The sequence below is a fragment of the Wolffia australiana genome, chromosome 15 (genome assembly GCF_029677425.1).
Source record: "Wolffia australiana isolate 7733 chromosome 15, ASM2967742v1".
NCBI lineage: Eukaryota > Viridiplantae > Streptophyta > Magnoliopsida > Alismatales > Araceae > Wolffia > Wolffia australiana.
Window position 1 is genome coordinate 6,107,874 of NC_135849.1, and position 71,625 is coordinate 6,179,498.

At 40.8% G+C, this 71,625-nt stretch overlaps 5 protein-coding genes across 6 annotated transcripts; 4 read left to right on the plus strand and 1 right to left on the minus strand.

Annotated features, from left to right (window-relative positions):
* Positions 1-6,943: 6,943 nt before the first annotated feature.
* LOC144712638 (basic leucine zipper 43-like) lies at positions 6,944-7,309 on the plus strand. The gene has a single exon (XM_078586909.1). The coding sequence runs from the start codon at positions 6,944-6,946 to the stop codon at positions 7,307-7,309; it is 366 nt and encodes a 121-aa protein (XP_078443035.1).
* A 75-nt stretch (positions 7,310-7,384) lies between these two features.
* On the minus strand, positions 7,385-12,016 carry HEMB1 (Aldolase superfamily protein). Its single transcript, XM_078587120.1, has 12 exons — positions 11,428-12,016; positions 11,194-11,305; positions 11,000-11,073; positions 10,481-10,549; positions 10,317-10,400; positions 10,173-10,242; positions 10,022-10,077; positions 9,824-9,945; positions 9,663-9,734; positions 8,998-9,079; positions 8,823-8,900; positions 7,385-7,707 (listed from the first exon to the last, which is right to left on the minus strand). The coding sequence occupies exons 1-12, from the start codon at positions 11,722-11,724 to the stop codon at positions 7,543-7,545; spliced, it is 1,281 nt and encodes a 426-aa protein (XP_078443246.1). The 5' UTR covers positions 11,725-12,016; the 3' UTR covers positions 7,385-7,542.
* Positions 12,017-28,473: 16,457 nt separating this feature from the next.
* On the plus strand, positions 28,474-33,554 carry CPN60BETA4 (TCP-1/cpn60 chaperonin family protein). The gene is made up of 14 exons (XM_078587393.1): positions 28,474-28,693; positions 28,791-28,916; positions 29,103-29,240; positions 29,425-29,520; positions 29,939-30,181; positions 30,252-30,486; positions 30,573-30,742; positions 31,211-31,288; positions 31,383-31,454; positions 31,534-31,638; positions 32,174-32,266; positions 32,361-32,457; positions 32,626-32,862; positions 33,454-33,554. Exons 1-14 carry the CDS (start codon positions 28,520-28,522, stop codon positions 33,462-33,464), a joined length of 1,875 nt encoding a protein of 624 aa, XP_078443519.1. The 5' UTR covers positions 28,474-28,519; the 3' UTR covers positions 33,465-33,554.
* Positions 33,555-56,324: 22,770 nt separating this feature from the next.
* On the plus strand, positions 56,325-60,624 carry LOC144713011 (uncharacterized). Of its 2 annotated transcripts, none has more exons than XM_078587463.1 (4): positions 56,325-56,501; positions 57,729-58,056; positions 58,767-59,108; positions 59,976-60,624. In XM_078587463.1, the coding sequence occupies exons 2-4, from the start codon at positions 57,763-57,765 to the stop codon at positions 60,480-60,482; spliced, it is 1,143 nt and encodes a 380-aa protein (XP_078443589.1). In that variant the 5' UTR covers positions 56,325-56,501; positions 57,729-57,762; the 3' UTR covers positions 60,483-60,624. The 2 variants fall into 2 exon arrangements, with proteins under 2 accessions (XP_078443589.1, XP_078443590.1); XM_078587464.1 differs by having other exon boundaries at positions 57,734-58,056.
* A 2,207-nt stretch (positions 60,625-62,831) lies between these two features.
* LOC144712639 (ADP,ATP carrier protein 1, mitochondrial-like) lies at positions 62,832-63,644 on the plus strand. Its single transcript, XM_078586910.1, has 2 exons — positions 62,832-62,843; positions 62,889-63,644. Exons 1-2 carry the CDS (start codon positions 62,832-62,834, stop codon positions 63,453-63,455), a joined length of 579 nt encoding a protein of 192 aa, XP_078443036.1. The 3' UTR covers positions 63,456-63,644.
* The last annotated feature ends 7,981 nt before the right edge of the window (positions 63,645-71,625 follow it).

Genomic DNA, 71,625 nt, shown 5'->3' on the forward strand with positions numbered 1-71,625 from the left:
CCATTTATGACTTGCTTGATGTTCCGAATGCAACTCAGGAACGAAGACGACTAATGCCAACCTTCAACGCTCTTCATACTCAGCTATGCACAAACTTATCTCTCCGATCTTCACGTGAAACTACTGCTATCTCGCAGGCATTAAGGACTCCAATATGGAGGAAAGCAATGGAAGACGAAAAAATTGCACTTCATCAAAATCAAACCTGGGTTCTTATCGTACCTCCAGCTGGAGCAAATATTGTTGGCTCCAAATGGGTATTTAAAACTAAACTTCATGCTGATGGTTCTGTTAAAAGATATAAGGCTAGATTAGTTGCTCAAGGGTTTAGTCAATCTCTAGGAATTGATAATCAAGATACATTCAGTCCAGTTGTCAAAATGACTACTATTCACCTTCTATTATCTGTAGCAATTTCTAGAACTTGGCGCATTCAACAACTTGACATCTCAAATGCGTTCTTGCATGGAGATCTTCATGAAACAATTTATATGAAATGATCGCCTAGATTTACAAGCTCACTATATCCTAATCATGTTTGTCTGCTAAAGAAATTTATTTATGGTTTAAAACAAGCTCCTCGCATGTGGCATCAAAAACTTTCCAATATATTAACTCAGTTGAATTTTAGAAGTTCAAAGACTGGTACTTCATTATTTTTTAAAATGACATATAATTCTGATTTATTCCTTCTTGTGAATGTTGATGATATTTTAATTGTAGGGTTCTGATGCTATGAGGTTACATGCACAATTAATTCTCTCAAAAATACATTTCATGTTCGAGAACTAGGGCAAGTAAAGTATTTCCTCAGCATTGAACTTATTTTCACTCAATCTGGAATCCAATTATCTCAATCTAAATACTAGCACCAAATATTCCTGATGTTAAAATTAACGAATGTAAACTTATAAATACACCTTGCAGTATGTCATCTTCTGGTAAAAATATGGATATCCCTGATCGTACAAATTATCGTGAAATTGTTGGTAGTCTACAATATCTTACACTCACTCGTCCGGATATTACTTATGATGTCCATCGAGCATGTCAACACATGCATGACCCAAAAGCTACCCATTGGGCTGTGGTAAAACATCTGCTAAGGTATTTGAAAGATACATATGATCTTTCTCTATCTTTTGTTAGTTCTGTGGATATGTCTCTCAATATATTCTCTGACTCTTACTGGGCTGGTGACTCAGACGACCATCGGTCTACCCAAGGGTATCTAGTCTATTTTAGGCCTAACTTGGTAAGTTGGTCTTCAAAAAAACAGGCTTTAGTTTCTCTCTCCAGCACTGAAGCAAAATACAAATCTGTTGCTAATGCTATTGCATAATTAATATGGATTGAATCTTTACTTAATGAACTACACCTACATCTTGGTATATCTCCTACCCTATGGTGTGATAACTTAGGTGCTACCTATCTTACCAAAAATCTGGTTTTTCATTCTCGAACCAAGCACATTGAAATAGCATTTCATTTTGTTAGGGAACATGTAGCTGCTGGATTACTCAAGATTTCTTTCTTATCTATTGATGATCAACTTGCAGACCTTCTCACTAAACCACTTTCCACGCACCGATTCCAGTGAATGCGCTCAAAACTCAATGTGCTTCCCATCTTGGTTTTGGGGGGGAATGTTGAAGCAGTCTGTCTCTTCGGAACCACTGCCATATCTCCTCGAGCCACTCCAGCCGTCACTGTTATAGATATCCCTCTGAAGATGCACGTTTCCCATGCTACAGATATCCGTTGGAGCCGCCGCAGCCGCCAGCAGCCTCTCGCAGCGACCACAACCACTGGAGTAGCCGTAGCCGCCCGTAGTGGCCGCAGTCTTCTGCAGCAATCACAGACGCTGTAGTGGCCGTAGCCACTGGATCGCCCGCTGCCACTCGCAGTCACTTGTAGCGATCATCGTCGTCGTCCACGGCCACGTAGCCGCGCGACCGCGCAACCTCACAGCCATGCAGCTCTGCAGCCGGGTATCCGTGTAATTGCGCTGGTGCGCAGCCACGCAGCCACGCAGCCATGCAGCTGCACAGTCGCAGCCACGTAGCTACGCAGCCGCGCTAGCATAGCCATAGTTGCAGCCGTGCATGCGCAGTTACAGCCACGCAGCCAAGCTGTAGGCGCAGCCGCCGCCGCGCACCCACGTAGCCGTGTAGCAGCCACAGTTGCAGCCGCTAGCCTTATCACCACGTCGTTTCCTCGTGCTGCCGCCGCGCCTACTTGCGCCACCACCGTCCTTGACCTTGCGCTCGCCTTTGAGCCCATGACCGCGCCTAATTGCGCCGCCGTCCTCGTCACTGCGCTGGCCTCCGAGCCCATTGCCGCACCTACATGTGCAGCCACCATTCGTGCCGCCGCGCTCGCCTCCGAGCCCTTCGTCACGCCTAGTTGCGCCATTGCCCTCGATATTGTGCTTACCTCCGAGCTCGTCACCATGCCTAGCTGCACTGTCACCGTCCTCGCCACCACACTCGCCTCCGAGCCCGCTGCCATGTGTACATGCGCCACACACGCGCCTAGTGTTCCCTAGAGTAGTTTCAAGGAGAGCAATCGTCGGACAACCTGCCACCACCACTTCACCGCCGCAAAGTACATGCCACCGCAGGATGAACCGCCGCCGCTGTCACCACCGATGTCTACCTCCATCTGCCAGTAGTTAGCTTATAGCCCTCTTCATCATCAAAGCGACGCCAGACATCACCGTCGCTGACGGCCGATAGTACCTTGATGCAGCTGCCCTATGCCGCTGCACCTTTACGCCGTCCTATGCCTGTCGCTATGGTCTTCTAGAGTACTTCAAGGGAGACGATTGCCAGATGACATGCCACCGCTAGTTCACTGCCGCGAAGTACATGCCACGCAGGATACACAATCGCCGCTCTGCCCCACCGACGCCTATCTTTGTTGCCTATAGCGAGCCGTAGCCGAGGCTCACCCAGTTACCGTTACCGAAGTGGCCTCCTTATGCTGCTGCTCTGCTGATCAGCCCTCCTCTCCTTGTGGTGTAACACAAGCCGTTCGATCCCGGCGCGTCGTGTTACATTAAGCATGTTTCCCATGCTGAAGATTTATCGTTAGAGAAGGCCAACCGCACATATCTGCCTCACGTTAATGAATCGTCGCCAAGACTGTACAGGCACCCTCCTACAGCTGTCATTCGAACATTCTACAACGGCTTTCATCCATCATCATGGCAGCCGCCACTGACACCATCCAAGTCTTTAGGTGGGTGTCGTACTGTCACCGCCAGGAGGTCATGATGATACGAAGCGTAACACGTCATGAAGACGTGTCATCATTAGCACGATGGCCATACCGTCATTAAGACGGAAACAACCTTCTCTCTCTCTCTCTCTCTCTCTCTCTCTCTCTCTCTCTTCTCGACTCTATTTAAAGACATCTGGGTTTCATTTTGATTATGTGATTTTCTTCTTTAGTCCTGATCTCTTTTATATCTTCCTCTTCTCTTCTTCGTGTGGCAAAATCTCTTCTTCAAAACTCTTCTTCAAACCTCTTCATTCAACAAGGGCGAGAGAGAGAGCGAGAGAGGAGAGGGAGAGCGGGAGAGAGGGAGAGAGAGAGGGAGACAGGAGGAGAGGGAGAGCAGGTGACAGAGTGAGAGAGAGAAGAGAGGGAGAGCAGGAGAGAGGGTAAGCAAGAGAGGAAGAGAACGAGATAGAGAGAGGAGGAGAGGGAGATGAGAAGAGAAGGTGAGAGAGAGGGGGAGAGAACAAGATAGAGAGAGGGATAGAGGGAATGAAAATGAGTGGGAGAGAGTGAGAACGGGAGAAATGGAAAGAGGGAGCGAGGAATGGAGAGCGAATGACAGAGAGAGAGTAAGACCGGAACAGAGGGGGAGAGAGAGAGAGAGGAAGAGAGGAGGGAGAGCGGGAGAGAGGGCAAGAGAAAGAGAGGGAGAGAACGCAATAGGGAGACAGATAGAGGGGAAGAAAAAGAGTGGGAGAGAGTGAGAACGGGAGAAATGGAAAGAGGGAGCGAGGAATGGAGGGAGGGAGAGTGAGACCAGAACAGAGGCGAGAGAAAGATAGGGAGAGAGAATGAACGGGAGAGAGTGAGAGAGAATGAGTGGGAGAGAGGAAGAGATGACAAGAGGATGAGAGAGAGAGGGAGGGACAGAGAGAATGCGCAGAAGAGAGGGAAAGAGGACGACAGAGAGAGAGAGAGAGAACGAGCGGGGGAGAGGAAGAGAGGACGAAAGAGAGAGAATGGGAGACAGAACAGAGGGAGAGAGGGGGAGAGGGAGAGGGAGCAGGCGAGAGAGAGAGGAACTGTCTTCGGTCCTGTTCAATGTGCGAACCAGACCCGGACCGGAAGGTTTGGGCAGCCCTAAAACGGCTGACCGACAGTCCGGTTCGGCCAAGTCTGACCGATTTTCGGTCAGACTGTGTCCTTCCCTACCCAAGTAGGGCTTCCTTAAGAAAGGAAGAGAAAAATGTAGGCCAGAGGGAAGAATAGGCTGAGACTTGAGAGTGAAGACAGAACACAAAGAGAGATAGAGAGAAAGATATATCTAGAGAGATGAAGAGATAGAGAGAGAAAGAGAAGGATAGGGTGAGAGTGAAGACAAAACAGAGAGAGAGAGAGAGAGAAAGAGATATCTAGAGAGATGAAGAGAAAGAGAGAAAGAGAAGGGTAGGGTGAGCGTGAACAGAAAACAGAGAGAGACAGAGAGAGAAAGAGATATCTAGAGAGATGAAGAGAAAGAGAAGGGTAGGGTGAGCGTGAAGATAAAACAGAGAGAGATAGAGAGAGAAAGAGATATCTAGAGAGATGAAGAGAAAGAGAGAAAGAGAAGGGTAGGGTGAGCGCGAAGACAGAACAGAGAAAGAGATCTAGAGAGAAAGAGAAGGGTAGGGTGAAAGTGAAGACAAAACAGAGAGATATATAGAGAGAAGAGATATCTAGAGAGAGAAAGAGAAGGGTAGGGTGAGAGTGAAGACAAAACACAGAGAGAGAGAGAGAGAGAAAGATAGAGAGAAAGGGATACAGATAAAAAGAGGGAGAGATAGAGAGAGGGAGAGAGAAGACATAGGGATAGAGAGACAAAAGCTAAAGAGAATGAGATAGAGAGAAAGAAATAGATATATTTATAGTGTGTGGTAAAGAGAGATATAAGGGAGAGAGATAGATAGATAGGTAAATGATAAATAAATAGATAAATAGAGAGAGAGAGAGAGAGAGATCTTTCTCCTTTTCCCCGGACCATTTCTAGCGAGAATTGGATCGCTGATGCACTCACGAATGCAGATTTCATACTTAAACCCAAAAGGGGCAGAAATCTACGCCCACAAGAGCAAGAAAATCAGGTAGATTTTGTTTCAATCGTAAACCTTCGTCTCTCTGAAACTTAATTGCGGGTGACAAACCCAATTGGGACACTCTTCTTCGTCCAAACATCTTAATCTTAACACGCAAGACAAAGTCCACTACAGCAATCAAACGCATCCTTAAATAGAGTATGGCTTTCGGCGAGAGATAACGGCGACGTGCTGCAATAAGAAGAAAGATGGCGCCATCTCTTGAGCTCGACATTTTATTTCCTTAAAGAGTCAGTAGAGAAGGACGACAGATAAGTAAAAGATAGATTGATTATATGAGAATAATATATGTGTAAACATCTAGATAGATGAATGGATTGCTGAATAGATAGATAAATGATGGATCTTAGATGGAGATGAATAGATTTATAGAGAGATGGATGGATGGATGGATGGATGGATGTTGAGTAGAAAGATAGATTTAAGAGATATGGACGGATTGATGACTGATAGATAGATAGATAGATAGATAGATAGATAGAGAGATAGATAGATGTATAGGTATGGATGAATGGATGGATGATGGATGGATAGATAGATTGATTTATAGAGATATGAATGGATTGATGATGGATAGAAAGATAGTTTTGTAGGTATGGATGAGAGGATGGATGATGGATAGATAGATTTATAGAAATAAGGATGGATGATGGATAGATATATAGGTTTATAGAGATATGGATCAAGGGATGGATGATGGATAGATATATTTGTAGAGATATGGATAGATGATGGATGGATGGATGGATAGAATTATAGAGATGTGGATGAATGGATATATAGATTCATAGAGATATGGATGGATGAATCGATAGCTAGATAGATCATAGATGGAGATAGATTTATAGAGAGATCGATTGAAGGATGGATAGCTGGATAGATAGATGGAGAAATATTGATAGAGATATGAGAGATGAATGGATGGTGAGTGATAGATAGATCATAGATGGAGATATAAAGCTTTATAGAGAGATGAATGGATGGTGCGTGATAGATAGATCATAGATGGAGATATCTAGCTTTATAGTGAGATGGATGGATGTATGGATCGATAGACAGATTTATGGAGAGATGGATGTATGAATGGATAGATGGATCATAGATGAAGATAGACAGACATAGATACAGAAATAGATTTATAGATAGATAGATAGATCTGCTTGGCTTGGCAAAGATCTGAGGAAAACGACTATCCTCAAGGAAACCGGATAAGTTTTTTTAAAAGTGGATAGAAAGAGAGATGGATAGATCGGTTGATGGATAGAAAGTGGGTCTGCTTGATAGTGGATTGATTGATGAATCAAAATGGATATAATCAGAAAACATCATTTTCTACATAAAACGTCCACAGAGAGAGAGATGCGCAAAAACACATAGAGCTAGAGAGAGATGGAAAATTTCTCCTTGTGCTGAGTGGCCCATTATAGAAGGGGAAACGGAGTATCCCGCACTTTCTCTCTCCACTTTCTTCCTCGTCACTTTACTTTCTCTCTCTTCAGCTGATCTCTATAAATTTCAAACCGATTCGATCCCGCCATTTGTCGACGACGATGATGATGTTAGAAGAGCGAGAGATCTTACCTCCGATGGAGATCGGAGGGTTCTTCAGATCGATGGATATGGCGATGTATGCGTCTTCCAATTCCGAGGAGGGAGACGATCGACGCGGATCCAACCGCCCACAGCTCGAGGAGCGGCGACGGCGACGGATGATTTCTAACAGAGAATCCGCTCGCCGATCTCGTTTGCGGAAGCAGAGACACCTCGATGAGCTCCAATGGCAGGTCTCCGCCCTCCGATCCGCCAACCGCCGCCTCATCGATCATCTCAACCGCTCAATCGCCGATCGAGATCAGATCCAAAGCGAGAACTGCCGACTCCGCCTCGAAGCTTCCGATCTGCGGCAGATCCTCGACGGCCTGCAGGATTCAGGTTCCGCTATCCTCCATTAAAGATGCAGAGAAGATTCAGCAAGTTTTCTATCGATGACCGCAGAGAATTAGTGGTTAACCTAAGATCCAGAATCCTCAGTATTAACGATATAAATATAACACAGATCAAAACGTTTAACCTCAAGATCTGGAATCCTCCGATCTTCTTCCACTACACCTACTCGTCGATTCACTAAGAATCAAGGAAGGACAGGGAAAAAGACGATGAACAAAGAACATCTACAGATGCAGCTTCATTTCATCCCGCACAGAACGTTCGCGGCCTGGCGAGCGAAATAGGTAAGGATGATGTCGGCGCCCGCGCGTTTGATGCACATCAAGGATTCCATCATCACTTTCTCCTCGTCGATCATCTTCAGAACCGCGCCGGCCTTGATCATCGCGTACTCGCCAGAGACCTGCAGGTTAGTCGGTAAAAAGTAAGTTGCACGATCGTCCAGGACGGGACGGTAAGACGGTTTGGGGTAGGGATCGGCAGGCGTCATCCGTCATATCACACAGTCATCGTGACGGTGACGATGACGGACTGGTCTTGACGGTGACGGGGTGCCTCGGACTTTTAGAAAAAAAACAGACAGAAAATATATATCAATATTTTTTAAGCTTTTCGCTACGTGCCGTCGCTATTTCAATTTCATGGCATTTTGCACAGAAGTCCCTGTTTTTTGTGCGCAAACCGATGCCGCCTATAAATAATTGGAGATATACCCCTCCAATTCTCTGTCCTCCAAATTTCTCTATAATTGAAAATAATTTTTTTAGTTTTTTTTCGCGTCACCGGTGACCGGGAGAAGCCGTCCAGTGACAGAGACGTGACAGGACGCCCCATGGAGGGGCGTGTGACGGTAATGTGACCGTTTTTTCTCCATATACTGGGATGCGTGACGGGACGGTGACATGACAAAAGTTTCGTCAAGTCACCGTCACGTTTTGTCATCTGTTCCGTCACGTTCGAGGCGTCACGTCTCGGATGTGCCGTTCCTTAGGTTTGGGATTGTTTTCCGTCCTGCGTCCCATTTTTTTGGGTCGTTTGAAACCATCTCCTCTGAAACATACTATCTGACGATGTTGGGGATGGAAAATGATAGATGTTCTGAATCATTGAAGTTCTTAAGTTTGAGAAAAAAATCATAAAATGATTTTTCATCACGGAACGAAATCATAAAAAGAATTTCTGTCTAGTCCCAGGCCCAAGAAGGCATGGCTTTTTCTTCCCTGAATTTGAAAACCGTCCCATCTTTCATTCAGCAGACAAATTTCCGCCTCATCTGATATCTGAGGCCATAGATGGGACGACATTTATGTACCGGGACGAAAAACCATCCTGTCCTTTGTCCGGCAGATGAATTTCTGTCTCGTCCCATGACCGAGGCCATAGGCGGGGGACGGCTCTTTTGTCCAGGGACAGAAAAACCGTCCTGGAACGGCTTTTGTCCTGGGATGGCCCTTTCATCGCCCGACTAAAAAACCATCCCGTCCGTGTGTTTGCGCTATTGTCAGAAGTCAGTGGTACCTGATAAGCGGCGATAGGCAGAGGGGAGTTGTCCCTGAGCAGGCGCACGACGTCGAGGTAGGGCAGGGCTGGTTTGACCTTGGGAAAAAGTCAACGGATAATTGAGAATTGAGCTGGCATTTTAAAAGTAAAACGGAAGATGAGAAAAAAAAAAGGAGAGGTGAGCGTGTCTCACAAGAAGGATATCGGAGCCCTCAGCTGCATCTTCGTGCGTTTCAATCAGGGCTTCCCGGTAATTTGCCGGGTTCATCTGATAACTTTGGGTTGAAATTAACGTAAAAGAATGTCAGGAGAGTAAAATAGAGAGAAACGGTGAGAATGAGAGAAAAAGCAGGAGATAAAGATGGATAAGAGCGGAAATTAGAGTGAAAAAATGAAAAATATAGACGGAAAAAGAGAGGTGGACATAGCGAGGCACAAATAGGGGTTATATAGCTAGGGAGAGAAAAAAATAGGTAAATACGAGTAGAGTGAGATATATTAATATAAAGTGCGTGAGAGAAAAGAGGAAGAAGAACGAAAGAAAGAGACAAAGAACAAGTAAATAAGATAAATAGCGAGAGAGAGAGAGAGATGAAAAACATAGAATTATTTCAAAAATAAAGAAAGACAGTTAAAAGGAGAGGGATTGATAGAAAGAGAAACAGATTTAAAGAGAAACAGATAGAACAAAAGAAAAAGAGAGAGCAACAGATAAAGATAAAACATGATTAGAGTGCAAAAGAGAGACAAAGAACAAGTGAGGAAGGAGATAGAGAGAGAATGATAAATAGAGAGAGGAAGAGAAATATAGAGAGAGACTGATAGAGAGTTTGAGATGGGGAGAGAGACGAGGCTCACGTTTTCTTGTCACCAAAACGGGGATTAGAATCGAGGGCCTCCCTGAAGGGACCATAGAATGCACTAGCGTACCTGTTTTAACAAGACACAAGGATGAAAATCAAACGCCATTTCCTATCCCACTTAAACAGGAAAAGAAAGAGATTGCTGAAGATGCTTACTTGGCTGTGTAAGACATGATGGAAACGTCGTTGAACCCCTCGGCATCTAACGCTGTTCTAATCGCCGCCACTCGCCCGTCCATCATGTCACTGGGGCTCACCACGTCCGCTCCCGCACGCGCCTACTTTCCACCACATTACGTCGATCATCCTGAGAGAATTTTGAATAATTTTAAAAATTTTAAATTTTTTGCTCACCTGAGAAACGGCTTGTTTGCAGAGCTGATGAACCGTCTCGTCATTCATAATCACCCCTGGTCATTTCAGGAAACATTATTAACAAAAAAAAAACAAAATTTCCCATTTATTGAAAAAAATTTCCAGCATCGTTGACAGAGAAGGAACTTACCATCTTCTCTTACGATGCCATCATGACCGTCGGAGTTGTATGGGTCCAGGGCAACATCCGTGTAGATAACCTAAAAATGAACGTTCATGATCACTCCACGTGAGCCCCAGAATCAGATGAAGAAATGTAAATCAGGATCCTCACAATGTCAGGGAATTTGTCTTTGAGCAAGCGGATAGAACGCGGGACAAGGCCGTTGTCATTGTACGCTTCATCCCCAGTTGGTGTCTAAATAATAATTTAAAAAAGAATTATAAATCAGGGCTTCATGAGGATTAGAGAATTATAAACAAAATATACAAAAATACCTTCAGCGCGTCAGGAATTTTGGGGAAAAGCACAAAACTGTTGATGCCAACATCCCGGGCCTTGTAAACCTGGATTTATGGGCTTTTGTTTATTAGGATATCTTGCCGAAAATTCTTTTTAGCAATTTTCATTAGGTTTAATGACCACCTTAAGCGACTTATATAACCTTATTTTCTGCATGTTGCATAGATGTTTGATAGTTGTCACATAAAAGTGTTAATGAGGAATAACAGAATAATTTATTGTCCATGAAATGTCATATTACGGTCGCCATGAATGAATAAACACCACATTTTTCGCATTTTAATAAATTTTGTAATTTTAAGATTGCAAAGAATGTTGGCACACCAAACATTTAATTTTACGAAGTTCATCCTCAGCGATTGTCTATATCGCAAAAATAAGAAAAGGAAAAAGTTGATGTATCATTAATACCAGACGCTAACTACCTAGTATAATGATAAAATCTAAATAGCAGCTTTGCAAGGAATGATAATGATGAAATTTGATGTCGATACCTCATCTATAAGACCATGCTTCCATCCCAATCTGAAGCACCCGGGCATGGCTCCAATCGGCGTGTCCTCTTCCCCTAAACCAATATAGACGAAGAATTCAGCTTAAGTTTCGACAAAATTATTGCCCAAAAATTCTGAAAATTCTTTGCAAAAAAATGAAGATTAAATTTCTACGTGAATAGCTCGGACATTACCTTCGTGGATGAACAGAGGAAGCACGAAATTCGCAGGAGACAGGTGTGTCTCCTGGAAGGCCTCGCGAAGAGCGGGCGACTTCCGATTCCGTCGAGGTCGCTTCAAAAGATCCTTAAATTTTCGATAATAACAAGAATCAATCAACAGTTAGAACAAGCTCAATCATCGTCCAAACATCCCCCAATGAAGTACTTAGCCAAGAGGACAAGCAATTAACGAAGTAGATTACTCACTAGCGGAGCAATCTTCGGTGTTCCCTGCGGCCCAGAAGGCCTGACGAACGGGGGAGGAGCTGGGAACTTGCCAGCCACAGCCGCGGCTTCGCATTCCTCGTTACTCAATCCAGAAGTTCTCAGAGAAGCAGAACCTTCATCGCTTGCCCTAATCACGGCCTGCCCTCGAACCCTAATCCGGCAAAGAGGGAAGCTCAATCTTTGAGAAGTCGACAGCCTCAATCCGACGCAGCTCCCTTCCTCAATTTTCCCGACCACTCCGCCATGGCCGATCGAGGTAGAAACCGCAAACGCCATCCTCTGCTTCAATCAATCTTCAGAACAAGAATCAGAGATCTGACGATATGAACTGTTCGAAACTGAGTAATCACCTCGCAGAGAGCTGGGGAGTGCGAGCGGGGGGTCAAAATTGAAAAAGGGAGAGAGGGAGATTGTTGGGTAGGTAGCTTCCTTATCTATTTATCCATCCGAGTTGGTAGAAATCCGAGGAGCGAAGCAGCGAGCGGTGGAGAAGATGGAACGGAGATTTGGGAATCGCAGTTCTTCGGGCCCACCTCGAAGTTCCTCCGTCTCCTACTCCACGACAGGAGCGTGATCAGTCGTTCAACGAGGAAGCTCCGAGATTTATACGCGGGGAGAGAGGAGAGAGAGAGAGAGAGAGAGAGAGAGAGCTAGAGAAAGAGAGGGAGAGAGGAGAGAGGGAGAGAGAGAGAGAGAGCTAGAGAAAGAGAGGGAGAGAGAAGAGAGCGAGCTAGAGAAAAGAGAGAGAGAGAGAGGGAGAGAGAAGAGAGGGAGAGAACAGAGAGAGAGAGAGGTAGAGAGAAGAGAGGGAGAGAACAGAGAGAGAGAGAGGTAGAGAGAAGAGAGGGAGAGAACAGAGAGAGAGAGGTAGAGAGAAGAGAGGGAGAGAACAGAGAGAGAGAGAGGTAGAGAGAAGAGAGAGAGAGAGCTAGAGAGAACAGAGAAAGAGAGAGGTAGAGAGAAGAGAGAGAGAGAGAGAGAGCTAGAGAAAGAGAGAGTGTGAGAGAGAAGAGAGAGAGGGCTAGAGAAAAGAGAGAGAGAGAGAGAGAGTGAACGAGAAGAGAGAGAGAGCTAGAGAAAGAGTGTGAGAGAGAAGAGAGAGAGAGAGCTAGAGAAAGAGAGAGTGTGAAAGAGAAGAGAGAGAGAGCTAGAGAAAGAGAGTGTGAGAGAGAAAGAGAGAAAGAGAGAGGGCTAGAGAGAAGAGAGAGAGAGAGCTAGAGAAAGAGAGAGGGCTAGAGAGGAGAGAGAGAGCTAGAGAAAGAGAAAAAGAGAGAGAGGGCTAGAGAGGAGAGAGAGAGAACTAGAGAGAGAGAAAGAGAGAGGGCTAGAGAGAAGAGAGAGAGCTAGAGAAAGAGAGAGTGAGAAAGAGAAGAGAGAGAGAGCTAGAGAAAGAGAGAGAGTGTGAGAGAAAGAGAGAAAGAGAGAGAGAAAGGGCTAGAGAGAAGAGAGAGAGCTAGAGAAAGAGAGGAAGAGAAAGAGCGAGAGAAGGAGAGGGAGAGAGAGGGACGAGAGAGAATAGAGAGGAAAGAGATGGAGGGGTGAGAATAGAGAGAGTAAAGAGATAGAGAGGAGAGAGAGAGAGAGACGAGAGAGAGGAGAGAGGAAAGAGATGGAGGGGAGAGAATAGAGAGAAGAGAGAGGAAAGAGAATAGAGAGAGTAAAGAGATAGAGAGGAGAGAGAGAGACGAGAGAGGAGAGAGAGGAAAGAGATGGAGGGAAGAGAATAGAGAGTAAAGAGATAGAGAGATTGTCAACTTGGGGAAGGTTGGTGGTGGTCAAAGTTGTGGTTCAACCTCGTTGAATATGGCTTTGACCCGATTGTTTCATCAGAAGTTTTACCAAGTTATACAACATAACTTACCAATTTCAACCAGTACTTATTTACCAATTTCTTCCTAGTCTCGATCACTACTCCCAGATGGCCGTTACCTCAATTTGGCCTAGTCGTTCAGATTAAATCCTTGTTTTGTTTTTTTCTCATGGATCCCATTAAATAATTAATTCACAATTATATGTTGTGCCTATTGTTCTAAATCTAAATTATATATGTGCCATAAACCATAATCGACAATCTTATTCAGGCCATAATTTTAATTAAAAATTAAATAGAATTGAACAGTAACAAATCTGGAGTAGTTTAAATAATTGTTAAATGAATGTATCGAATTAATTAGACAATAATGATAATAAAATTTAATATGAAACTCAGAAATGCAACATTTATTGTCTAGAAAGTAGAAATGCGTGCCTTTATACAACTGCAATTCAGATTTTATTAATGGCAAAGTGATTGTCCCACTTTATATAAACTTAGGTCCATCATGAGTGTGATTGGAATTAAAAGTAGAGTCGAGACAATTGATCGATGGAAGAAAAAATCAGTCTGATAGTCAAAAGTCAATCTGCCTATTTTGTCCAAGTCAATTGTTAATTAGATTGGTTAGTTGGGCATATTTAGTTGGCCGATCCCATCCTCCAACTATCTCTTGATTGGAGTTTTGATCTGATCCACTGATTCAGGACTTTGATCATGATAATTTGATCAAGCCAGTCAGACAAGAAATTGATCATCAGTCATTCATTTGAGATGATGGATGATTGATAACAGAAAATGACGAGCCAAAGGGAAAGATTATGAGGGAAAGAGAAAGATTATTTAGAGAGAGAGAGGATGAGAAATGGATACCTGAGGCAGCAACAACAATAACAGTGACTGCCACGATGAGGGGGAAAGAGATTTGTCCACACATGACTGATGACAAAATGGTGATGACAATGAAATGTGGACAGATGATGGTCTAGACTACAAATATTCTATAAATGTATGGCTGAACAGACAAGTCATGTCAAGTCCATATGTAGGCAGCATTTGTCCTTTATCCCTAATGGGTCCAAGATGACACAACCCTAGTGACTCCATGGGGGTCATGTCCCTTGGGCGGAGGCTCAGCATGGTGTCTCAGTTGTTGGGCAGGATGCAATGACGTGTATAGTGCACAGATGTTGGACATGACGCCTAATCATCTTCTGGCCTCTAGAGAAGACAATTATTTTTAACAGGATTTTTTAATTACATGGACTTCCTCTCTAGAATGATGATTATCCCCTGTCTTGAGACGATAGACGACTAAAAAAGGACGAAGTAAGAACATTAGATTAAAGGACATTAATTGAATAAAAGGGAGGTACATGAAGCAATATAATTATCAGTTGTGGCTTAATTGTAGCTGAGTTAGCACAAGGAAAGCATGATGAGAAGATGAGAGCAGTGAGAGTGAGGATAGGTTAAGATAGAGATACATATGAAGAATGAGGTATAGAGGAAATAAACAAAATGGAGGGGAAAATGAAGAAGTGATGCAAGAGACTTGGGTGCTTGAAATGAGTGCCCCTTCCCTATTTATATTCTACTTAATTATTTCTCAAAAACCCATTAAGTAAAATATATTCACCAATTTTCCTATGATCTTATGCATGTGACCCTCTAGGCCCATGTATCATTCTAGTCAATTACTTTAGTGAGCTAATAACAACAATTGACCAAGCTTATAAATTATGTATGTCAACATATAGATTAATTAACTAAGGACCGATTTAACTCAATTGATATGTTAGGTTTCTTGCATGTGGAGTGCCAAGCTACACCTCGTGCTTTAGAAGATACCGATTAGTGTTTGAACTCTCTCATGGAATCTTTGCCGTCATCGATTACTATATATGTATAATCCATCGTTCATGCAAGACTCTCGAGCGACTTAGGGTATGGTTGATCGTCAAACCTTAATCTGTCATTCAATTAGTACTCGTGTGTAATGGAGATCATTGGAGAATTCCTTCTCCAGTATACTCACTACCCTACTAGCCGAGGATTTTTTGCATCGTCTTGAGTAAATCTCCTCTTATACCAAGAGTGGATGATTCCATCTTGACCACTCAATCATCTCCGTGAGCTTCTTACTACATTCAATCTTTGAATTATTTGAATCCCATTATTAGAGGCTCGTAAGTCGTAGAAAAAATGTAGTCTTCCATCCAACATATGCTCTCGGTGTGTGTGGTCAACGGATCACCTATACAATCGTGACATGAATCAACATGATGGACATTTAGGTATAATACCATTCAAGGGATTCACACAAATCAATTCGGTGAACTCTTTCTCCAAAGAGCACCCACTATCTATCCTTAGTGTCGCCACACTAATAGCCATAGGATCAGCTATATTTATCATATAAGTAGGATTATATCTAGATAATTTGATGTCCATCTCGATATCCATCGAATATGAATGATTAGAATACACGTTTAAAGACTAGTGAGCATTTTATGTAATTCATAATATGATCTCATCATAACTCATTATGTCATTTTATGTAATTCATGGAATTCATTATAAACATCACACTAGAATACTATTAAATATAATATTTATCTTCAATAAACTTAAACAAACATGGTAGTGTGATTGGCTTGACGACCACATAATTTCCATCACCATCCTCTATGTGTCAAGCCGTGATCTGCGATATGTGGTGATGCCTAGACCAAAAGCGAATAATTGTTCCACCAGTGTGCTTGGCGAGCTCACGGCAAGATACTCAAGTGCAATTTTTGGCAACTTGGGAAAGTATCATCTGTTGACCTCCTTCCACTGTCTCGTTGGGGTATATTCCTACTTATCGTCCCATGAGATGTTGGCTCCTATCTGGGCTCCTATATGGGCATTGAGTGTGGTCAATGATGATGGTCTAGGTGCATAAACTGGCATGTAGAGGTGATGTAATGTGGTGGCCATCAACCTTGTGAGAACTATTCCTGTTCATACTCATCATTACCCAAGTTTGGATCAGATGTATACTCTAGTAGATTCCCAAGATTGAAGAGCACATTCTGATGGCATCAAGGTCCACCACCTCCCATTTTGAAAATGGATCCATGATAATCACACTAACAAAGGCTTGATTGTGCCAAATCATAATTGCATACTTCATGAGCTTCTCATGCATTTCACTGCTGACTATGATTAATACATCCCTCTAATCTAACGAAATAAGTTATGCATATTTTGCACAACATCTGCAAGGTGGCTTACGAGTGCACCAACTAACGATATGACTTTAGTGATAGGTAATTTTTTATCAAACATGTCTTAGTCACTCTAACAAAGGTTTTATTCCTTTGTCACTAATGAGATAAATCCTAGAACCATATTGTCTAATACTTCTCTCTTGGAAAGAGCACCCTCTTACATGTCAAGCATGGAGTTCCAATGCATTGGGAAGTTAGCCCCTAATTTGCTTGAATTTGTCATTTCAAACTTTTAGTAAATGTCAACATATTTTCCATTCGTTGCATAGAGCCATGAATGGCACTAACGATGGCTCTCACCTGGCAACGAACACTCCTTAAGGAGCCAATTTAGATGATGTAATATCATCCATGGGCGATTCACATTGGTGTTCAATGTCTAGGAGTGAGTCGATACTTTGTTTCCGTTGGCACATGACACCATTCAATGGTGCTTCCCAGATTATGAATAACCTTTAGTGTGGCCTGGACAACGAGGTTGAGAATCTGGGACACAAAAAGTGCATGCATTTTCCATGGAGAACTAAACAATTGATTGTCTTCAATGAATACTGATAATCTCAATTTTAGGGTTAAAATTCGTCGTCGGTAATTGATTATTCAATAAAAATACATTTAACCGTACTTGAAAAATACTTAGTTAGTGATGAGCACGGATCGTCTCCACAGGGAACGATGATTAAGGAATTACTTTCTTAAACTAGTGATGATCAATGAGAGGATCAACAAAAACATGATTCATGGATATGAACTTGTGATATCGATTAAGAAGTACTTAATTTATATGTTAATTTAACTTAAATAAAAGAGTAAGTGATTGTGATGGACACGATGATGAACAACAGTATGAACGAGGATAGTGGTTGGATGTGGAGTGGTACGATGGCAAGGATAGACAGACGAGAGAATGGGGACATAAGTAAGTGAAGTGATAAATGAAACGTTGATAAGAAACTATAACTATGATAACGATGATGTTGGGAGAGAAACAACGTAAGGTGAAGACACTGAACTTAGATCCTTACGTTCCACTAGGATCACGGCGATTTGCGAGTGCCGGTAAGCTCCCCCTCTTTTCTTATGTCTCTTCCCACACACCCAAGACACCAAGAACACTCTTGATGGATCTCAGAACTCACTATCTTTCAATCAGCCCAAAAAAGTAGGAAGCAAGTTCAAGATGATTTTTATAATGATCCAGGCCTCTATTTATAGATCAGAGGGTATGGATAGAAAGAGGAGGGGAATATCAAAGGTTATGGCCGTTGGAAGTTGAAGCAATTCTAGCCTTTAATTTCTTCTCTCTCCTCATCAATGTCATCGGTTTCGTGCATGTTAAGAAGTCAAAACACTTGGTATTCTATGGCTTTTCGTATTCTTTGGCTTTTCATATTCTGTGAATTTTCGTATTCCGTGGTTTTTCGTATTCCATGGCTTTTCGCATTCTGTGCCTCATGTACATGACAAAAGGACAAAAAACAAATAAAAAATCTCTTTCTCGATGCTGACGACAGCGCATCGGCGCGCCACGTCACCCTATGCCATAAAAAAAACCAAAATACTTAAAATTTCATATAAAATAAAATAAAAGCCCAAAATATGTATAAATATATATATATTTTGACTCAAAAAAATCATATCTTTGCAAAATTAATATCAAACAATTCCAGAAAAATCATATTCTGTCTCAAAAGTTGTATTCTTTTAGAATATATTTTTAGAAAAATCCTAAAAAATGTAAAAAATTCATAAAATAATTCTAAAAATAGATTTAATCATTTTAAACTTGATAACATGCAAGTGTGAGTGATTTAATGCAAATAAGCATGTAAATGTGATCATATAAGGTACTAAAGATGCATGTTATCAAATACACACAAGTTGTAAGGTGCATTGTGTGTCTTAATGCATATATATTTAATCCTCATGAGATTTACACTACTATGACATCATTTGATATGTCAGAGGCCAAGAAGCATATTTGGAAGCCTCCACTCAGTGATAAAAAATATCTGAAAGTTCCAACGATATAGTGGAGTACTTCCCACTTGGAAAGAGTGCCCTCTAACATATCAAACGTGGAGTTCCAACTCCATTGCGAATAATCCCTTTTTTTTTTTAATTTATCAATTTGAAATTTTGGCAAAGGTTGACATATTTTTCCCATTTGTTTCATAAAGCCCTGAATGACATTAACGATGGTTCTCAACCAGAAATTGTCCCACCTAAAGGTGCTAATTTGGATTATGTAATGTCATCCATGGGTAATTCGAATGGTTGTTTGGTGTCTAGGAGCGAGTGTATAATTTGGTGTTGTATGCGTATGACACCATTCCATGGTGCCTTCAGATTATGAATAATCTTTAGTCCAGCCTGGACCATGAGGTTGAGGATGTGTGCAACGCAAGGTACATTTCATTCAATAGTAAATTGTAGAATTAGCGGTCTTCAATTAATTCACAATTGCCACTAGCATTGTCCATTGTAATGGCACATATCTTTGACTCCACCTCATACTCATAAATGACTTCAATTACAATCCTCATGAACTTTGTACCACTATGCCATCATCTGAATTTTTGGAGGCGAAGAGGAATCTCTAAAAACCTCCACTCGGTGTCAATCTGGTGGATTGCGATGCCTAAGAAGGCGATGTTATTTTGTGATGTCCATGCATATATAGTAAAAGAGACAATGTGGGCTTTACTAAACATGTCCACTAGTTTTCCTTGTAATTCTCTACATCTTTCCTGATGTTGTTTACACAACAACCAAACCAAGGACGTCCCCCACCACCTGTCCCCCCTAGAGATACAATTGCCAAGATGACTTTTTCTTGACGAGTCTCCATGGTAGAACATTATTTCAGATAAATCTAAAAGATTCATCCTTAGTTTTCTCCAAAGTGATTTCGTGAAGGTATAGCTTAGTTGGTTGTAAGTCATGCTTAAAAAGTATCATCTTCTTCGTCAGAACACCCATGATCTCATCGTGGGCTTTCCAGTGGGCTTTCTCCAGATGCCTTTAGACAAATTTGTGATATTATCTTTTTTTCACTTTTATAAAGACCTTGTGCACAAGATTTTCAGCTTGAAATAGCACACATGGCACTCATACGTGCCAAATTCAATTAACCTTGTGGTTGGGAACATTTTTTGTCATCAACATCTATCCCCATGCATTCGTTTGCTATTTTGGGCTTTAGCCCTCACAATCAAACCCAGGATGGTACTTGATGTGTACTCAAGTAATCTGTTATGATATGATGAAATAGGCAGATATTGAAAATTTCAGAATCTAGAAGGTTGAACATTAAAATATTAAAAAATAACAATTATAAATCTATGTCAAATTTGACAATAGACAAATAAGCATAATTGGTCGATGGCAAATAATTGTTTAAAAGAAGATCCATTTTACTAGCTTTGTTTCATTTCTATCTCACTTTTCCTTCTCCCCCACTCCCCCTCCCTCTTCCACTCCCTAAGATATGAAGGAGCAAGAAAAAGGTGAGATTCAAGTAGAAGCACTATTTTTATGGAAGCCCAAATCAAGGATCCAATTGACATTTAATATCTATGAACTAGAAGTTATGTACATATCTGATCAAATGCCATCACTCAAAATAATGACCACTTTATTGATGACAATTAGTGGGCCTTACAATTGGTCGATCTATCCCTCTATATTGATTGTAAAGGAAATGCAAAGTTTTGTAGGAACTCAATGTTTTTTTCGAAGATCAGGTTTTCAGCCTCTGATATAATCATACAAATTTAAATTTGGAATTAATTTTGGGGACATGCCATGAACATCTAGTGTGAATATGGAAATAAGGAAAATGAATTATGTCTGCTTATAAAAACATTAAATTGAAATTTATTCATGAGAAAAAAATTTACTATATATTATTAGAGCACAAAACTTCCAAAGTTATTCAGAATTATCTACCAATAAATTTATTCATCAGCAAACCCAGATCCTAGTTAACCAATAAATCACAAAACACAATACCGTGTTATCGCTATCGTTACCTGTGTCATTGAATGAGTGGCTTGAGTGGACCTATATAAGTTATCTTATATTCCTCAATTTACAAGTAAAAATAGCTTGCCATCACTATCATTGCTTCTGTCATACTCTGCCATTGCTTCTCATATTCTGTTATAGCTTATGTCTCTAGAAATCTCATGCAAAAATGGCAGAAGGGTATGCACCTATATTATTTCAATCCAATTTTTCTTCATAGATTTCATAGAAGATGAAACTTCTATCTCGACATTACACCTTTAGATACATGACACTATGAAAAATCAGTGCTCATAAAAAATACTCACTGATAGAATAGGCAGCATGAAAGAATGGTTGAGACTCTAGAAAAGCAAGGTCTGACTTCCAAATGCCACAAGGTCCAATAATTGAGATTGTGGGGGGGGGCTTGAGAGGTAAAGCCAAGGTAGCTGAGGGGGAGTTGGGAGCCAATGGCTAAAGAGGGAGTCGAGATCCCAAAAGGTAGTCAAGGGTGAGCTGACACCCTGAGGGGGAAAGACGAGGGGGCCGAGCAGGAGCGGAGAGCCCAAGAGGGAACTGGGAGATATAGAGGGAGCTGAGTGGAAGCCGGGGCCTGATCATGAGTCGGGAGCCCGAGATGGGGGCGAGAAATAGTTGAGAGCAGAGGCTGATTGGGAACTAAGCGAGAGACAAAAATGGAGGCTGAGCAAGAACCAAGAGTAGAGGATGAGCAGGAACAGAGGAGTTGACAGCTCGAGAGTGACGGCTGAGCGGTAGCAGAGAGCCTGAGAGTGGAAGCCAAGCGAAGCGGACGACCTGAGAGCGGGGACCATGTAGGAATGAAGAGCCTAAGTGTAGAGGCCAAGCCAAAGTCAGAGCGAGAGCTGATGGTTCGAAAGCAAAGGCTAAGCAAGAGCCAATCATGAGTCGAGAGGGTGCTACGGGGGAGTCGAGAGGGTGCTACGGGGTAGTCAAGAGCTAAGAGCCTGAGAAGGAATCTGGTGCAGGAGTTAACGGTTTGAGAGGGGAGGCTGAATGATAGCCAAGAAAGAGCTGAGAGGGTGCTAAGAGAGAGCCAATAGCTGTTAAGGGACCAGCGAAAGCCAAGAGTAGGGATCTCCCGTCCCAATACTGGTATTGGATTACGGTATCGAGACGGATGCTGTACTGGATACCAAAAATCAAATTTTCGGTATCCATTTTTTCTGATATTCGAATATCGGATAACGATATCAGATATCGGTTGCTATAGTACCAATATTCGATATCTGTATCTGTCTAGATGTCGTCATCTGCCTACGTCTCTTGGGAGGATGATGATATTGGATATCGGAGTTGGATATTGGATTTTCATATCCAACTTAGAAGGGTTGTGTGAAAATATAATTTAATCAACATAATACTACATTTTAGAGAGGATGTATGTGGACCAGCGGTTTAGTAGAGAGATTTCTTAATTACAATGTAGTTCATTTAATATATACAACTCAAACTTTTTGTTTTCTTCCATATGGGATAACAGGATTTGGAGTTTAACATTAAACTCGAACTCCTGTTGTCCCATATGGAAGAAAAAATAAAATTTGAGCTGTATTTATTAAGCGAGATAACAATATATTAAATATATACATTTAATACACATTAAATGATTTAATAATATATTAATGATTTATTAAAATATTATTAAATCATTTAATATATATGATGGAGGACCATCGAGAAGCCCCTGCTCAAGCTCGCCGGCAGCCGCAACGTGATGCCCCAGCCGACGTGAAGGACCTGGCCTTCAAGTACACGGCTTGACTATAGATCTAGTTAGATTTATTTCTGCATTTCTTTGTTTTTTATGAATAAGTTTAAGGCCACCTGTTTGGGCCCAATTCTAGTTTATTTTGTTCCTTGTTTAATGTGGACCATTAGGGGAAATGTCTTCCCATGGACATCCTCAACATTCCCCTAATGGCGCATTAGAGCAACCTACCTTATATATAAAGGACGGTCTGCTCTAATGGGAGGTTGGACCTCTTTTTGTGAAATCAAATTTGCCTCTTGTTATTTTCCCATTACGTGGGTCCCAGATCTGGATCTAGCAGTTCCATGATAGTTCTCATCGCCGGGTGGAACACAGTCACCATTTCCACCCGTCTATCGTTGATCAAGTCCCAGGACAACACTTGTTAGTTGATCGTCCCATCGTCTAGTGGATGACTGATCTCTATGACATCGCTGTTGGCTTCTTCTAATCAGCCAGGGATGACTGTTTCACTTTTTTTTCTCCACCGCGATTACCCTGCGCTGGTCGGCTTCTCAATGCCCGGAATCGTTATTTCCCTGTCACTTGTTGGTGTCACCATTCAATGATCAAATCAACTTTGGCGAGGATACTCTGAATTTGAGTATCGTGGGCTACCCTGAATCGGCAGTTAGCCTCCGTGTAACTGCCATGACGGTCTCCGATATCAGCCGCCAATGATTGCCTCTCCGTCGGTAATTTATTCTGCATTGGCCGGATCCTCAACATCCCAATTGTTATTTCACCGTTATTCGGTGGTGTCATTCTGAAGGCCAAATCCATTCCGGTTTGTGACCTTGTTGCCCTCATCCGGAGGGATTCTAATATCTGGTGGATCCTCAATGTTGATCATCACAAATTGTTCCTTCCTATGGTTCACCCAACCGATATCCGTCCGTCGTCCGGTATCGGACAACCGATATCCGATATCCGGGAAAAAATGGGACGGTGCCAGATATTGGATATCAGACAATACCTGTCTCTGAGGGGTAGACGGATATCGGTATCAGATACCGTAGGTAGTGGGACGCAACGGATACTGGTTGCTGGATATTGGAACCGGTACTCGGATCTCAAAAACCAATATCCACTGACAAAAATTAAGCTATCTATCTCAGTCATTGGTTTATTTAAATCTAACGACTTACGTTTTGATATATTATCAACCTCGATTAATATATACATTGTAATATTTTTATTTTCTTCCATATGGGATAACAGGATTCGTAGGTTACATTAAAATTCGAATCCTGTTATCCCATTATGGAAGATATATAAAATTGTGTGCTGTATATATCACACAAGGTAAATATATTAAATGAATTAATATTATATCGATAGATTTTTTAAGATTATAACCAGGTTATATATAATATATATTTATGATATTAATACTTCGTCTCATAAATACAGGCCAAATTTTCTTTTATCTTCCATATGGGATAAAGTGATCAGAGTTTGTTAATCTCGGAATCCTGATGTTATCCCATATGGAAGAAAAAAAAAAGTTCGACTTGTATATATTACAGCGCCAATAAACAAATTAAAAGCTCTAAATATCCTCTACCGCAAGTTGTTTCGCCTAATCGCTCTTTAATAATGAATGAAATATATATTTAGAAAATATATCGGTGTTGGATATCAAAAACCGATATCCACACCTGACATCCGATATCGTCATCCTTCCCCCTGAGACGGAGACGGATCTCAACATCGAGACGGATATCGGCACTGTAGCAACCGATATCCGATACCGATATCCGATATCTGAATATCGAAATGAACGGATACTGGAAATTGCCTTTCTGGTATCCAATACAGCATTTGTCCCAATACCTTCATCTGGTACTGGTATCGAGACGGGTGAACACTATTCCTTCCAATCGTACGTCATTGGGATCTCGTTTGTTCAATACCGACAGTGGACCCATCGACCGAGGAAAAAATTTGATTGATCGTGGAGCCAAATCTCGTGGCCTCATTCGATTGGATCTCATTGTTGACCTTCCACTGATTATGATGAGTCCAAGAAGAGTTCATCCATTCTGATAAGTTTTGCTGGAATATTTTCCTTTGTCAAAGTATTTTCTCGAGTGCTAGAACCAGGTATGTGGAAGAACTAAAATCAGGTCAAGCTCTTCCTTATCGACTCCCTTTAACTTTCTTAGCTTAATTATTTTCTTCAGTGCCGACGACATCGTTCCTCTACCGGAGAGAGTTTTTACTTAGGTAGCCATTTCATATTTGAAGTAGGATTCTCTTCTTTGTATCGGACTAGATTTAATAACATCGAGGGTTGTGGACTCTTACGGGCAGTGATTGATTCCCTGCTTCATCAGTGTTCGGACCGATCGATCGGGTCATCGGGAGCCTACCGGCCCTAGATTTCTCGTGTCCCATGGCCCATTGTTCTAAATCGGCAACAATTGATTTACTTCTAGTTATCTTAAAAGTTGCATCTTTCAATCCCGGCATCGCATTCATCTATTTGCTGTGTTGTAAAACAATCTGACAATACCGTTGAATTGTTTTACGTCAATATATCCTACCTCGTTCAATATATACAGCTCAAATTCTGTTTTCTTCCATATGGGACAATAGGATTCGGAGTTTAATGTTAAACTCCAAATCCTGTTATCCCATACGAAAGAAAACAAAAAGTTTGAGAGGTATTTAATAAACGAGGTAGAATATTTATTAAAACATGTTGCATTGTTAACATAAATCATCTAAAATGATGTATAATACTGATTCTTTCAATAGATACTAGATATAGATATCTGGATACCAGTTCCGATATCCGAATATCGAAATCTGATATCTGGTATTCGATATCCACCTCATCCTTGCCCATTCAATATCATCTCCGATATCCGTTTTCACCTATCGGACAGATGTCGTCCGATGTTCAATATCAAACACTGTCACGGCTTTTTCTGGATATTAGATATTGAATGTCCGATACCGGATATCGGATGGATATCAGACGGACAATCCCTAGCCAAGAGCCTGAGAAGGAATCCTAGGGGGGATATTTTCTTAAGGGTGACCTAGTTTTTGAATCTTGTATGTTGGATGGGACGATAATGTGTCGGACGGGACGTGGACAAGAATATTCAGGATGGAAAAGATTGTGGATGGGATGTGGCATCCTCACATCCTTTCCTTCATCCCCGTCCAAGATGATCGTGCACTTTAATGACGCTGCCATGACTTTAACTCCTAGCCTACGATTCAGCCTACTCAACAAGAGATACCTTGAACACCCACCTCGTAGGGTCATCTCTCTCATCCATCCAGCAGATGCCATGTGGCGTGGTGCCTTAACCGAATAGGCATGCCCATGTGCCCCTTTAGATTGACTCTGAATGCGATATCTGAGACTGCGGTGGCACATGAGATTTAGTTAGTGACATGTATTGCAGATGTGCCAAAGTGGCCGCTCGCCCCAGCCCGATACTGAGACATCTCGTCAGCCACCCTGGAGCACTTTAGAAGGGTGCCACATGCCCAAGCAGAAAACCACCCTCTTGCAGCCCCTAAGGGCTTGCCCCATAGGGATGGGCACACATGGAAAAAAACATACTCATGTTTCCTAGCCGGAAAGAACTCGTCAAAACCCACTCGTAAACTCGCTTTTGCTGATGCGTTGAGTACCTGGCAATTGGAGGTCTCACACTTATCTTCAGATGGTGATGGAGGACCATCCAGCAGATGGCAGCTCAGCGACGACGACGCCACCCGAGGATGCCACGATGACGCGCCACCAGCCACGCTGAGGCGCTCGAGTCGACGTCCGTCATCCGGGGTTTAAGTACTCCGGGTAAGCAAGGCTTTACCATTTTATTATTTTCATCATCATGTTGTATTTGTTTCCGAATTATGGATTGGGCCATTATCGTAGGGCCCGTCCTCGTCTTTGATTTTATATTTTAGAATTGTATTTGAATTTGTAAGGAGAGACCGAACCACGTTTCACGACGGTTCGATCTCTCCCCACGTTCTCTTGGCACCCCTCCTCCCTATATAAGGGGAGGGCATGCCCAAGGAACATTCGGAAGTTTTTGAATGAATTGAATTTTTCAAAGAGCTTCCCCTTATTGTAGTCGTAGCGTAGGGGGTGTGGCTGGCCCCAACCACGTCGAGACCACTCCGTGGTTAGAGCTCACGATCCGCCCGTCGAGATCACTCCGGACGGGTCGTGCTAATCGTGCCGTCGAGATCACTCCGGTACGTTTAAAGATTCAAGAAGTCGGCATCGCCTCGCGCGGACGGAAGCCTGCATCGAGATTACTCTGGAGGCATCTGAACACACGAGACGCCGTCGACCTGCGCCGCATCGGGAGATTTGTCTTCATCGAGGAGACTCGCCCGCGACGATCAAGAACCTCTGTCGCCAAGGTTCTTGATTCTCTCCTCCACCTACACCCTTCTCAACTATTCGCCCCGACCATCTTCTACCCCGGCTCCCTGATTCCCCTCATCATCCTCGCCATTTCTTGATCCCCTTCCCCCCCCCTTCTTCACCTTCGCTGCTCTTGATTCCCTTCATCGTCCTCGCCATTTCTTGATCTTCTTTCATCATTCACCCAACGTTTCTTGATCCTTTCCCCCTTCACCTTCGTCATTCTTGATCTTATCATCAACCCCATCCCGTTTCTTGAACCCCATCCTCGACCCTCCACCCTCCCCCTTCTTCTTCTTGATTCTTGATCCCCAAACCCCGTTCTGGAACCCTCTCGCCCTCACCTCTACGCTCTCCCCGCCGCGGCCCCTGCTTCCCACCGCTCTCTCGCCGAACGCCTCAGCGTTGGCCCGCGCCGAGACCGGGCGCTTCGCCGTGTCCACGCCCAGCCCCGCGACTCGCCCGCGCCGCTGCCCGCCCGCGCCGCGACCTCGCGTCGCGCCCCAGCCCGCGTCGCGCCCAGCCCGCCCCAACCAGCGACCTCGCGTCGCGTCGTGACTCCGCCAGCGTCGTGAACGCACGCGCCCGCCGTGATCCGACCGCGCGCCGCGGACTCGTCAATCCCGCCGTGACCCAAAAGCGCGCCGCGGACTCGTCACTCCCGCGGCTCGTCAACTCCGCGCCGCGGCGTGATCCGCCGTGGTCCGCCAGCTCTGTCATCACCGTGTCATCGCCGCGACCCGCCATTTCGGATGTGCCTTGGACTAAGCCACCATCAGGTTCGCTCGTCTCCCCTCCCTCTTATTCCAGTACTATTACTGCTTGCAGTCCCGTTGCCCGCTATCGCGTCCCCTGCCAAGACCTCTGGATCGAACATCGGAATAGGCGTAGCCACCGACGTCGAGAGCAGGATTCTTTGAGGTAAACGGATTGTCTATGATTGCTTAAATATCGAACTCTCCAGGGCCGTTAGACGCCCCTCCCGTCCTAGTCGTCTAGTAAATTCAGCGGGTCAACGGGAGTCTGATTTCCGGATCATTCTACTCCGTGGCACGTCCCAATCTACTGTGCTTACCTGTCCGCGTCTTATCTGCTCGTTTATAAACTTCAGTCCCATAAGTTTGGCAAAGTTATATCATATCATCATTTCACTTGTGACGTGAAACGCGCCGTTCGATCCCGGCCGCCGTCGTTTCGCATCAGATGGGCACTTGGGTTTGATCCCTGAACCACTAGTTCATGAGAAAAAAGAAGTTATTGTAGATGATTAATATGTCTCCCCAATAGACATGGTTGTTCTGCTCTCTTTATGCAAATTTGTGCGAATATTTGTTCTATCCGGTTATCCAAACAGAACAAAAATGAATTTGCACAGACCCGTGTGCGGTTTGGATTGTGCTGAGTTGTGCAAATTTTGTGCAAATTTTAAACATCGTGTGAATTTTGTTTGAATTATGCGAACTTTTACCCATTGTCCACACTTTGTTCGAATTGTGTGAATTTTACAATGTGTGCGAATTTTGTTCGAATTGTGCGTACTGCGAATTCGTGCGAATTTTAGAACAATGAACAAACTCCTGTGCGGTTCTTTTGTGCAAATTTTTTTGTTCGTTTCAAACGAACATGTCTACTCCCCAAACTACTATATTATTAATGGGCTTGGGATCCGAACCGCAGAGATTTTGGTGGCAAATGAGATAATCTTGATATATATTTTCCCCTCTTATCCCCTACAATTGCTCAGGACGAGCGAGGTCGCTCGCCGGAGAAGATCCATGTCGCCGGCGTCGTCATCATCGGGAATTCTTCTCTCAAATCCGCTTAACCTTCGTAGATCGGTGCCGGTGACGAGAAATTTCGCTCCTCATCAGTTCGTTCAATTCCGACCGCATTGCCAGGCCAAGGAGCTCCACTTCAATCGCGACTTCTCCGCCACAAAGAGACTTCAGGTTCGTCTGGATCGACGATGATGTGGGTTTTCAGCGAGATTCAGTATTTGTGCGTGCTCTCTGATTGATCGTTTCTTCTTTGCGTGAGTGAATTCAGGCTGGCGTGGATTTGGTGGCGGATTTGGTGGGAGTGACTCTCGGCCCGAAGGGCAGAAATGTGGTTCTGCAGAACAAGTACGGGCCGCCTAAGATTGTTAACGACGGGGAGACTGTTCTTAAAGAGGTGTGCGCTCATCATCTTATCCATGAAACGAATTTGGTTGCAATGAGTGATGGGTTTTGGTCTCCAATGTGAATCTGTTCTTCGTAGTGTTCATTATTACGCTGATTTAAATTGTTGGCTACATTGTTTTGTTCAAATTCTCGGATTTAAGCTCACTGAAATATCTGCGTGACACGGCTTCTTAAGATTGAATTGGAGGATCCGCTGGAAAATATTGGCGTAAAACTGGTGAGGCAAGCCGGAGCAAAAACAAATGATCTTGCTGGAGATGGAAGTACTACTTCTATTATTCTTGCCCGAGGGTTGATTTCTGAAGGTGTCAAGGTACAGAAGTGAAGTTATGTCTTCTATAAATTATCCCACGCCATATTTTATTCGGGCTTATACGCATGCTCATGCTTCTAAAATTCCGGGGAAATCTACGCGAATACTTTCCCTACAATACCCAAAGATTCTTCATCTATTCCTCTCGAGGTTATTCTTCTGACTTAGCAGATAAAATATTTAGGTTCTTGCGGCAGGAATGAATCCAGTGCAAGTTTCCAAAGGGATTGAGATGACTGCCAGAGCGCTTGTTTCCGAAATTCAGTCTATGTCACGGGAGGTATTTTCGCTAATCCTGAGCAAGACTTCAGAATAATGATATTCTTCTTGCTGCTTTCTTCTATTAATTAATAGCTCTATTAGATTATTCAATCATGAATACTATGCTTATGTTTTGTTGAATATAATATTGAAATTCTTGACAAGGAATTGGCCTTATGGGCGATACCTTCTTTATGAATGCCTTTTTAGGGGTTTTTGTGCTCTGCTTACTCTGTGATTTTAATTTTGCCATGAACTTTTCAATTTCTCTTTTTGCTAGATCAATGGGTTAACAATGGCTTAGAGTTTCTGATATTCCATTGCAAAATAAGAAAGTTTTTTTGTTTTCTATAAACTGTATTTAATTTTTCTGATACTTTCTCGTCTTTCTACCTCTTTCTGACTTGTATATTGATTGAATCTTCCACGGTCTTCAGGTTGAAGACAATGAACTTGTTGATGTTGCCGCGGTGAGTGCCGGAAATGACTATTCTGTCGGTAACATGCTGGCAGATGCCCTCCGGAGAGTGGGAAGGAAAGGCGTGGTTAGGATTGAGAAAGGAAAATCCACCGAAAACACCCTGGAAGTCGTAGAAGGAATGCAGTTTGATCGGGGTTATTTATCCCCTTATTTCACAACAGATCGAGTTAGCAGAACAGCCGAGTTTGAGAATTGCAAGGTCCGGTGAGAATCCTCTGCCAGATTTCTATGGAGCAAATTGAGTAACGGGCATTCTGGCATATTTTTAGGTACTTCTGGTAGATAAAAAGATAACAAGTGCCAAGGAAATGTCCAAAATACTTGACTCCGCAGTCAGAGAGAAGTACCCACTTTTAATTGTTGGGGATGATGTTGAGCAGGACGTGCTTGGTCCTTTAATTAGGAACAAGCTTAGAGGTCTGATTAAGGTGGCTGTCATCAAAGCCCCTTCTTTTGGTGAACGGAAGAGTCACTATCTTGATGACATCGCCATTCTTACTGGAGGTACATTCATGCTATGTTGGGCTTTTGAGATTATGATTTGATGGTCGCACTTAAGTTATCGTTCCGTGGTTTATTCTTGAGGACAGCTACTGTGGTTAGAGATGACGCCGGGCTCAGCCTTGAAAAGGTAGGGAAAGAAGTCCTGGGTTCTGCTCTAAAAGTCGTGGTGACCAAGGATTCTACCCTTTTGGTCACTGATGGGAGCACACAAGCTTTGGTGGATACGAGGGTCCAGCAAATCTCTAATCTTCTTAAGGTATCTAACATTTTTACTCAAGTTTATGTTTACTTGACATCCAGCCGCAGATTTGTGCGGTCTTGATTATAAGAACTTTTATAGAGGACTTCTGGAGATAGATAAATATCAAAGCTTAAATATTGTTATGTTTCTAGTATTCTGTCAATCCATTAGGCAAAAGCTAAATGATAGACATCGCATCAGTGTTTTCTTCATTTTATATAATCAATCTGCTTCTTTGAGTTCAAGAACCAGAAACTCTTTTCTAACTACATAACCTTCAAGGTTTTAAGTCGAGGGTTTAGGATTTACAGTTGAGAGGTTAGGGCTCAGGGTTTGGGGGTTTTGGATTTCAGGGTTTATCATTGACTAACTTGTGTACATCTGAGTATGATCTAATTACTTTTATTTGGGATCACGATGCAGCCTTACGCTCAAAATTTTCCATTATGCTTGTATTAATCTTCATTTCTTGTTTGTTCCTAGAACACTGATGAGAAATTCAAGAAGAACATACTCAGCGAGAGGATAGCAAGACTGTCCAGTGGGATAGCGATTCTCAAGGTAATGGCTGTTCAAGTCAAAGACAACAGCCACACGCATTCCTTCGTCAGCCTCTCTGAGATCTTTCATTATCTCAGGTACAAATCTTTGACAGGTAGGCGCTCCCACAGAGGTAGAATTAAAGAACAAACTGCTGAGAGTTGAGGATGCTTTAAATGCGACCAAGGTAATTAAAGCACAAACATATTCTTATTTCCTGGAAATGGAATCGCCAAAGATCTAAAAAGCCGATCTCTGTGTCTCAGGCAGCGATTGATGAAGGAGTTGTGGTTGGAGGTGGCTGTAGTTTGTTGAGGCTGTCCCACAAGGTGGACTGCATCAAAGACTCACTGGACAACGAAGAACAGAAGGTAATCCAGGCATCAAAAGAGGGAGTTTGTTAAAGCAAAATTTAGGTTAAGTTTCTTGATCAGTGTTGGCCTATCCAATCTAGATGATGCGATGGAAGTTGGATCGACTCAGTCAAAGATCAATCTAATCGATGAACTCGATGCAATCGATCAAATTCTGATCGATCAGAGATTGATCGAAATAGAAAATTCGTAGATCTTATGAAGGAGGGGATCTTTTTATTTTTTGTCATTTCATCTGATCTAATTGTGTGCCACTTGTTAGATACTTTTTTATTCAGTTCTGCTCGACTTTTGGCCATTAATATTTTATTTTCATTTTTATCTATCCGATCTATGGAAGTCCCTTATTTTTAATGATACATACATTTTGTGTGCACTCTCGCCTATTCATGAAAAAAATATTTTCTAATGAATATCATGATTTTCTGTTGGGTTATTGAAATCGACGGATCAAGCAGAAATACATAGCTAGATTGAGTGAGTACCACTATACCAGATATAGTCATTTAATTGTTGACATATTTCTATTCAGGTTGGTGCTGATATCTTCAAGCGAGCTCTAAGTTACCCAACAAAGCTCATTGCAAAGAATGCCGGGAAGAATGGCAACGTTGTCATTGAGAAGGTTCACTCTCAAGACTCTTAAACTATTTCTTAGAAACAAATTGTTGAAGCAATATCTGGATTTTTGCTCCCATTTTTCCTTTTTGGGTTTCCAGATTCTATCCTCGGATGACGTCAGATATGGGTACAATGCTGCTAAAGACTGTTACGAAGATTTGATGGCTGCAGGAATTTTAGATCCATCAAAGGCACGTATCCTGCTACTGCCTAAATACTATTACATCGTTTTCCGCAAATATATGGATATGTTGAAGCACAAGATTTTGCCTAAAGTGGAAAATTGCCACCCATGCCATCAGATCTAGCTTTTGACACAGTTTGTAAGCGCTTGGATCTGACAACTATTTTCCTAACAGGTAGTGAGATGCTGCGTGCAGCACGCTGCTTCAGTGGCCAAAGCTTTTCTTATGTCTGACGTCGTAGTTGTAGACACTAGAGTGGAGCCTCATCCTCATTCAAGGAGGCCTCGAATGCCGACTTCTGGCCCATTACCTTCTTTCAGTAAAGCAACGCCAAGTTTCAGCCCACTACCCCCAAGGTTGACTCCGAGGTCTAAGGCACTACCTTTGTCCCCTCCTGGGTCAAGAGTTATTCCAGGTAAACCTTCTCACCCATTCAGGAACCCCAGTTGTTGATAGTGTTTGCCTATCCCAAATCCTTCCAACATTCGATATCCAAATGAACTCTGGATTATTTCAGATATCGGATATTGTATGGATGTTTAATATTTGCTCAATATCAGATATCTGGATGGACACTGTTAATTTGTAAACCTTGACTTAGAAGAAGAGGTGGTTAATATTATGAACTCCGAGAAGAAGATACTAGTCCGGTAGTTTAATTATGTATTTATATGTTTCATAGTAATAAAAAAAATATTTACTTTATATTTCAATTTAGATCTTGGATATTGAAAGAGCACTTTCCAACACTGATATCCGAGATTTTCATACAACCAGTGAGATGAAGATGGATGCTGATATCGGAAGACGGATATCAATGTTGGATAGTACCAACCAATATGTGGATATCTCGATAGCCAGATATCAGTTTTCACATTTCATACATATGGTAGAACATCTGTTCCTATATCATCATCTGATATTCGGATCGAGACGGGCAAACACTAGTTGTTGATGTTATCTATTTGTTTTTGGTCTTAATTTGGTGTCAATTTTTTGATTTCAGGTGCCCTGTAAATCTCCTCGGCCTAGGCGTCTTATGAGATTCACTGTCGAATATTTATAATATCTACAATTTTGTTTTCAAAAAAAAATCTACAATTCCCACATTCTGCATTTTTTGTCTTTTTCTCTCGAAATCCGATTACGCCTACTGTGTCGGGTATGGACATCTCGAAGAATGGGAAGCTTCCATCATCATCCACATGGGGATGAGCCCCATTGGATGGAGGGTCAAGAATTGTTTCCCACAATTGGATGAAAGTTGACTGTGGTTGGAGAATTTTGACCTACCCCTATCTGTCTCCGAGAAAAAAGGGAGTTGAAAAGGGTTGGAGATCCGTGCGGAACGAAATTGGAGGAGATATTTGATCCTCTTGATATTCTATATAATCGCCCTATCAAATGTTCGCTTCAGATTTCTTCTCTCAATCGATCTCGTGAAGGAGGATGCGCTGCTTGACTACTCAGGCTCAAGTTTGTTGTTCTTCTGTTCTTCATCCAGATTATAGATTGTGAGATGGATTAATTATGGATTTGCATTATGATGATTCTTCCTTTGGCATGGTGGTTTCATTTATTGTGGCGCTGGGGATGCTCAATTAGGGGAACTGTCCCTTTTTTTGTGGTTTTTCTGCGTGCATTCGTTCATTTTTTCATGCAATGTGGTTTCTCCATGATCGTCTTGTTCAACTAGAGAGATCCGATGCGAATTTTAATTTCCGCCTCTTTAAGGTTGGTGCTGGGTTAAAAAGTATGACATGGACGAATTTTAGGACCTGTTTTCGGTGTTTCTTTCTCCATTCTTTGGATGGATTGCAGCGAATTTCTCCGGTTTTTTGTTTTGTTTAAAATTTTCAACCTCCTAGCCCTTTGTTTGTGTAATGTGGGGGTTGACTTGGTACGTCCTTAAAAATAGGATTACTTAGTGCATCCTAGAAAATAGGATTGTGCCTATTTTCTAGGACCATGCATGGTTTTTTGTGGGGCATTAAGACCATGGGCTGTGCCTATAAAAGGTCCCCCGTTTCTCATGTTTTTTTATCCCTTGGTGTATTCTCCTTGATCCCTTTTGAGTTGTATTTCTTAAGAGTTCTTTTGAATTAGAAGTCTCTAATTCAAAGGATGCCAATTGGAGATGGATGCAAATGAAGGCTGCTAGCACTATTTGTTAATACTTGTTGACCTTGAACATGTCATATTTTCGACCTTGAAGATTTTGCCCAGATGTGGAAGACATTGACTCAGCGATATGCACGAAAGGCATCTATAAGCAAGGCTTTGTTGAAAGCAAATGGCTAAAGGTGCCAAATTGCATGCTCATATTAATCATTTCGAAAGCCTTTGTGTTGAATTGCAGAAGTTTGAGGACGATTTGTTTGAGGAGAGCAAGATGATCATTTTGTTGATTTCTTTGCCTAACAAGTAAGAGAACTTTGTGATGACTATGCTTCATGGGACGAATGTGCTAAGTCCTGATGACATAATTTTTACATTTATGGAGTTTTACTAGAGACGGTCTTCATCTGATGCTAATCAGAGTCAAGGTATGTTCATGTAAGATGGACCAGAAAGAGGTTGTATGAGGGAGATTAGCAAGTTTAGGGAGAAGAAGAAGGGTCGGTCCAAGTCAAAGGCCAACTAGTTGAAAAACCAGGATTGCCATATGTTTCATGCCAAGGGGCACTTAAGGCAGGATTGTCCAAAGCTGAATGGAAGTAAGGGAGCAAGTGGAGAGACGAGTTTATCCTATGTTGCAAAAGTGGAGGATAATGATGATGGTGAAGTCTATTCTGACCTAGAAGCAGCTACGGAGTTGGTCAACATGTGGATCCTTTATTTGAGATGTGCTTATCATATGTGCCCACATGCTAATTGGTTTGACTCCCATAGGAATTGACGGGGACTGTTTCTATGGGAAACAATGCTCAGTGCGAGGTTGTTAGTGTTGGGAATGTGAATATTTGAATGTTTGATAGTGTGGTGAGAATGTTGGGGAATGTACAACATGTATCAACTTTGTGTTAGAGCTTGATTCGCTTGGTGTCCTAGAGGCGAATGGGTGTTCTTATCATGTTGAAAATGGGGTGCACAAGGTTTGTAAAGGTTCTTATGCAATTATGAAGGGAAGTCGATAGCGAGCCAACATTTATAGACTTGAAGGGAGCACCATAGGTGGAGTTGCTACAACAACACGACATGAGAAGTGTCAACTAATGACACTCTATTATGGCACTTGCGGCTTGATCATATGAGTGAAAAGGGCATGCAAATGCTTCATGTATGCAGACTGTTACCTGAAATTAGATCTTATAAATTGAACTTTTTTAAGTATCGTGCTATGGGCACAAAGTGCATGGTGAGCTTCAAGGCGGCAAAGCACACTACCGGGAACATCCTTGACTACATTCATGCTAATGTGTGGGGTCCTATTGATGTGATGTTGGGAGGAGGTGCTTGTTATTTCTTGACCTTTGTTGATGCTTTCTCCAACAAGGTTTGGGTTCCTTTCTTGGTGCACAAGTACGAGGTGTTTTCTCAGTTCAAGACATGGTGTGCTATGGTGGAGAATCAAATGTGAAGGAAGATTAAGGTCTTGCAAGCGAATAGTGGGATGGAGTTCCACAACTCAAAGTTTGATCAGTTTGGTGATGAGCACAAGAGCCAATGTCCCTGTATAGTGAAGAAGACTCCTCCACATAATTGGCGTTGCTGGATGCATGAATTGCACTATTGTGAAGAGAGCGTGATGCTTGAGATTGAATGTGGGGTTGCCCAAGGTGTTTCGGGTGGAGGCAGTGAATGAAGCGGTTTATTTGATTAATAGATCTCCCAATTTGGCTCTTGATGGGAAGGTAGATGTAGAGATATAGATTGACAAGCTTATTGACTATTCCATTCTACGTATTTTTGGATGTCCAGGTTATGTACTCCTTCCTGTTGATGAGAGATCGACGCTTGATATGATGTCTAAAAGTTGCATTTATTGTGCTATGGAGGAGTAAAGGGCTACAGGCTATGGGATCTTGAAGTAAAGAAGATCGTGGTCACTCGGGACGTGGTGTTTGACGAAGACCATATCTTGAAGGGATCCATTCCTAATCCATTGTCTCAGGAAGTACATGATGCTCCTGTAGAGAAGACGACTTGGATGGAGGTGGAGGAAGTGAAAAGTCCACCTAAATCGATGGTTGAACGTATGGAGACTCCGGAGCTATTGGAGGTGAGTGTTGCATCTAGATGAGGTAGCCAGGTGACAATACCTCTTGCTCATCTCGAAGACTTTGGTGCTTTTTCTTTGTTTGTAGGAGACGGTGAGCCAGCATAGTTCAAAGAGGCGATCAGTTGTCCAAAGAAGGAGAAGTTTCACCAATGTTTGCACATACTTTGGAGGTACTTCGACGAAGGTTGATACCTTGAAGATGATGGAATGACAAGTGCATGAGTTGGGGAGTTTGCCAAGGTGGAAAATGTCAAACACCCTCAGACCTATGTTTCCGGATTGGGGTGGTTGACTTGGTACATCCTAGAAAAAAGGATGACTTAGCACATCCTACAAAGTAGGATTGTGCCTACTTTCTAGGACTGTGCCCAGTTTTTTGGGGGGCAGTTAGGCCATGGCCAGTATGATAAAGGAAAATTATGTGTATAATTATCATGTCATTGTAATTTTAATTTGCCTAAATCAAATAACTTTGATAAAAGATATAAAACTCACTCAGGCATAAAGTTAGAGCAAGGTCGTCTCCACAGCGACTGACCTTGAGAGGTGTATTTAATAACTGAGTTATAGTTAACGAGCAGTAAGGAAGGTACTCAATATAGTGAATATAAGAAGCAATAAATAGTTAGTAAGTTGAGGGGATATTAGGTGAATAAAAAACTAGATATAAGGGAGAGCATATAGGAAATTAATTATATTTCTTATCGTATTAAAGATAATAGGAAAGTAGGGTACTGAGATGAACTAATGATGTTATATTTAAAAATAATATTAATATAGGCAGTGGAAAACGTAGAGAAGAGTAATAAGATAAATAGAATAGAAGCAAGGAGGGTATTTAATTAATGAGTGATAAGCTATATGAAAATAAGAAGTAGTTATAAGGATAATGATATTAATATTTGAGTTAGATAAGGAATAATAGATTATAGTCATAAGAGATCAGTAAGTAGTTTCTAGAGTTATTTAGTTTAATAATAAGTATGAAGTAGAAAGAATAGAGAAAAGAAGTGTTACAAAGATAGGAGAAATAAGGAATTATAGATTTATTAAGATGCATATTAAGGGGATAGAGAAGTACTTATATGTATTTATATATATATATCCTGATAATTAAAGCTACAGAGTGGTTGGTACGTTTATGATAAAATTAATTAGATAGCTAAATAGTGAGAATAAAGGGGCTAGTGAGGGTATTTAAGGAGTATAATTATAAGGTTGCCTATAGTAGTAGAAGATGACTTTTATAAGTATACTATTTATGATACGAACAATATATATATTTTACATATTTTTTATAGGATAAATTTGATTGAAAAGAGGGTAATTCTATTGACACCCTAGCGGTGTCAGACTGAATCCCTGAAAGAGATCGAGATAAAAGCTGTATTTTTTTATATTTCAATATGTATACTTTTTAAAAGGAAAAATCTGGAAGCAACTTAGATAAATTGATTGATATCTTTGATTGCACCCTAGGTGCGGGATGAAATGCCAAAATGTCATCGATTCATAGAAATCTTTTGAAATTGATCTTCTCTTTCAAAATGTAGTAGTGTAGATAAAATAATTTTCTACCAGATTTGAGCAGAAATCCGAGCCGACTTGCCTGATTCAACAAGGGTGGCGGCACCAGTCGTCTCTGCCTAACCTCATTGTGCAACCTCTGACTCTTCTCCTCTGTGCTGGCACAAATTCTTCGTCTTCTTCAATCTCCTTTGTGAAAAACTCAACATTAGAGTAAAATTACGCCGTTGAAAATTTGATTTTTAATTTATAAATCTATACTCATAAATAATTTAATTAGCTAGTGATGGGTAAGGGTCGTCTCAATAGGGAACAGATATTAGGGAAAGTATGATCTCAATTGGGTGAAACAAAAAAGATGAGAAGAGTTACACATACGGTACTGAATGCATTATGCGTAAGATGAGACATGGTTAATTAGGATTTTACTAATTAGGGATTAATATTGAAAAAAATGGGAAGCGAGATGGGATTGTAACAATGAGATGGTAGGTGACATAAGCATGAGTGGATAAGGTGATGGAGATAGCGAGAATGAGGTAGAAAGATGGCATAAATGAGAGACATAGTGATATGCGTTTGTTTGAATAAGGAGAGAGGTGTGTGACAAGATAGTCACAATGTAGGGTTCAAGTGAAATTGAGGTTAAGGTGAGGATGGATACGAAAGATGACGGGTGCGTGGTATGGATGTAGATGCGTTACAAATGAAGGATGGGATGATGGTTGATGAAGATGATTGCACTAACAAAGTGTGTTTGAGATGATTCTATGTAAGGCAAAATGCTAACCATAGATCCCTATATTCCGTGGGGATCTACTACAAATCAACCTTCCCACCTCTCTGTTGAACCTCCCTAAGAGCTAGATATACCAAGGAACACTTGATGGACCTTCGAAACTTCACTTTCTTTCAATCAGCCTCTCTAGGAGGAAGAGAGCTTAAATTTTTTTAAAAAAAATATCGAGGGCTCAATTGATAGATCCAATTAGATGAAGGGATAGAGGATGAAAATATGAAGTTGCCCTTAAATTTTCAGTTAGATCCGAGTTCTAGATCGTCGGATATGAAGCCTGGAAGTTGGATGATTTCTAGCTATCAAATTAATTCAAATATTCCTCTCATCCTGGTTAGCACTGTCAAATATTCAAAGGAATAATGATAGTATATTATTTGAATATATTATAAGATAACCAACCCGCACTTGATGTTGCAGGGTGTCAACGCGCACCACGTCAGCGCCTTTTCATTTTTAGCAACATGCACATGTCATACCCTCATTTTCTCTTCATTTTCATTTTAAAGAAAAAATGAGGGTATGGCATTTGTGTGCCACGTGTATGCGTGGCGTGCACATGTACACATGGCACTGTATTTCGCGTGAAACGTCAGCTGTAGTGCAATATTTGACCAGTCAATCTGAATAGAAAAATCAAATTTCTAAAATTTGCCCCTCGTTCGTGGTACAATATTTATTACAAAAAATATCTCATTTTTTTTATTCGTCCATGTCGCCCTGTGCACTAAAAGACAAAAAAGTGATCTCGTTATCTACTCAGCGCTATTATGGCATTGCTATTAGCAATGACATAATGGTTTTACGTGAATAATTGGCTGACACCAATCATTATCACTAGCGATGATTCGTTATCATCAGACAAATCAAACGACAATGCGTGGAATAGCAAAATAAAAGCTTAAAATAAGGTCTAAAATTTCTATTTAATAAACTAAAAGCCTAGAAATACTAATAAATATATGTTTTGACTTATAAAAATAATAGATTTATGAATTTAATGTCAAAAAATTCAAGAAAAAATATATTGTGGCTCCAAAAATTATATTCTTTCAGAATTGGATGTTAGAAAAATCTCAAAAAATACATAAATTGCAAGAAATTCAGAATATTATTATAAAAATAAGTTTAATAACTGTATGCTTGATTACATGCATATATAGGTAAAGTAATGTAAATACATTCAGATTAAGCTACCAAAATGCATGTTATCACTCTGGCATGATCTCGAGCTGTAAGAGCGGTGGGATGGGCGTCTCGATGATGATCAAATAGTAGGTGCTAAATGACATATTTGAGTTAACTACTTAATGACTATTAATATTTAAATTTATCATTTAAACATCATTTAGCACTTAATTTATGAAATTGAGTATTTATAAGTATTTTTTAACACTAACCCTGCCTGACTCATAGAATCATGTGGAATGAATGTCACTTCTCTTTTAGAGTTTTTGACATTTTCAGGTTTAGGTCTCATTTGTGGGTTATTAGGCTAAGGAAAAGAGGTCCAAGAAGGCCCAACCACGTTCAGAGCTCAAGGAGTGGCCAAGAGTTGCAGCTTGCATGACTTTTATGAGCCCTTAATAAGCCTTTAATCTCATTAAGGCCAAATCTTTTTAAAAAAAAGTAAGCCAAGTGAGCGACCATAATGAGGGCAATCAAAGGACTCCAAACTGATTAGAGGATACCTTTCCACCAGGATTGAGGCTGCAGAAAAGATCTGGACCATTCAAGTCCTTGGGAGATCCAAGGGTCATCATTTCCCTCTCTTCCTTGTATAAACCCCACACAATCCAATGTTATACTCACTCTTGTTTCAATCTAAATACAAGATTTAGTGGCCCGTGTGGAACTGTTCTTGAGTCCTCTTACCTTTAGTGAGAGTTAGGTAGAGTAGGGGCATTCCAGAGCAAGAGCTGCTAGAGAAGTAGAAGAGTCTTGATCACCTTGGGCCTTGATTGGTGTGACAAAGAGGTTCGATAACTATTTCTTTCCCTCATCTGTTCACCTTTGTTTCCAGATTAGTCTTGGAACAGCTAGCCAACATCCAGACGGTTCCAACGCCTCCAACATCTAGACGGTTAAATTATTTTATTTTATTTTATATTATTTTTAAATTTAAAATAATTATGAAGAAATTCTAAAAAATTCCCAGAAATCATATTTAGGATTAATTTCATCGTAGATAAAATTTCTTAATTATATTTTTAGGTAATAAATTATAAGTACAAATCTACCAAAAAATATTTTAAACTGAAAATTCACTAACTATTATTTTGCTCTCTAAGGATCGACCCTTACTCTCCCTAGGCTAGTAACGTTTATAAATATTGTTGTTTTAATTCAGATTACCCAAGTGACTATAATTAATGATTATTTTATCACTAATACACACCAAAATCGGAGTTATCACACACCCCTTCCTTACTCTCACCGCTGCCAGAAAGGTCCTCTAGCGCTACTGAAACCCTGATCGAAGGATGCCATTAATTAGGGCTACGGAGCTTCTTTAAAGGCTTGTGATGGAGGGAGACGGCCCTGGGGCCCTCGTAGGCTGTCAAATGGCCTTAGGTCAGCAGTGCTGGCTGAAAACCGCTGTCTAGCGACTTCATTGACGTCCGAGGGTGGAGATGGACGGATCTTCCCTTGGTCATCGGATCTCCATTAAGATTTGTCCAATCGTGGACCCCTTCTTATACTGTACCCTGTCCTAGCCACATCAATGTCCCATCACCTACCCCGTCAATACTGTTCTGGGTCATGATTCATTCGTCAAGGGACCTGCCATCCTCACCAACCAATCATAAGCTTACAACATAAATATTGAAAACTTTGCAAGACTTGGAAGATCTCAACGTCTGATCTTCCTTAAGATGATCATAGGGTCGAGATTATATCCCTATACCTAAGTCTGCTCGTTCTAATACATGCTTCGGGCCGAATTAGTCTGAAACCCAAATATAATTCCTATTAGGTTTTCTGCATATTGCAACGCGTTGGGGCATCATCTTCCTTGTTGTTTCTTGGCCTGGCCCGACACAAAGCTGAAAGAAACAATGGGATGTAATCCCATATCAGAAAAACTTTAGAAAATAATAATTTATATAAATCCCAATAAGGACTATGGATTGAAATGACTACTTCCCTCTCAAGCCTCTGGTGCTCGAGTGGGGTGGGCCTCCGTGGGGCCTTCTTGGTGGCGCTTACTAGGGTTTGTGCCAGGTGCCCTGTGTTTGCCCCTTGTGGTTGGCTTTGGTGTTGTGCCCTGGCTTATCCCTACCTAGCTACATAAAATCATTTTATTTATTTAGTATTATATAGATATATTCTTCTTCTTCTACATACTTTTGCTTTTATTTCTTTCTTTGACTTTGACTTCTTACATGCAAAAGCATAGATTGACATACTACATGGAGAAGTAGTCTCATTGTAATTAAAAATGATTTTTATATATTTTTTCTAAGAAATACTTGAACTTTTAAAATATATATTTGAACTTTTAAAGTACATTAAAAATGTATTGTTTCATCACTTGCTCTATTTAGTGCATGAGATGAAAAATCTTGTAAAGCTGAAGCTCATACACTTAAAATTATCCCAAAAATGACTTAAAATGTGTATGATTACATGCCATGTTATGGGTTTATCACTGTGCCTATAAAGGCCCCCAATTTCTCATGTTTTCTTATCCTAGGGATGGTCCAAACCGTGCGAGCGAATCCCGTTCATGCGATTGTGCGGATGTGCAGTGCGGTTGTGCAATGAACCGCACGCGATATTCGCACACAGCACCGCACACCGTGCAGGTCGGTGCGGTGCGGATTTTTGCAGTTGTGTGAATTTTTTTAGTCCGTCCTCCCACCCCCCACCCCCACCCTGCTGCTGCCCCCCTCCTCTCTGTTGCTGTCCCCTGCTGAGTCCGCGGCTGCTCCCCCTGCTGAGTCGTCCGCCCACTGCTGCCCCGGTCGGCCACTCCTCTGAGTCCTCTCCTCTTTAGTCTCCACTGCTGCACCGTTTGTATTACTTCTTCACCGATAGTATCTTATCCCTTCCCTTATATTTATCTTCTTCTTGTTTTTCTCCATGTAGATCTGTACTGATGACAGGAATTTTATTTTGTTCATCTTTATGTTTTTAATTATCATGTTCTATCTTTATCTCTCGCTCTTCTTAGCATATGACGAGAATCAGCATCCCCAACAATTTCAAATTCTCTCATGGTATTCATTTTTTTATGATTGAATGACATAGTTTAGATCATGTATCAGCTTGATTTCTTCGTTTGCCTCTTTATCTTCATCATCATCGTCAGCAATTCAGCACCATCGTCTTCTTCTTGTTGTTCTTCTTCCTCTTTTTCTTCTTATTCTTCTTCTTCTTCTTCTTCTTCTTCTTCTTCTTCTTCTGCTTCTTCGTTTTCTTCTCCTTCTTATTCCTCTTCTTTTTTTCCTCTTATTTTTTTTGTTCTTCTTCTTCTCCTTCTTATTCTTCTTTTTTTTCCTCTTCTTCTTTTTTTTTTCTTTCTTCTTCTCCTTTTTCTTCTTCTTCTTCTTCTTCTTCTTCCTGCTATTCCTCTTCGTCTTCTTCTTCTTCTTCATCTTCTTCTTCTTCTGCTTCTTCTGCTTCTTCTGCTTCTTCTTTTTCTTCTTCTTGTTCTTCTTCATCTTCTTCTTCTTCTGCTTCTTCTCTTTCTTCTTCTTATTCTTCTTCATCATCTTCTTCTTCTTCTTCTTCTGCTTCTTTTGCTTCTTCTTTTTCTTCTTCTTGTTCTTCTTCATCATCTTCTTCTTCTTCTTCTTCTTCTTCTTCTTCTGCTTCTTCTCTTTCTTCTTCTTATTCTTCTTCATCTTCTTGTTCTTCTTCTTCTTCTTCTGCTGCTGCTGCTTCTTCTCTTTCTTATTCTTCTTATTCTTCATCCTCTTATTGTTCTTTTTCTTCTTCTTCTTCTTCTTCTTCATCCTCTTCTTCTTCTTCTTCTCCTTCTTCCTCTTCTTCTTCTTCTTCTTCTTCTTCTTCTTCTCCTCCTCCTCCTTCTCCTTCTTCTTCTTCTTCTTCTTCTTCTTCTTCTTCTCCTTCTCCTTCTTCTTCTCCTTCTTCTTGTTCTTCTCCTTCTTCTTCTTGTTCTTCTCCTTCTTCTTCTTGTTCTTGTCCTTCTTCTTCTTGTTCTTCTTGTACTTCTTCTGGTTATTTCTCTTCGTCTTCTTATTCATCTTCTTATTCCTTTTCTTCTTTTTCTTCTTCTTTTTTCTTATTCTGCTTCTTATTCTTCTTATTCTTCATCCTCTTTTACACCTTGTTATTCTTATTCTTATTTTTGTTCTTCTTCTTTGTCTTCTATTTCTTCTTCCTTTTTTGTTCTTTTTCTTCTTGTTCTTCTTCTTCTTTCTCTTCTTCCTCTTCTTCCTTTTCTTCTTCTTGTAGTGTGGTTCTTCTTCTTCCGATTATCATCACATTCTTCTCCTTCTTCTTATCCTTCTTCTCCTTCTTCCTCTTCTTGTTCTTGTCCTTCTTCGACTTCTTCTGGTTATTCCTCTTCGTATTCTTATTATTATTCATCTTCTTCTTCCTTTTCTTCTTTTTCTTCTTCTTCTTCTTACTCTGCTTCTTATTCTTTTTATTCTTCATCCTCTTTTTCCTCTTTTTCTTCTTGTTCTTCTTCTTCTTTCTCTTCTTCCTCTTCGTCCTCTTCTTCCTCTTCTTCCTCTTCTTCTTCTTCTTCTTCTACTTCTTCTTTCTCTTCTACCTCTTCTTCTTCTTATTCTTCTTCTTCTAATTCTTCTTTTCTTCTTATTCTTCTTCCTCTTCTTCTTCTTGTTTTTCTTCTTCTTCTAGTGCGGTTCTTCTTCTTCTTCTTCTGATTTTTTTTCTTCTTCTCCTTCTCCGTCTGCTTCTTCTTCTTCTCTTTCTTCTTCTTCTTCTTCCTCTTCTTCTTCCTATTCTTCTTCTACTTCTTCTGGTTATTCCTCTTCGTCTTCTTATTTTTATTCATCTTCTTCTTCCTATTCTTCTTCTACTTCTTCTGGTTATTCCTCTTTGTCTTCTTATTTTTATTCATCTTCTTCTTCCTTTTCTTCTTCTTTTTCTTATTCTGCTTCTTATTCTTCTTATTCTTCATCCTCTCTTCTTTGTCTTCTTCTTTTTCTTCTTTTTCTTCTACTTCTTTTTCTTCTTATTCTTCTTAATCTTCATCCTCTCTTCTTTGTCTTCTTCTTTTTCTTCTTATTCTTCTTCCTTTTTTCCTCTTCTTCTTCTTCTGATTTTTTTCTTCTTCTCCTTCTTCTCCTTCTTCTTCCTCTTCTCCTTCATCTTCTTCTTCTTCTTCTTGTTATTCCTCTTCGTCTTCTTATTCTTATTCATTTTCTTCCTCTTGTTCTTCTTCTACTTGAAATGAGATATTTATCTACTTTGATCCTCTTTCATGCTTTACTAGTTTTCTTTTTTAGTTTTGAAATTAATTTTCAAATGATCATTACATGTTCGATTGGATCATTACATGATCAGAAATGAAACTGTAGGATGGAAGATGGTACGCCCCCACAGCAGCAGATCGCTGTAGAAATGTCTGCAGAAGAAGACACTCCCAATAGCCCAACTATGACCTTAATGCATGTGATGCAGTAAGGTACTTCACTGACATAGGTGGGAAAAAGTTTAAATGCACATTGTGTGGCACCAGTGTAGACCGCAACAAATATCATTGTAGTACCCCTTTGTGGCGGCACCTAGAAAGGTTCCATCGCAAATTATTCTAGTCTTTGAAAGGAAAGACAGGTCAACCAGTACAGCAGTGATCTGTTGGAGAGATGTTTGGTGCTGGAGACACGAAGAAACAGTACTACACTGGACGTACGATGGAGAAGACCAAAGAAGAACAAGTGTGGTTCATATGTTTGTCTGACTCGCCGTGGACCATCGTGGACCACGAAGAGATATTTCATACGGCTTCTTCATTATATTACGCAAGAAGAAATACCACTCCCATCCATGAGGGCTGTCATGGCAAAAGCCTTTGCACTATACCAAGATATGAAGAGATTTTTTCGGAAAAAATTAGCAACGGTTGCTCGAGTGTCGTTGACACTTGATGCGTGGACATCCGAGAACAACATCGCTTTCCTCAGTGTCACTGTGCATTGGGTAGACTCCGAGTGGACATTGTGCGAGCGCGTTCTAGGAATACGCCAATTGACTGGCTCCCACTCCGGTGAAAATATGAGTGCACACGTCCTTGAACTATTGGAGGAATTTGATTTGAAGAAAAAGGTATGGGTTACGGCATAAAAACTTTTAGTAATTTTTTTTTGTGTGTTTCACTAAATTGATGAATCCAAGATACGTAGGTGTGCACAATTACTACAGACAACGCTTCGAACAACAAAAAGATGATGACTATTCTAGAGGAGCGTCTTAAGTTAGAAAACCCTCATTTTAGTGCAAGCCGCCACATGCTTTGCATAGCGCACGTGCTGAACCTTGTTGTCCAGGCTGGGATTAGCTCACTATGCGTGTCAGATGTACCATCAGAGTCATAGATTATAGAAGAGGATGATATGGCCGGTATGCACGATGTTGACCAAGGAAGCATACTTCCTGCGTTCTATGCATCTAATATGGGTGATGTCATAAAATGACTTTGCGAGATAGTAGCAGGAATACGCGGCTCAACTCATTGTGAAGAACACTATGTAGCATTATGCAAGCAGTTTGGGCTGCCTGATCACAGAAAAATTCCATTGGACTGTCCAACGATATGGAATTCTATGTATGCCATTTTAGTGGTTGCTGTCGAGAAGAAGGATGTTGTAGATATCATAGCATTGAATGTGTTACAGAAACAAGTCTTATGTGACGAGGAATGGGCAATGGTCAAAGAGTTTGCGGGTATATTGCAACCCCTTTAGTTGGCTGTTACATTAGCATGCCGTTCAAAAGCACCCACAGCAAATGAAGCAATTCTTATTATCGAAGCAGTGATGAGACACCTAAACGGTGTAATGTTAGGAATTAGAGAGGGAAATATTTTACAAGTGAACAGTACTATGTCCATCGAGGAACGGACATCAGTGTACAAGGCTTGCAAGGCGATGAAGGGTAAGATGAGTAGATATGCATCAGTCCTCAATCGCAACATAGCCTTCACCATTGCTGCCCACGTTGATCCCTCCATGAAGTTACGTTTACTAAACCGCGACCCAAGGTATGAAAAAATCATGTATGTGCAACACTTAATAGAGTCCCTCGATATCATCGACGACAACAACTCCATTCGTTCAGATTCCTCGGCCTGCATTCGACCGGAATGGACGTCTACAACATTCTTCAGTGAAACACTGGACGAGTTGTTACTGAATAGTGAGCAGACACCAACCATTACCCTAGGACATGAGCTAGATGTGTACATGAGCTCGCCTCCTCTCAAGGGAACTGAACCATTGCATTGGTGGAAAGTAACAGGTGAACACTCATATCCAAGGCTGGGAACGATTGCAAAGGAATTCCTATCGGTATGTGCAACGAGTGCTCCATCAGAAAGATTCTTCTCTACTGGTCGTGCAGTCATCAACTACAAACGTTCAAGGTTGACAGCCGAGAGCGTTGAATTATTGATGACACTAAAGTGTTGGTGGTGAGCGGAAGAGGGTGAAGACACCAACGTAAAGCAATCAGATGAAGACAACAACGAAGATCCCATGGTATGCTTCACTACTTGTTATTTTATTATATCCTTTTAGTTGGGCAAACTCTTTTAAGCAGCTAATCTCATATAATATGAATCATATTAGCTATTTATCATTGGTCTACCTCTTATGATGAATTGTGGCTTCTCTCACAGTGTTGAACCATTCTTGATCTGAAATGAGGCAAAAACATTTTGAAGGGGAGGAGCATGATTCTCTAATCTATTTGGTAACCACCTCTTCATCTTCATTGCCTTATCTATTTTGTTATCTTTCTCTATGCAGCTTTATATGTATCCATACTCCGATGTTTTCATTGTCTTTCCGCTCTTCATTTTCATCTCTTCATTTGCATCTCTTCATCTCTTTAGTTATCCATCTCTCTACAACACCTTGTGTAACCGTACTCTGGTTTTCCAACTCTCCATCCTCATCACTTGATCTATTTGGCAACCATATTTTGATCTTCATCACTTTAAGGTCTCTTTCCATCTTTATCTCAATCACAAACAACTTTTCATATTTATGTCATTGGTCTCCTTTCATTCGTTGAAAACACAGAGGTCATGGCCGTGTTAGAAATTACATTATGTCTTTATGATGCTGTATTACAGATGGGCAATGCAGCGGAGCGAGGAGGTGCCATTGCTGCAGCGATAGAATTCTTTGAATGTCATCTTCTCTCAAGCCTCTGATGAAAAAGACAATTCTGATTTTGGGCCTCCGCTTGACTGTGGATGATTTTGGATCTGCAAAAAATATTTAGAAAGCCATTTTGCACGAAGTTTGACAGCCGCTATCGTGAATTAAACTGTTAATTTTACATTATTCTTTGCCTTAGAACTGAAGCAGGAAATAAGAAGAATAAGTAGTAGAAGAAGAAGAAGAAGAGGATGAAGAAGAAGAAGAAGAAGAAGAAGAAGAAGAAGAAGGAGAAGAAGAAGGAGAAGGAGAAGAAGAAGAAGAAAAAGAAAAAGAAGAAAAAACAAGAAAAAAGAAGAAGAAGAAGAAGAAGAAGAAGAAGAAAAAGAACAATAAGAGGATGAAGAATAAGAAGAATAAGAAGGAGAAGAGGAAAAATAGGAAGAAGAATAACAAGAAGAAGAAGATGAAGAAGAATAAGAAAAAGAAGAAAAAGAAGAAAAAAGAAGAATAAGAAGAAGAATAAGAAAAAGAAGAAAAAAGAAGAATAAGAATAAGAAGAAGAAGGAGAAGAACAAGAAGAAGGAGAAGAAGAAGGAGAAGGAGAAGAAGAAGAAGAAGAAGAAGAAGAAGAAGAAGAAGAAGAAGAAGAAGAAGAAGAAGAAGAAGAGGAAGAAGAAGAAGAAGAAGAAGAAGAAGAAGAAGGAGAAGAAGGAGAAGAAGGAGAAGAAGAAGAAGAAAAAGAAAAAGAAGAAAGAAGAAGAAGAAGAAGAAGAAGAAGAAGAAGAAGAAGAGAAAGAACAATAAGAGGATGAAGAATAAGAAGAATAAGAAGGAGAAGAGGAAAAATAGGAAGAAGAATAACAAGAAGAAGAAGATGAAGAAGAATAAGAAAAAGAAGAAAAAAGAAGAATAAGAAGAAGAATAAGAAAAAGAAGAAAAAGAAGAATAAGAATAAGAAGAAGAAGAAGAAGAAGAAGAAGAAGAAGAAGAAGAAGAGGAGGAGGAAGAAGAAGAAGAAGAAGAAGAAGAAGAGGAGGAGGAGGAAGAAGAAGAAGAAGAAGAAGAAGAAGAAGAAGAAAAAGAAGAAAGAAGAATAAGAAGAAGAAGAAGAAGAAGAAGAGGAAGAAGAAGAAGAAAAAGAAGAGGAAGGAGGAGGAGAAGGAGAAGGAGAATTTTACCACCTATATGTTTTTCCTATATATAACATAGAGCTAAGTTCATAGACGTAGAGCTAAGTTTATGATGTTTGATGTTTTATTCTTTAAAAATTTTAAAATGAGTTTTAAACAATTTATTTATTAATAAAATACTACAATTTAAACAATTTTTCTAAAAAATGACGATTTCAGTTCTAGGGATTAAACATAGTAATTTTAGCAATTATATTATGAGTTAAACATAGTAATTTTACCACTTATATTAAGAATGAAACATATAATAATTTTATTTTCCACGTCGGCTTTAAAAAAGACTTTAAAAACCAACGAAGTGTGCATTTTGGTGCATTGTGCGATGCACTTTTCCACGCAAAAGCACACCGCACACCGCACATGCCATTTGGTGCGGTAAAAAATTCGCACATTCAGTGCGAATTTTCACATCACACCGCACGACCAACTCTATCTTATCCTTTGTTGTATTTTCCTTGATCCCTTTGAGCTGACTTTCTTAGAAGTTCTTTTGAACTAAAAGCCTTTGCCTTTCCACTCTCTCTCTCTCTCTCTAACTCTCTCTATCTCACCTGGAGTTATTGCTCTCTTAATGGTGATGACGCGGGAACGTGATAAGGTTGAGGGGGATGCCTAAGAGTTGCTCCACGTGTCAGCTTGGTGATCATCCTCACCATCTTCTGCATCTGATCACATCTAAGTACGCTTCCTGGAGTGTTTGCACCCAATAGGTTTCTTATGAACAAGATGCGAGTTCGAGCTTGAAATTTGGAGAAACACATCCATGAATCGACACAGTTGCTTGCGACTTTCAAATTCGTTTTGTCTCCAATCATACGCAATCCACAGAAATCAGAAAATGGGATTGCACAAATTATCTGAAAATCGCTCAGCAGTCATCTTCGTCAAATAGAGATAATCTGAAGTGAAATCCGATCTATTCCGCCTTCAATCTCAATTTTTCAAACAAAATCGCCGTATGGTTGTAAGATTTTCCATGAAAAACTCATCGATTCTCATCTTCTTCCATTGGAGACTAATCCAAAGTGAAATCAAAATCGAAATCTGAAGCTAAATCTGATGCAAAATCTGAATTCTGATACATTCGGACTCCAATCTCAAGTTTTCTCCTTAGAGGTCTAACAATATAGTTGCACGACTTCCCCTGAAAAACTCATCAATACTCATCTTCTTCCACTAGAGAGTAATCCAAAGCAAAATCTGAATTCTGATTTGTTCTGACCCCAATTTTCAGTTTTCAAACACAGTCGCCCAGGATCTAACAATACGGTTGCACGATTTCCCCTGAAAAAGTCACTCATCACTCATCTCCTTGAAATCTAGAGAAATATGATGCAAATTCTGATCCGTTCTGCCTTCAATTTCCAGTTTTTGCATGCAATCACCAAGGATCTAACAGTACGGTTGCACGCTTTCCCCCTGTAAAACTCCGTTCAACACTCATCTTCTTCAAATAAAGAGCTATCTGAGCTATCCAATATGAAACAGATCTGATCTGGCGCAAGTTCATCAGACGTTCACATAGTGATTTGGGTGAAAGCTTGTAATGTCGTTCAATGTGCTATCTAAATACTCGCCAATGATTAAATCCAAAATTTTGTTCAGTTTATATAAACCATCCTTGCGCAGGTCTTTCTATATGCAAATAGACTAAATGAAGCTTATCGTAATCTAGAATATGGTGTACCTTGAAGAACCGCTCCACAAATTTTAGCCAATTTTGTGCATGTGTACCATTGAGGTAAGGTAACTCACCCTTCTGAAATTCTGTCTTGATCGCTAATGACGTATCTTGCTCAATTGGAACTCTTGCGTATCTCCTGTTGTATTCAATTGCATTCTTGGAAATGGTTGATGTTGTAGAACTCTCTGTTGGGTTCTACAGGCCTAGATCTAGATCAAGACGAGGATTCCACGCAACAGAAAACTCATAATGGAATCCTAACAACATTTACAAGATCATTAAATGAAGAACTTGTGCTCAGATCATATCAATGATTTCTTGGATCGTGGAGTGAGACGAATCGAGCTGCTCAAGTGTGCAGCCTCTAGACACATCCACACGGTCCTTGGCATGTCGGATCTCCTCCTTCTTGTTGATGTCCCCATTCAATCTCCATCGCCATTGTTACGTCATCCCGATCGCATTGGGAGTGGAGAGGAGATGTGGGGAGAGAGGAAAAGAAGGGGAAGGCCCCTAAACAACTCTGGCCAAGGTGAATTTTGTATACGGCCTTCCCCTATTTATACTGTGGATATTTTTTATAAATCCCCCCAAAACTTAAGTATATCTTCCAACATCCAAAAGACCTTTTACGTGTGATTCTCTAGGCCCATGTATCAGTCTAGTTAACGACTCGAATTAATGCAGGATGGACGTCGTCGACGTCCTGTGGCGGGAGCGTGGTTCGTTCGTCTTTCTTTGAGGACAGTGATCTTGGACAGCACGTCCCGCTCTAGGTGGGTGTCCCGGAAAGGTCCTGCGCGGGTCCTCAATTCGTTGGGGCCAAAGGATGTCGCTATCTTCACGTGATCGGCGCTCCACGGATAGTCGTCGAGGCGCTGGTGGGCCCGACTACCGATGGGCCGGGCGGTTCAACCGGCCGGATGACGAGAACGGCGGCGAACAGTGTAGCGGCGGCGTCGTGCAGCGGCGGCATCAAGCAGTGACGGCGGCGGCGGCGAAGCGGCGATAGCAGCGGCGGCGGTGGCGGTGGCGGCGCCGGCGGCGGCGACCAGTGACGGCAGCGGCGATGGCGGCGGCAGCGGCGGTGGCGATGGCGGCGCCCGGCGGCGGCGACCAGTGACGGGCAGCGGCGGCGGTGATGGCGGCGGCAGCGGTGGCGGCGGTGACGGCGGCGTGGCAGCGGCGTGGCGGCGGCGGCGGCGGCGGCGATGATGCGGCGCGGCGGCGGCGTGGTGGCGGCGGCGATCGTGGCTGCGGCGGCTGGTGATGGCGGCGACCAGAGGTGGCGGCGGCGGCGCGGCCGGTGCGGCGGCGGCGGCGGCCGGGGTGGGCGCGGTGGGCGAGGCTAGGGCTGCGGTGGCGAGGCTAGGGCCGCGGCTGGGCCGTGGCTTGGGCCGAGGTCTGGGCCGCTGGCGGGACCGCAGTTTGGGCCGCGGCGTGGGCCGCGGTGATGGGCCAGAAGGCCCGATGGGCCGGTGGCGGCCCGATAGCGAAGGCCCACAGGGGCTAGGGCTGACGTGGGTGCCTCGAGAAGTGTGCATGGCGGCTAAGGGTAAACGCCACCTCGGGGCACGGACTTGCGGCGCCTCGGGGCGCGGATTTGCGGGGACTCGGGGCACGGTGTCGGCGGTTGGGCCTGATGGGCCTGACCGGCTGGTGCCAGCCCATTAGGATGAATGACCCATTGGGCCGGTCTACTGAGCCTTGGCGCACGCTGGCGCGGCTTGACTCAGCGACTGGGTGCGGCGCAACGCGGTTGGGCGGCGCGAGGCAGCGCGGGGCGAGGCGGCGCGGGGCGCGGCAAGGCGATGCGAAGCGCGTAAGGCAGCGCGCAGCGCGGCGTGGCGTGGCGAGGCGTGGCGAGCGCGGCGGCACCGCCAGCAGCGACGGAGCCGCCTTCTTCTAGGTCACTTGGACCTCTCTCTTTCTTTCCAAAAATTTGTTTTCTCTAAAGGGAAAAGTCTATCGTTCTATTGCATGGGGGTTCCTTATATAGGACCCATGAGGAAAATTAGGGGAAAAAACACTTAACCTAAAAATGAAAAAGTTAACTATACCTAAGGAAAAAAAGACGTAGATAGCTTGAGGGCTTCGCCATCACGAATGGCCCAATAGCCATTATTGGCATTCAAGTTAATTATATAGATTAATTAACTATATCATCATATAAATTAGTTAACATTGGACCGGTTTAGCCAAATTGATAGGTTGAGTCTCCAACACGTGGGGTGCGAAGCTATCCCTCGTTCTCTACAAGATACAAAGGATTTTGTATCAACTCACTCATGGAACTTGTTCGTCATCGGTTATTGTGTACGTATATTCCCTCATCCACTTGACATTCCTAGGACTAGTTAGGGTATGGTCAACTATCAAACCCTAATCAGTCATCCGACTTAGTACTGATGCATTCAGAAATCATCGAAGAACTCTTTTTCATTTTATAATTAGCCAGGGACTTCATCACATCATCTTCCTTGGGCTTTCACCTCTTATACTCGAGGGTGGACAATCCCATCTTGACCAATCAATCCTCCGCATGAAATTCTTGATGCACTCGAACTAAGACTTTTTAGAATGCCATGATTAAGAACTCGTAGGTCATAGTCAAAGTACAATTGTCCATCCACAAGACATCTTTGGTGTCTCAGGTCTAAAGACCACTTACACAACCATGACATGAATCAACCTATTGACAATTAGGTATAATACCATTCAGGGATTCATACGGATTAATTATGTGAACTCTTTCCACTAAAGATCACACACTAATGGCTATGAGGCCAGCCATAATCATCATAAGAGTGATTCTAGATAGTGCTATTCTATCCAGATATTTCGATGTCCTTCTCGAGTATCCTTCAAGCCAAACACATGCTTAAAGATCATATGCTTAAAGACTAGTGATCTCCATATTACGATCTTATCATAATTCACTAAGTCAGATCATGTATTCATGGACTTCATTATAAGCATCACATGTGCACATAATGAATATGTTTTATTAATGAACATGGAACGAGATATGGAATGTGCGATTGGCTTGCCGGCCCCATATATTTCCATTTCTCTCCAACTTGAATTTCATAGCTTGTAGTAGTTGGAGAATGTTGGAAAGAATTCCTATAGTATCTGATTGGTCAATGATCTTCTGTTTTCCTTTATCACTTGAGTCATCCATGCTGTAACAAGAGATAATTCTATGACTCTGATTGGGCATTTTCAGTTGATATCAATAAAACGTCTGGAAGACCCTCAAGCTATTTTCGATGCCGTCGTAGATCTGTGTTGATTATTATTGAATTCAAGAATCCTTCACATTTGCGTCAGTGGCGATGGTGGCTCTGATACTAGTGATATCTGTAGAATATGGAGATGGTGAGAAAGGAAGAAGAAGAAGAGAGATGGAGAGGAAGAAAGTAGGAGAGAGATCGATAGAGAGAAACTAGGGTTGTCTCATAGGGTCTTGATGTGATTTTTCCATACAACCCTTATATAGGGTACGTGAGGGAGAGATAATCTCTCATAGAGGCCCTTATTGGGCTAGATTACAGAAGCCCAATAAAGGCTTCATGTAAGAGGATGTAGGCCTATATGGCCTACATGGGTAGGCCCTTATCGGGCCTACATAGTATACTCTACCAATATCAATCCAAAATCTTGCATGAAATAAGATTGATATCTATCCTCTATAATGCAAAATATTGAAGTATCGAATGATTGAATCTTGATAACCTTTCCGTCACGAATCGGAAAGAAGAATGTAGAAGAATAGAGAGAACAAACTAGATGAATGGGGACGGATTCAAAAGGAGATCTCCTCGAGCTCCACCCTTTTGGTTGGCAGGGCTGATCCTGCCCCCTCAATCCTCAGTTTGCATCTACAACTACCTTCTTGAAAAAGTGACTCTACCTCTTATTTCTTGTTTCTATTGATTTATACCTGATCTTGCATGTTTAGTCAACGTAGGGTCTTCTCACATGTGCCTTCTTTTCTTCCTTTGGTAGTACTTGGAGAAAAATTATCAGTCCCATTACCCCAGATATAGTCATTTCATTGTTGACATATTTCTATTCAGGTTGGTGTTGATATCTTTAAGCAAGCTCTAAGTTACCCAACAAAGCTCATTGCAAAGAACACCGGGAAGAATGACAGCGTTGTCATTGAGAAGGTTCACTCTCAAGACTCTTAAAAGTATTTCTTAGAAACAAATCGTCGAATCAATATCTGGATTTTTGCTCCTATTTTTCATTTTTGGGCTTCCAGATTCTATCCTTGGATGACGTCAGATAGGGGTATAATGCCGCCAAAGACTGTTACGAAGATTTGATGGCTGCAGGAATCTTAGATCCATCAAAGACACAGATCCTGCCACTGCATAAATACTATTACATCGTTTTCCGCAAATATATGGATATGTTGAAGCACAAGATTTTGCCTAAAGAGGAAAATTGCCACCCCTGCCATCAGATCTAGCTTTTGGCACAGTTTGGATCTAACAACTATTTTGCTGACAGGTATTTAGCACACTGCTTCAGTGGCCAAAGCTTTTCTTATGTCTGACGTCGTAGTTGTAGACACTAGAGTGGAGCCTCATCCTCATTCAAGGAGGGCTCAAATGCCCACTTCTGGCCCTTGACCTTATTTCAGTAAAGTAACGCCAAGTTTCAGCCTACTACCCCCAAGGTTGACTCCGAGGTCAAAGGCAATGCTTTTGTCCCCTCCTGGGTCAAGAGTTATTCCAGGTAAACCTTCTCACCCATTCAGGAACCCCAGTTGTTGTCTTATTAAATTTCAGATATCCAAATCCGTCCAACATTCGATACCCAAATGAACTCTGGATGATTTCAGATATAGGATATCGTATGGATATTGTTTATGTCTTATTAGATTTCAGGTGCTGTCTTATTAGAGATTCTCTGTTGAATATTTATAATATTTATAATTCCCACAGTCAGCATTTTTTTTGTCTTTTTCTCTCGAAAACTGACTACTCCAACTGCGTCGGGTCCGGGCATCCAGAAGAATATGAAGCTTCCATCGTCGTACACGTGGGCACGGGCCGCATTGGATGGACGGTCAGGATTTGTTTCCAAAAATAGGGAGAAAGTTGACGCTGGTTGGAGAATTTCGATCTACGCCTATCGGTTTCAGAGAAAAAATGGAGACGAGAAGGGTCGGAGATCCGCGTGGAACGAAATCGGAGGAGAAATTTGATCTTCTTGAGATTCTATATAATCTTCAATTCGCTAATATTGAATCGATCTCGTGAAGGAGGACGCGCTGCTTGACTACTCAGGCTCAGGTTTGTTGTTATTCTGTTCGTCATCCAGATTATAGATTACGAGATGGATGAATTATGGATTTGCATTATGATGATTCTTCCTTTGGCGTGGTGGTTTCATTTGTTGTGGCGCTGGGAATGCTCGATTGGAGGAACTGTCCTTTTTTAGTTGTTTTTTCGCGTGCATTCGGTTGTTTTTTCTTTGCAACATGTGGTTTCTCCATGATCGTCTTGTTCAATCAGAGAGATCCGATGCGAATTTCGATTTCCGGTTCGTTAAGGTTAGAACGAGACTAGAAACTCTGATCTGGGCGAATTTAAGACCTGTTTCCGGCGTTTCTTCCTCCGTTCTTTGGTTGCGACTGCCGCGAATTTCTCTGGTGCGGAGGTTTCTTCTAAACAAGATGTGAGTTCGAGCTAGCAATTTGGATTGGAGTGAGAAAATGGATCCGATCGAGCTTTTTCATTTTTGTTTTCTTAAATTGTTTCGCTCACAAAGAGAGAACCGAATGGAATACGGTTGCATGATCAGTTCTGATCAGAACCGAATGGAGTACCGAATTCTGATCAGTTCTTCCTCCAATCTCCAGTTTCAAAACTCAATCACCAGAGATCTAACAATACTGTTGCATGTTTTCTTTCCCCTTGAAAAACTCACTTCAACACTCATCTTCTTCAAATAGAGAGTAATCCGAACCGAATTCTAAATTCTGATCTGTTCCGCCTCCAATCGCCATTTCCCGATTAGAATCGTCAAAACATCCAGCAACGTGTTGCACATTCAATTCGGGAACAGAGCTATCGCGGGTCGGTCTGACTCTCTCTCTTTCTCTCTCTCAACACATTCAATTCCTCATACACACAAACTCTCTCTCTTTCTCTCCCTCAACACATTCAATTCCTCATACACACAAACTCTCTCTCTCTCTCTCTCTCTCAGACAAGATAGAAATATTTGCAAAGAAAACAAAACATGCAGGAATACGCTCCATCAGTCACTGATTTTGTGTTCGCTTTTGAAATAATCTTCAGGATCTCTTGTATTAACATCTTAAAAATGAATCAATAGCTGATATTATTGATGACATGCATGAAAGCTAGTCTTTTGAGTCAATAGATACTATCCTTTACACAGAAGCTGATATTATTGATGACATGCATGCAAAGATGAGAGAACATATCTGATTTCCATGAGGATCTTGATGTAGAGAGCTAGTCTTTTGAGTAAAAGTGATCTTTGCATGCCAGAACAGGAGGAAGCTCCATCTACGGCGCGAGCCGGATGAGGAAGCTCTGTCCCAACTTCGACCGGGACGATGCTCTAGAGACTGTTCTTGAGGTACCCATTCCTGAAGAGATCTTATCTTCATCTGGGTCAGCAAGCACAGCCCGTTCTCAGAAGGCCGTCGCGTCCTGGCTCGGAACCCATGCCACAGCCGGCCACTCCAACTCCCCTCTCGCCGGTCGCAACGCCGAGCTCCAGCTCCTCCTCAACGTCGTCGGCTCTCCGCTCGTTCCCTTCCCCGTCCCCTCGGACCCATCAGACGGCATATCCATTCGCAACTGCTCCTCCATTGTAAGCCCCCATATCTCTGGTTACACTCTTTGCAACTTAGAATATACATCTCAGTTTCCGGGTTTTTCTCTCTCATATCTAGGGAATGCCACCTCCAGACGTGATGGAACGGATGACGAAACGTGAAGGACGGTGACGTGATGAAACTTTCTTCATGTCACCGTCCCCTCACGCGTCCCAAAAAACCGTCACGTTCCCCTCAGCTACCCTCCATAGGGCGCCACGTCATGTCCCCGTCACTGTGACGGCGTCACCGTCACCGGTGACGTGGATAAAACCGTACTTGAACGGAGGGGTTTATCTCCAATTATTTATAGATGGTGTCAGTTTGTGCGCACAAAAAATAGGGACTTCTGTGCAAAATGCCAGGAAATCGAAATGGCCACGTCACGTGGCGAAATCTCAGCCATCCTAAAGATTGAAACTAATGATGTTAATATGTATTTCTGTCCGTTTTAAGTTTTCAAAAATTCCTTCACGCCCATCATCCGTGATAGCCTTTCCGTCACATCACACGTCCTGCACACCCTGTCACAGTCCCGGCCACTTCGTCATCCGTCACCGTGACTGTCACCGTCACGTCATTCGTCATGTTTCCGTCACGGTGATGCCTGATGTGATGGATGATGCATGCAGATCTCTACTCATATCCTTCGGATAAATAAGTCAAAGAAACAATAACAGGGGGGGATGGTTTTCTTCTTTGGCAGCAAGCGTCCACAGCGAAGTATATCGTGCAGCAGTACATGGCGGCGACGGGAGGGCAGACAGCACTGAACGCGGTGGAGAGCATGTACGCGCTGGGGAAGGTGACGATGCGCGCCTCTGAGTTCCGCATGGGAGATGAAGAGACGGTGGTAGCTCAGGGAAGCTCTGAAGTCGGTGGGTTTGTGCTATGGCAGAAGAGCCCTGAGCTCTGGTGCCTTGAGCTCATCCTCTCTGGCTCTAAGATGAGCGCTGGAAGCAATGGAAAGCTTGCATGGAGGCAGTCCTCTTGTGAGCAGCCCCATGCTTCTCGTGGCCCACCTCGCCCTCTCCGACGTAGCTTGCAGGTACTGTTATCGGGATCTGTTATTGTGTTTGAATTTCCTCATGGGCAGTAATCTGTAGGATAGAAGATTATCAGCTATCGTTCTCTTTATCCCTTGAAATATGATTAACTCAGTTCATTGAAATGGATGTGTAGAGACTAACACCTATCCAAATCAAAGTGACAGGAGGGCAATAGTATGCGTTATTCTAGATTGTTAGGTATCGTTCACCTAATCGCTTATAAGGCGATTCACTTAGTTCATTCAAAATGATGTGTCGAGACTCATGTGTGTCCTAAATAAAATGATGAGAGAAGATAATACAATAATGTTATAGTTCATTCAAATGATGTGTAGAGACTCATGTGTGTCCTAAATATAGTGATGGGACAATATAGTACAATAATATGCGTTATTGTAAAGTATTAGATATCATGTGGTTCATAGTAAAGTGTTTCATTTGAGACATTTAAAATGATGAGTGGATACCAAGTCTATTCTGACCTTTGATCTACTCTCAGAGCACCATTAATATGTCTACTTGTAGAGTGTTAGTTGTCATTTATTTCCTAGTAAAGTCATTCACTTAAGCCATTTGAAATGATGAGCAGTATCCTGATCTTTGATCTACTCTAAGAGCCCCCATTAGTCTTGAGAGACTAAAGCAAGTCCCTAGCAACCTGTTGACTCTAAAGGCTATCCCCTCAAGATCAAACACCTTCAATGGATTGGGGTAAGCATTATTTAAATCTACATTATTATCTATCTTCTCTTAATCAATCGATTCATCCTTGAGAATTCAATGCAAGATCAGCCTTAAGTTTACTTCTTCCATCTCGCTTCAAAAGACAAGGAAGATTTGACCAAGGAGGCATGTTTCCATTTCAGGGGTTGGATCCAAGGTCGACAGCAGCACTATTCTCCGACGCGGTCTGCATCGGTGAGAAGGTGATAAACGGAGAAGACTGCTTTATTCTCAAGCTTGAAGCCAATGCAGCAGCACTGCGCTCAAGAAGCACGAACAGCTTCGAAATCATACATCACACGATATGGGGATTCTTCAGCCAGAGGACTGGGCTCTTGATCCAGCTTGAAGATAGCCACTTGTTGAGGATGAAGGCAAACAAAAGAGGGGAGAGCATCTTCTGGGAGACAACCATGGAGTCTTCCATAGAGGACTATCGTTACATCGATGGGATTAATATTGCCCATGGTGGCAGGACGATGGTGACACTGTTCCGATATGGCGAGGGATCAGCCAACCACAAGAGGAAGATGGAGGAGGCATGGTCCATAGAGGAAGTAGACTTCAACGTGAGGGGGCTCTCAATGGATTGCTTCCTCCCCCCGGCTGATCTCAAGAAAGATCAGGCTGGAGAAGACAACCCTGGATGAGTGCCAATTCAACAGATTCAATCCCTCATACACACAAACTCTCTCTCTCTCTCTCATACAAGGTTGAAATATTTGCAAAGAAAACAAAACATGTAGGAATATGCTCCATCAGTTATTGATTTTGTGTTTACTTTTCAAATAATCTTCAGGATCTCTTGTATTAATATCTTAAGGATGAATCATAGCTGATAGTACATAAAGAACTGAAGATATTATTGATGACATGTATGCGAAGATAAGAGAACGTATCTAATTTGATAACTTGCATTTTTAGTGCATTAATATGACCTTATTTACATGTTTATTTGCATTAATTTGCATAAAATGGTTACATTTCTGTTTAGAATGATATTATGAATTTTTGGCATTTTTATGCATTTCTGGAGATTTTTCGGACGGCAGATTCTAAAATAATATTATTTTCTGACGACAGATTTCATGAGTACTTCTGAGTGAGATTCTTATAGATGAGAGATCTAGAATAGAAATATCCAAGGGTTAAGATGAAAAATAGATCTCAAAAAGCAAAAGAAGTCTGGTAACAATTATTAGAACAATAGAGGGTCACTCCTCCCCCCTTAAAAGGCTTAAATATTTATTATTATCTAAAATATATTGAACAGCTGAATAACTAGTTTTTAATCATAACCAGAACTACTCATGATAAAAGGTGTTTTATGTTTCTAATGTGGTTATCTTTTTCACAAATATCAACAAGACCTATATATTATACTCTTCCCTAAAAAATGAAGATTTAAATTTGGGTAAAAAAGCCCCTTATAAGATTTGGACTGATGACTTACGCCTTACCATGGCATTACTCTACCACTGAGTTAAATGGGCGTAAAACTAATTAAATTATATATTTTCCATTATGAGTTACCGCGGGTATATATATCCATATACTACATATAGATGTATAGGAATGTATGCAGGATCAAGAAATTATATAGATTTAAAACTAAAGGATTCAAGTCCAAAGTCAAGTCTAGGAGAGTAACACCATCCAAAGTAAAGCCTAGGAGAAATTTTGTCAAAAACCTTACCAATAAACTAAAGTGAATTGTTTCAATGATACTTTAGCTATTGTGTTTGATCTGTTGTCTTTGCTTTTAGTCGAAGGATCATGAGAAGACTATTGAACTAATTCCTACATATACAAATCTTACAGTGATGTATGAGATCAAATCATATATTATTTAAAGAAATCTATTAGAGTAAATTAAATTCAATAACTAAAATTTATATTCTTTTGATCCTCGATCAATCACTGCTTCAACTAATTTGATATACTACTTTATTTTAAAATTTTAATCTATTAATTTTTTTCTCTTTTTTATTATTTAATTATTAATATAGATTAATTAAATTATATAATATTAGATAAATATATTAATATATCAAATATATTAGAGAATATATGATAAAAGCATATTAATGCAATTTTAAGGCATATTTTTTTAATATACAAAAATATATCTTACTTAATATTTATCTATTCTTAATTTTTATATTAATGTAAGGAATTTTATATTAATTAAAATTTGAATATTATAATTGATTTTAATATTAGATTCAAGAAAATAAATTTATAATTCATTTTTTAAATATTATGACTTTTACTTTACTTATCTAGCTTCTTAGCTATCTTAAATATAAACTTAATTTAATATTGTCTAGTTCAAAGATTAAATAGAATAGGTTGGGAACTTTCCTATTACAGTTTCCTATTATATTTAGTTTAACTAGATAAATAATGAATATTGAACCGTACTTAATCAGATTATAGAAGGAAAGAATTCTCAAATGATGAAATACCAAGATTTAACTATTAAATGAGTCTACACTATTGTATTATTCATTATATCTATCTATATTATATAAATATACAATAGGGGATAATCTAATCAAAATCGGGGGATGACACATCTATGACCCCCTACCTAGACGGTCGGGAAACTTTCTCTTTATAATCAGACCAGTACTTACAGTTTTAGAATTACTAGGACTTTTTTGTGTATTTTTCTATATTTTTATATTTTGATTCTTCAGATTGATTTTTTAAGATTCCATTTATTGTATTGATAATTCCAAAAAATTGATTATAGTATGATGGTGGTAAGGCAATACCTTAGCTTGATGGTGAGGTAGTTATATCTTTGTAATTTTTTTTTTGCTTATAAAAGTCAACAAAAATGTAAGCTTTACTATTCCTATATTTTTATCTTAGGACAAAAGTCTTAGCTTGATTTTAGAAAGTATGTATATCTTATTTGTGTCTAATCTTTATTGCATTAATACAACAGAAATGGTCCAAATATAGGAACTTGTGACAAACCAATTTACCGGATGATCAATAGGGTAAGTCATAATTCCATTTCGACTCTGCCCCATTGATTCTACTAGGATAGAATAATTCTTTCATATGGTAAGGATAGAAGATACCTCGATTATGCCAGAACCCGGCTTGCCAACGATGCGAAGGCGGCAAAGAAAGGAGGGGAGCACCAGTTCAATGGCCTTGTCGATGTCTACCGCAAGACCCTCAAGTCCGATGGTGTTGCCGGCCTCTACCGTGGGTTCAACATTTCCTGTGTTGGCATCATCGTCTACCGTGGTCTCTACTTCGGCATGTACGACTCCCTCAACCCCGTCGTCTTGGTTGGGGATCTCCAGGATAGCTTCTTCGCTAGCTTTGCGCTGGGGTGGCTGATCACGAACGGGGCGGGTCTGGCGTCGTACCCGATCGACACAGTCCGAAGAAGGATGATGATGACGTCCGGGCAGGCGGTTAAGTACAAGAGCTCGTTCGACGCGTTCTCTCAGATCCTGAAGAACGAGGGCGCCAAGTCGCTGTTCAAGGGCGCGGGTGCCAACATCCTCCGTGCCGTCGCCGGCGCTGGTGTGCTTGCCGGCTACGACAAGCTCCAGCTCATCGTCTTCAGTAAGAAGTACGGGTCCGGCGGTGCTTAAGCCGATCGAGGAAGATTGATGATGACGAAGATGGGCCGAGCAAGGGGCCTTTTTCCTATTTTCCTTCCAGGTCGGAATTTTTTTTTTCTTTGCTTTAAATTGGGGTCGAATAATTGACCATTAGTGGGAGATTCTCCCTAGTTAGAAAGTCATTGCGGGTTGGAGGTCTGTGTATCTCCATAAACTTTATCCTTTTTTTCCAAAAAATTGAGCTTTGACTAAAAAAAAAAAAGGGATAGAAGATATATCACATGGATATTGGAAGTCTCTCTTGGGCTGCTTTAATGGAAGTCTTTACATTTTCTCTTCCACTAGTACTCTGGGGTAGGAGAGGACTTTAGAGGTACTTTTTATTGAGTCATAAAATTTTATCAGCTGTTTAATGTTTTACGACCTGTTTGTTTGAAATCAAGATATCTCTGCTTTCACATTCTGCTACTGTGAAATCGCAATAATAAAATAGAATACACTAATAAACACTAACCATTTGAGCAGAAAATGAAAAATCTAAATTCTGTAGGTGTATTTGTGAAAAGACAACATAATATATCTATATAATAGGATTTTTCATGATAGGCTTTTTTTCAATCAAGTTGCTCCTATTCTATTTTTTGATTTGTAGAACTGGTTCGTACGCCTCTTATAATAACTAAGAAGAAAGCCAACATTCGGTTTTGCTTTATGTGATGTCTTATTTATTTTATTTTAATGTTTTGAGAGAAATTTTTTGTGTTATTACTATTTTTGTAATACATACTTTCTACTCAAGCTTGTAGGAGTTGTATGAACAGAACTACCAGGGATAAAACTGTGTTGAGAGATCTACTTCTCATAATTTAACATTTTAAATTTATAGAAATTTTATTTATTTAGGCTTTATAAAAAAATCTGATGTAATATCATGATTAAGTATGACTTAAAAATTGGCGAATTGACTCCCCGTTTACAGATGTAAAGAAGACCTTTTTGGAATTTTTTGACATTAAATTTGTAAAGATACTATTTTTCTAAGTCCACATATATATTTATTTTTATTTTTTGATTTAATTTTATTAAATAACACTTTTGAATATAATTTAGGTCCTTTATTGTGGGACGCCACTAGTTGTCATTTGATTCATCGAACATCAACGAATCATGATTGAGTATAATGATTGGCGACAACCAATCATTAAGCTCAGTTAATGACTGGCATCAGCCAATCATTCAACAAAGCCATTATGGTATCGCTATTAGAATGCCATTTGGTACTAACGATATTTAGTACTAACAACATAATGGCATAATTTCATTCTTGACCATTCTTGAGAGAGAGAGAAGAAAAGGTTTTTATTTTTTAACATTTCCTGGTGCAGGTGACGTGGACCATTTATAAAAATATCACTTTTTTACAATAAATACATGCCTGGACCAAGGCAGAAAAGACAAAAAATAAAGACATTTTCTTCTCTCTCTCTCTCTAGAATGATAAAGAATGACAACAAAGCAATGTGGCAACACGACATGGCAGCATATAAAAAAATTTTACTGGATGAAAAAAGGGGAAGTCAGTGACGTGGTGCACGCTGATGAGCCGCCATGTCAACTACAAAAATATTCAATTAAGACTTATTTAAATAATGTGATAAACTATAACCAATTTTGTCTTTCCCCCCTTAAGGCACACAAGGCGACTTTGAAAAGTGCGAGTGTAGAATACTAGAGGATGAGGAATCTCAATGATTTGACAATTAAATTGAAATGGAAAAGGCAAGTGTTATCGCCAATGACGAGGAGAGAGAAAAAAATCATGGGTTAGTATTGCTCCAAACTCAAATTATGATATCTGACGATCCATTGGTCCGATTGAGCTGACATTTTAAGCTTCATCTCCCCTTCCTCTTTCCACCCATACCCTTTGATCTATAAATGGAGGCAGGATCACTGTGAAATTCATCTTGAACTTGCTTCCTACTCATGGGGGCTGATTGAGAGATTGTGTGTTTTGAGATCCATCAAGTATGTTCTTGTTGTCTTGGGTGTGTGAGAAGGAGCATTAGAGAAGAGGGAGACCTCACTGACACTTTTAAATCGCCATTACCCTAGCAAAACATAAAATCTAAGTTAAGTGTCTTCGTCTTATGTTACTCTTTCCTGACATCGTCGTTAGCTTAATTATATTTTAATATCGCCTTTTTTCACTAGCACACCGCCTCCTTATGTCCCCATAATCTTGTCTCTCTATCATCATATCATTCATTCACTCGATCATTCTCATATCTGACATATTTTCTACTTCATTCACATAATGATCTGCATAATTCTACTTTCATTTCCTCTTTTCTTTGGAAATTGTAAGTTTGAATTACAACTATTTATGACCTTTTACTTGATATCACTATCTCGCCTAATAAAGTCTCATATTTATCTATTCTCATATGATAAGCACCAAAGGAAAAAATCGAATCCTTAATCATCATTCCCTGTGGAGACAATCTGTACTCATCACTAGATAAATATTCATAGGTAAGTGATGGTATATATTTATTGAATAATCTCAATCCCCAACAATGAGTCAAAACTCCAAAGTGAGATTATCATGATTCCATGGAGATCTTGATGTAGAGAGCTCCTCTTTTGAGTCAATGATAACATGCACTAGAGAGCTACTCATCACTAGCTAAATATTCATAGGTAAGTAATGGTATATATTTATTGAATAATCTCAAGCACCAACAATGAGTAAAAACTCCAAATGGAGATCTTGATGTAGAGAGCTAGTCTTCTGGGTCAATGATAACATTCACTTTTTACTACCTTAAATGATCATATTTACATGTTTATTTGCATGAAATTACTTATATTTCCATGTTATCAAGCTTAAAATAATTAAATCTATTTTTAGAATGAAGTTCTGGATTTTCTGCATTTTTACACATATTTGGGGAATTTTCTGACAATAGAATCCAAAAGAATATGATTTTTGAGATGGAATATGATTTTTAAAATTTTTAGACATTAAATATGGAAAGATATGATTTTTCTAAGTCAATATATATATATTTATTTGTATTTTTTGGGCTTTTATTTTATTTAATATGAATTTTAGAAGATTTTTATAACCCTTTTAGCTCGTGCCGCCACGTGTCGTTGTTCAATTTGTTTAACGATAACGAATCACAGCTAGTCCTGCTGATTCAGGACAGCCAATCATAAATTTAGTAATGATTGGCATCCGCCAATCACTTAGCCCAGTAGTCATGGCATCACGATTAGAGAAGCCATGGTCGCATTTATGATTAATAAATCGATTTTTGAATTTTTCAGGTAAAGGGTGACGTGGACGAATAAAAAAATGGGATCAATTTTTTTACAATGAATGCTCACGTGGACCGAGGTGGAAAAAGACAAAATGAAACCTTTTCTTCTCTCTTCCTTTGAAAGTAAAAAATGGCAGCCAGGTGACGTGGCGCAATGACATGGCCCCACGTGTACACGTGGTACGCGCATGTACACATGGCACCGACATGTTGGATTTTTTTGGATCTTCGTTGATGTGGCTTGCTCTGACGTGATGCCACATCAGCCACGAGAAGAATAAAGTAAACCTTTTATTTAAGTAATATAAATGGAATGATTTTTTTTGTCTTTTTCCTCCTACAGGTACACATGGAGACTTCAAAAAGCCCGCATGTGGAAGAAGAGAAGACATGGAATGTGAAAAATTTGATAGTTTAATTGAAATTGAAAAAGAGGAAGTGTTAGAGACGATGATGAGGAGAGAGAAAAATAAGGGCAAAGATTGCTCCAACTTCAAACTGGGATATCTGATGATCTACAACTCCTATTGAGCCAAAAATTTCAGCATTGCTTCATCTTCCTCTCCTCTTTCTATCCATACCCTCTGATATGTACATAGAGGCCTGGATCGCTGTTAAAATCACATTGAACTTGCTCCCTAATTGTGTGGGCTGATTGAAAGATAGTGACTTTTGAGATCCATCAAGTCTGTTCTTGGTGTACTAGGTGTGAGAGGAGAAGCATTGAGAAGAGGCTGAGCTTACCAGCACTTGCAAATTAGTGTGATCCTGGTGGAACGTAAGGATCTAAGGTAAGCATCTTTTCCTTACATTGTTTATTTTCTTGACATCATATTTAGCTTAATTATGGTTTATAATTGTCTTTTCGCTATTGTTTCACTTTCTTATATCCCCATATATGGCCTCTACCATATCATTGTTCATGCACTTGATCATCATTGTGTCTTTCATGTTCTTTATCTCACCACCATATCGTTTTGCAAAATTCTAATATAACTATTACATCCTTTTGCTCGATATCACTAGCTCACATATTCTATTCTCATCTTCATCTCTTCTTGCATTGATCACCACTATAGTAAGAAATTAATTCCTTAATCATCGTTCCCCCTCTAGACAATCCATACTCATCAACAGCTAAATATTTCTAAGTATAGTTAAATATATTTTTATTGAACAATCTCAATTACCAACAACAAATTAAATCCATAAATTTGAGATTATCAATAAATAGATACTATCCTTACACAAAAGATGCACGCCAGAATTCATGGTCTTTTGTGGTCATCCTTGCCACCAAAAATTTCAGACCAAAGAGTGCTGACGATTAGGAGAAAGCTCCATCTACAATGTGAGCCGGATGAGGAAGCTCTATCCCAACTTCAATCGCAATAATGCTCTAGAGACTATTCTCGAGGTCCCATTCCTAAAGAGATATTATCTTCATTCGGGTATGCAAGCACAACCATTCTCAAAAGGCCATCACGTCCTGGCTCGGAACCCATCCCACCGCTGGCCACTCCAACTCCCCTCTCACTGGTTGCAAAGTCGAGCTCCAGCTCCTCCTCAATGTCGTCAGTTCTCCGTTCGTCCCCTATCCCATCCCCTCCTACCCATGAGATGAAATATCCATTTGCAATTACTCCTTCATTGTAAGCCCCCCTTTTATGCAGATTGCTAAGCTATACGTTGCGACACAGACCATCGCTGCCGCCGTAGACGCCTGCTTTCTGAGAGGGATCAAGGAGGAGTGTGTTATGGACATTGTCGTTGTCCCCCTAGTCACCTCTATCGCGGCTCTGGCATGCCAAAACAAGGTGAGGATCATGGAGGATGTCTGGTAGGCAATGTACGCGTCTAAGGTATGTAGCTACACTCAAGGGATGAACATACTGAGGGCGAAGAGCAGGGATAAGGGGTGAGGGTTGACGATGGGGGAGATGGCAAGGATTTGGAAGGAGGGTTGCATTATAAGCGCCAAGTTTCTGGATAGGATAGGGAGGGCGTATGAGAGGGATGCGGAGCTGGGGAGTTTGATGTTGGACTCGGAGTTCGCCATGGATATGGGGGAGGGAGGCGGCGTGAAGGAGGGTGGTGTGCTTGGCAGTGAACACTGGCGTGGGGGTGCCTGGGATGGCGGCAAGTTTGGAGTATTTTGATTAATAGAACATTCCATATATCATTCCATGTTCATTAATAGAACATATTCATTACAGTGCACATGTGATGTTTATAATGAAGTCCATGAATACATGTTTGGACTTAGTGAATTATGATGATATTGTAATACGGAGATCACTAGTCTTTAAGCATCTGTTCAAAATATTACTATTTTTTTTACGGATACTAGAGAAGGACATTGAAGTATTCGGATATAATAGCATGATCTAGCCTTGCTCATATGATGAGTATGGATGGTCCCGTAGCCATTAGTGTGGAGACACCAATGATAGATAATATGTGCTCTTTAGTGGAAAGAGTACACTGAATTGATTTTTATGAATCCCTAAATGATATTATACCAAATTTTCAATCAGGTCGATTCACATGACAGTTATGTAAGTGGTCCTTAGACCTGAGACACCAAAGACATCTTGTGGATGGACAATTGTACTTTCACTATGACTTACGTGTCCCTAATCATGGAATTCTAAACAGTCTTGGTTCGGGTGCATTTAGAAGTTCACAAAGATAAATGAGTGGTTGAGATGTGATCTTCAAACCTCGGTATAAGAGGTTACAACTTAAGGAATACGATGCAATGAAGTCCTTAGCCAAAGTAGTGAAATATCGAAGAATTTTTCTCCAATAATTTTTGAACGCATCAGTTATAACTCAGATGATCGATTAGGGTTTGATAGTTGACCATACCCTTAGTCATCCTAGGAGCGCCAAGTGGATGAGGGACAATACATGCACGATAACCGATGATGAACATATTCTATGGGTGAGTCGATACACACTCCTTTGTATCTTCTATAGCACAAGGCGTAGCTTGGCAACCCGTGTGTTGGAGACTGAACCTATCGATTGGGTTAAATCGATCCAACGTTAATTAATTTGTATGATGATAAAGTTAATTAATTTGGAAAGCCAATAAATATTATTGGGCCGCTGAAGTCGTTAACTAGACTGATATATGGGCCTAGAGGTCACACACAAAAGGTCTTTCGGATGTCAGAAGAAATACTTAAGTTTTGGGGGTTTTTGTAAAGAATACCCACTTCGTATAAATAGAGGAAGGCCTTGAATAAAATTCACCAATGTCAGAATTTTTCAAGGACGTTCCCTTTCTTTTCCCTTCTCCCCATGATCCTCTCCCTTCTCGATACGATTGGGATATCATAACGATGGTGACATAGATTCAATGGGGCTCTTCAACGAGGAGGAGGAGATTTGATGTGACGAGAATTGAGTGGGTACATCTAGAGGTTACACACTGGAGTAACTCAACTCGTCTTGCTGGGGGATCCAAGAAATCATAGATGTGATCCATGCGCAAGTTCTTCACTTTATGTTTTTGATGATGTCGTTATAACTCTGTTATGAGTCTTCTGCTGCATGAAATCCTCATGCTCATCTGGGTCAAGGCCTATAGAACCCAATATAGAGGGGGATCCGACAAATCTCTAATCTTCTTAAGGTATCTAACATTTTTACTTGAGTTGTTTATGTTTACTTTCTTGACATCCAATTGTAGATTTATATGCGGTCTTGATTACAAGAACTTTATAGAGGACTTGTGGACATAGATAAATATTGAAGCTTAAATATTGTTATGTTTGTAGGATTCTGTCAATCCATTACGCAAAAGCTAACTGATAGACATCGTATCAGGGTGTTTTTTCATTTTATATCATCAATCTGCTGCTTTGAGTTCAAGAACCAGAAACTCTATCTAACTACATAGCCTTCAAGGTTTTAGCTCGAGGGTTTACGATTTATGGTTGAGAGCCTGGGACTCAGGGTTTGGGTGTTTTGGATTTCAAGGTTTATCATTGACTAGCCAAAATACTTTTATTTGGGATCATGATGCAGCCTTCCGCAAAAAATTTTCCATTATGCTTGTGTTAATATTGATTTATTCTTTGGTCCTAGAACACAAACGAGAAATTCAAGACAAACATACTCAGCAAGAGGATAGCAAAACTGCATAGTGGGATAGCAATTCTTAAGGTAATGGCTAAGCAAGTCAAAGATGACAGCCCACACATCCGTTTTCCTGAGCTCTTTCATTATCTTAGGTAAAAATCTTTGATAGGTAGGCGCTCCCACTGAGGTAGAATTAAAGAAAAAATGCTGAGAGGTGAGGATGCTTTAAATGTGACCAAAGTAATTAACTCACAAACATATTCTTATTTCCTGGAAATGGAGTCGCTAAATATCAAAAAAGTCAATATATGTGTCTCAGGTTGCGATTGATGAAGCAGATGCTGTTGGAGGTGGTTGTGGCTTATTGAGGCTGTCCAAGAAGGTGGACAGCATCAAAGACTCACTAGAGAATGAAAAGTAGAAGGTAATCCTTGAATCAAAAAGGGAGTTTTTTTAAAACAAAATTTAGGTTAAGTTTCTTAATTAGGATTGGCCTATCCAATCTAAATGATGTGATCGAAGTTGGATTGACTCAATAAAAAATCAATCTAATTGATTAACTTAATTGAATTGGTCAAATTGTGATTGATCAGAGATTTATCAAAATGGGAAATTTGTAGATCTTATGAAGGCGGGGTCTTTTTATTTTTAGTGTTTTCATCTGATGTAATTGTGTGCCACTTGTTGATATTTTTTTAATCTTTTTTGCTGAACTTTTGGCCATTACTATTTCATTTTTATTTTTATCTATCCAATCTATGAGGATCCCTTATTTTTAG

Excerpts from the sequence above, each read along its gene's own strand:
- CPN60BETA4 (XM_078587393.1), top strand. The coding sequence starts at position 28,520 with ATGTCGCCGGCGTCGTCATCATCGGGAATTCTTCTCTCAAATCCGCTT. Across the intron at positions 30,487-30,572 it reads CATCGCCATTCTTACTGGAG|CTACTGTGGTTAGAGATGAC; the intron begins GTACATTCATGC and ends TCTTGAGGACAG. Across the intron at positions 32,458-32,625 it reads TTTAGATCCATCAAAGGCAC|TGAGATGCTGCGTGCAGCAC; the intron begins GTATCCTGCTAC and ends CCTAACAGGTAG.
- LOC144713011 (XM_078587463.1), top strand. The coding sequence starts at position 57,763 with ATGAGGAAGCTCTGTCCCAACTTCGACCGGGACGATGCTCTAGAGACT. Across the intron at positions 58,057-58,766 it reads TTCGCAACTGCTCCTCCATT|CAAGCGTCCACAGCGAAGTA; the intron begins GTAAGCCCCCAT and ends CTTCTTTGGCAG. Across the intron at positions 59,109-59,975 it reads CTCTCCGACGTAGCTTGCAG|GGGTTGGATCCAAGGTCGAC; the intron begins GTACTGTTATCG and ends TTTCCATTTCAG.
- HEMB1 (XM_078587120.1), bottom strand. The coding sequence starts at position 11,724 with ATGGCGTTTGCGGTTTCTACCTCGATCGGCCATGGCGGAGTGGTCGGG. Across the intron at positions 10,243-10,316 it reads AAGACAAATTCCCTGACATT|GTTATCTACACGGATGTTGC; the intron begins GTGAGGATCCTG and ends GTTCATTTTTAG. Across the intron at positions 9,080-9,662 it reads CGTTTTGGTGACAAGAAAAC|TTATCAGATGAACCCGGCAA; the intron begins GTGAGCCTCGTC and ends TTCAACCCAAAG.
- LOC144712638 (XM_078586909.1), top strand. The coding sequence starts at position 6,944 with ATGGAGATCGGAGGGTTCTTCAGATCGATGGATATGGCGATGTATGCG.